Raw genomic sequence first — 57,384 nt, 5'->3', positions numbered from 1 at the left:
AAATGTTTAATTCATTCAAGAATACATATGAATACTGAACCAAATGTACTTAGCAAAGGAATTTTAAAATTCTTAAAGAAAACTTACAGGAATAACTTGGAGAGACAGACAAATTAGCAGTTACAGTTGGAATTTCCCTGACCATCCAGTGGTTAAGATTCCAAGTTTTCAATGCAGGGGGCACAGTTCCATCCCTGGTTGAGCAAGTAAGACTCTTATACCATACACAAAATTCAATGCAAGATAGATTAAAGGTTTACAAAAATCACAAAACTCCTGAAACCACAAAACTCCTAAAAGAAAGCATAGGAGAAAAGTTTTTGGCATGGGTCTTCACAAGGATGATTTTGAGCTTGACACCAAAAGCACAAGCCACAAAAACAAAGCTAAATTGGTAGGATCCATCGAACTGAAAAGCTTCTGCACAGCAAAGGAAACAATGAACAAACTGAAAAGATGATGCTCTTTTAACACTCCAGTGATGTCTGAGGCTGGAGGAGATGGCAGCAGTGTTGCGGGAAAGAGAGTGGGGTGAGAGAGGATGGTCGCATCCCAGGTCACGTCCGAGTCCCTGGGAGGCGCCAAATATGGGGACTTGACTTCGCATAAGCAGGGACTCAAGAGCGAGTCATGGTGAAGGAAGGTCAATCCAGGGAGGAAACACGCTACACAGAGAGTGTGGGCCATCTTGGAAAGCAAGCCCAGCACCAGGGTATGGGGCTGTCGGTGTTTATAGGGGTGGGTCATTTCATAGGCTAATGAGTGGGAGGAGTATTCCAGCTATTGTGCAGAAAGGGTTGGGATTTCCAGGAACTGGGTCAGCACCTCCTTTTTGACCTTTCCGGTCAGCCTTGGAATTGTCACGGCGCCTCTGGGTGTGTCACCTAGCTGCCGTGTTACAAAGGGATTTAAAAACGTATATTTACTTCAGGTCTTAGTTGTGGTATGCAGGATATTCATCTCAGCACACTGGCTTAGTTTCCTCATGGCATGTGGAGAAGGAAATGGCAACCCACTGCAGTATTCTTGCCTGGATAATTCCATGGACAGAGGAGCCTGGTGGCCAAAGGTCCATGGGGTCACAAAGAGTCGGACACAACTGAGCGACTTCACTTTCTTTCTTTCATGTGGAATCCTAGTGCCCAGGCCAGAGACTAATCCACATCCCTGCTGCAAGGCAGATTCTTAACCAGTGGACCACCAGGGAAGTCCCCATCATTCTTTTAAAGGTTGTGCCCCGCCCAATTCCGATCTCATTAGCACCAGATAGCTGGCATTTGACAGCACTATTCAGGCTTTCCAGTTATAGGAGAATGTCCTGGAAAGCTCTCAGGACACTGTGGTGACTGCAGGAGGCAGGCAGGAACATTGGAAGAGAGGTCGATTTTGCTCCAAGTTACATCACTGCCACTTAGTTGACTATGGCCTTGGACACAACTTTTTGTTGGATTTGCAGCCAATTTTAATCGACTGTTTAAGTCAGTTTTGCCTGTGGCCTCAGACATGGCTTTCTAGTCCTCGGGACCATCTTGTATAAACCTTGGGTCATACCTACCTGGTGGGTTTGTTTAGGGGAATTCAAAGAGATAATTTGAATAAAAGTGACCAGCTACTGAGCAAGGCTCATTGTAAAATATAATTGTGGGACAATTTCAAATAAGAAACTAGTAAAAGTGTCAGTGGGAGAGCACAGCATTAGACCCAGCCCTGGCCCCTTCTCAGGGTAGGTCCCACATGACTGTCAGAAGCCATGGCCCGCCCGTCCATAGGACAAGGGAACTGGGGACAAGGCCTCTGCCCATTAACACCCAGGGCTCTGTGCTGAGAACACCTGTTTGTGGAGTCATAGATGTAAAGGGATTTGGTCTTCAAAACTTATCTGTAGAACTGGACTCCCCTTCTTACCTGAGGAACTAGGCGCTTTGCTGGAAAGACCTGCCTCAATTTCCTACTCACAGGTTAAGGGTTTGGGGACACAGCATTTATCTTCCCTTTAAAGAATGAATCCATGAGTTAACTCTCAGCCCAGGCATGAAGCAACCACGATCCACATGGCCTTGTTTCTTTGAACCTGGGAAAACTAACAGTTCATGTAGACTTGACCTAAATAACCCTTCCTCTATTCTATATGAATTCATCTCTGGTTTCTGGTGAGCCACCCCATGCTTTCTTGGGTGTGTGACTTCCTTGCTGAGGCAACAGGACCCTTCCCTGATGGACAGAGATGGCCCTGGGTGCTATCTCCAGGATTAACATAGCTGCAAAGGACTCATCTTTAGAGCTTGCCAAGGAAAAATAAGCCACTGAACTTGTGCAGTTGTTGACAAGGGCCGTTTTCCAACTGGTGAGGAACCATGGCAAGAAACTCCCTTGAAACTCACCATGGCACCCTGACCCGTTTTGGAAATGCCCTTCTATGAAAAGTCATGCCTGGTCTTGCACATAAAACGCATCATCAGCTTCCTTAAAAGAAAAAAGAAAAATCTGCTGTGCTGCAAACCATAGATAACTAAAACACAACAATTTTTGTTTTGTTTATTTATTTAGGCTGTACTAGGTTGTAGAAAATTCTGAAAGAGATGTGAATACCAGACCACATGACCTGCTTCTTGAGAAACCTATATGTAGATCAGGAAGCAACAGTTAGAACTGGACATGGAACAACAGACTGGTTCCAAATAGGAAAAGGAGTACGTCAAGGTGGTATATTGTCACCCTGCTCATTTAACTTATATGCACAGTACATCATGAGAAACGCTGGGCTGGAAGAAGCACAAGCTGGAATCAAGATTGCCAGGAGAAATATCAATAACCTCAGATATGCAGATGACACCACCCTTATGGCAGAAAGTGAAGAGGAACTAAAAAGCCTCTTGATGAAGGTCAAAGAGGAGAGTGAAAAAATTGGCTTAAAGTTCAACATTCAGAAAACTAAGATCATGGATCTGGTTCCATCACTTCGTGGGAAATAGATGGGGAAACAGTGGAAACAGTGTTGCACTTTATTTTTTGGGGCTCGCAAATCACTGCAGATGGTGATTGCAGCCATGAAATTAAAAGATGCTTACACCTTGGAAGGAAAGTTATGACCAACCAAGATAGTATATTGAAAAGCAGAGATAATTACTTTGCTAAAAAGGTCCTTTAGTAAAGGCTATGGTTTTTCCAGTGGTCAATGTATGGATGTGAGAGTTGAACTGTGAAGAAAGCTGAGTGCCGAAGAACTGATGCATTTGAACTGTGGTGTTAGAGAAGACTCTTGAGAGTCCCTTGACTGCAAGGAGATCACCCAGTCCATCCTAAAAGGACATCAGTCTTGGGTGTACATTGGAAGGGCTGATGCTGAAGCTGGAAGCTCCAATATTTGGCCACCTCATGCGAAGAGCTGACTCATGTAAGCCCTTGTGCTGGGAGGACTGAGGGTAGAAGGAGAAGGGGACGACGAGGATGAGATGCAGGATGGTATCACCGACTCGGATGGACATGAGTTTGAGTGAACTCTGGGAGTTGGTGATGGACAGGGAGGCCTGGCATGCTGCAGTTCATGGGGTCACAAAGAGTCAGACACCACTGAGCGACTGAACTGAACTGAACTGAGGTCGTAGTTGTGGCATGTGGGATCTACTTACCTGATGTGCTATGCTTGGGAGTACAGAGTCTTACCCACTCTTACCACTCTTACCCACTCTTCAAGGAAGTCTCGTAAAACAGCATTTTTAAAAATTATTTTTTAAAAAACTGTGGAGGATAGCTGATTAATAATGTTGTGATAGTTTCAGGTGGACAGCAAAGAGACTCAGCCATGCATATACATGTATCCATTCTGCCCCAAACTTCCTTCCCATCCAAGCTGTCACATAACATTAAGCAGAATTCCCTGAAAAACATCATTTTCAATGAAGAGACACAGTAGACAATGATTCAGTCTCACTTCTTTCTCCAGTGTAGTACTATAGCGTGTTTATAAATTGACCCTGTAGTATAGATTTTGCCTGCAAGGTCCATAAAAGAACAGATATATATATATAGATATAGATATAGATATATATCTTATGTATAGATAATTTTATATATATATATATGTAGATGATATCTACCGCTCTCAAATATCATTTAGAGCTAAACCACGAGGAACTATGATCAAGACAACTTATTTTCCATCAGAAAAATCCTATCCCTGGGTGCCAGCCAGGGACTCTGTCTGCTCAAGGCAGCTTCCATGGCTTTGCCGAGCCTCAGATGCAAGACTCTGAGCCACAGCGGGGGACCTGAACAGGACTGAAGCTCCGGGGGCTCCTTCAGGATGTGGTCCTCCTGGGTTCCCACATTTCTAAAGGGCTTGGAGTTCTACTCAGAGCTGTATGGCAAGTTCCATCCTGAGATTTAGTGTTTCTGAAAAGCCAGGTCAGTGTCTCTCCAACACTGAGATGGACGGATGTTACTAAGTGAGGGATGTTACTTAGTGATGGAGGTCCCTCAACCCAGTGAAGGGGTCCCCTGCTGGGCCTGCTTCGTGATACTAGGCTGGGAATGCGTTCAGTGGCAGCGTCATCCTCCCACTCTGTCTCTGATGAAGGGAAACAGAGCACCCATCTGCCCATCACATGTCCCACTGAGATTTCATGAGACAGGTGTGTGATTGTGTTGCAGAGAATTAATAAAAGTTTTTTTTCCCCCTCTTTCTTTCTTTTTTCCCTTTGTGTCTTTCTCCACTTGAACTGTTCCTAACCTACAGTCTGTATATAAGCATATGTGACATACTCCATTTTACAAATAATGAAAGAGAAGCTTAAAGAAGTGAAAAACAGCCTCCCGTGATTGCCCTTAAATAGTTGGTGGTAAACCCATAAATTGTAATGGTGATCGAAAAGATTTACATGGGACTTTATGGCTTACAAATCATTTCCATGTGACTAACCGAAACACTAATAATAAGAATAAATCATGTTGACCTCTTCCAATCCCAAAGAAAGGCAATGCCAAAGAATGCTCAAATGAACACACAATTGCACTCACCTCAGAAGCCAGATCAGATCATATCAGATCAGTCGCTCAGTCGTGTCCAACTCTTTGCGACCCCATGAATCGCAGCATGCCAGGCCTCCCTGTCCATCACCAACTTCCAGAGTTCACTGAGACTCACGTCCATCGAGTCAGTGATGCCATCCAGCCATCTCGTCCTCTGTCGTCCCCTCCTCCTCCTGCCCCCAATCCCTCCCAGCATCAGAGTCTTTTCCAATGAGTCAACTCTTCACATTAGGTGGCCAAAGTACTGGAGTTTCAGCTTTAGCATCATTTCTTCCAACGAAATCCCAGGGCTGATATCCTTTTGAATGGACTGGTTGGATCTCCTTGCAGTCCAAGGAACTCTCAAGAGTCTTCTCCAACACCATAGTTCAAAAGCATCAATTCTTCGGTGCTCAGCCTTCTTCACAGTCCAACTCTCACATCCATACATGATCACAGGTAAAACAATAGCCTTGCCTAGACCAACATTTGTTGGCAAAGTTATGTGTCTGCTTTTGAATATGCTATCTATGTTGGTCATAACTTTGCTTCCAAGGTGTAAGCGTCTTTTAATTTCATGGCCGCAGTTACCATCTGCAGTGATTTTGGATTTCAGAAAAATAAAGTCAGATACTGTTTCCACTGTTTCCCCATCTATTTCCCATGAAGTGATGGGACCGGATGCCATGATCTTTGTTTTCTGAATGTTGAGCTTTAAGCCAACTTTTTCACTCTCCACTTTCACTTTCATCAAGAGGGTTTTTAGTTCCTCTTCACTTTCTACCATAATGGTGGTGTCATCTGCATATCTGAGGTTATTGATATTTCTCCAGGCAATCTTGATTCCAGCTTGTGTTTCTTCCAGTCCAGTGTTTCTCATAATGTATTCTGCATATAAGTTAAATAAGCAGGGTAACAATAGACAGCCTCGACGTACTCCTTTTCCTATTTGGAACCAGTCTATTGTTCCATGTCCAGTTCTAACTGTTGCTTCCTTACCTGCATACAGATTTCTCAAGAGGCAGATCAGGTGGTCTGGTTTCCCATCTCTTTCAGAATTTCCCACAGTTTATTGTGATCCACACAGTCAAAGGCTGTGGCATAGTCAATAGAGCAGAAATAGATGTTTTTCTGGAACTCTCTTGCTTTTGCGATGATCCAGCGGATGTTGGCAATTTGACCTCTTGTTCCTCTGCCTTTTCTAAAACCAGCTTGCACATCAGGAAGTTCACGGTTCACATAGTGCTGAAGCCTGGCTTGGAGAATTTTGAGCATGACTTTACTAGCGTGTGAGATGAGTGCAACTGTGCGGTAGGTTGAGCATTCTTTGGCATTGCCTTTCTTTGGGATTGGGATGAAAACTGACCTTTTCCAGGCCTGTGGCCACTGCTGAATTTTCCATATTTGCTGGTATAATGAGTTCAGCACTTTCACAGCATCATATTTCAGGATTTGGAATAGCTCACTGGAATTCTATCACCTCCACTAGCTCTGTTTGTAGTGATGCTTTCTAAGGCGCCCTTGACTTCACATTCCAGGATGTCTGTCTCTAGGTCAGTGATCATACCATCGTGATTATCTGGGTCATGAAGATCTTTTTTGTATAGTTCTTCTGTGCATTCTTGCTATCTCTTCTTAATATCTTCTGCTTCTGTTAGGTCCATACCTTTTCTGTCCTTTCCTGAGCCCATCTTTGCATGAAATGTTCCTTTGGGATCTCTGGTTTTCTTGAAGAGATCCCTAGTCTTTCCCATTCTGTTGTTTTCCTCTATTTCTTTGCATTGATCGCTGAAGAAGGCTTTCTAGTCTCTTCTTGCTATTCTTTGGAACTCTGCATTCAGATGTTTATGTCTTTCCTTTTCTCCTTTGCTTTTCACTTCTCTTCTTTTCACAGCTATTTGTAAGGCATCCCCAGACAGCCATTTTGTTTTTTGCATTTCTTTTCCATGGGGATGGTCTTGATCCCTGTCTCCTGTACAATGTCACGAACCTCATTCCATAGTTCATCAGGCACGCTATCTATCATATCTAGGCCCTTAAATCTATTTCTCACTTCCACTGTATAATCATAAGGGATTTGATTTAGGTCAAACCTGAATGGTCTAGTAGTTTTCCCTACTTTCTTCAATTTAAGTCTGAATTTGGCAATAAGGAGTTCATGGTCTGAGCCACAGTCAGCTCCTGGTCTTGTTTTTGCTGACTGTATAGAGCTTCTCCATCTTTGGCTACAAAGAATGTAATCAATCTGATTTCTGTGTTGACCATCTGGTGATGTCCATGTGTAGAGTCTTTTCTTCTGTTGTTGGAAGAGGGTGTTTGTTATGACCAGTGTATTTTCTTGGCAAAACTCTATTAGTCTTTGCTGTGCTTCACTCCGAATTCCAAGGCCAAATTTGCCTTTTACTCCAAGTGTTTCTTGACTTTCTACTTTTGCATTCCAGTCCCCTATAAAGAAAAGGACATCTTTTTTGGGTGTTAGTTCCAAAAGGTCTTGTAGGTATTCATACCACCGTTCAACTTCACATGCCAGTAAAGTGATGCTCAAAATTCTCCAAGCCAGGCTTCAGCAGTACATGAACCGTGAACTTCCAGATGTTCAAGCTGGTTTTATAAAAGGCAGAGGAACCAGAGCTCAAACTGCCAACACCACTGGATCAGCACAAAAGCAAAAGGGTTCCAGATAAACATCTATTTCTGCTTTCTTGACTATGCCACAGCCTTTGACTGTGTGGATCACAATAAACTGTGGAAAACTCTGAAAGTGATGGGAATACCAGACCACGTGACCAGCCTCTTGAGAAACCAGTATGCAGGTCAGGAAACAACAGTTAGAACTGGACGTAGAACAACAAAAGGGTTCCCAATAGGAAAAAGAGTACATCAGGGCTGTCTATTGTCACCCTGCTTATTTAACTTATATGCAGAGTACATCATGAGAAATGCTGGGCTCGAAGAAGCACAAGCTTGGAATCAAGATTGCTGGGAGAAATATCAATAACCTCAGATATGCAGATGACACCATCCTTATGGGAGAAAGGGAAGAGGAACTAAAAAGTCTATTGATGGAAGTGAAAGAGGAGAGTGAAAAAGTTGGCTTAAACCTCAACGTTCAGAAAACTAAGATCATGGTATTTGGTCCCATCACTTCATTGCAAATAGATGGGGAAACAGTGGAAACAGTGCCAGACTTTATTTTTTGGGGCTCCGAAATCACTGCAGATGGTGGCTACAGCCATGAAATTAAAAGACGCTTACTCCTTGGAAGGAAAGTTATGACCAACCTAGATAGTATATTGAAAAGCAGAGATATTACTTTGCCAACAAAGGTCCGTCTAGTCAAGGCTATGGCTTTTCCACTGGTCGTGTATGGATGTGAGAGTTGGACTGTGAAGAAAGCTGAGTGCTGAAGAATTGATGCTTTTGAATTGTGGTGTTGGAGAAGACTCTTGAGAGTCCCTTGGACTGCAAGGATATCCATCCAGTCCATTCTAAAAGAGATCAGTTCTAGGTGTTCATTGGAAGGACTGATGCTGAAGCTGCAGCTCCAATACTTTGGCCACCACATGCGAAGAGCTGACTCTTTGGAAAAGCCCTTGATGCTGGGAGGGATTGGGGGCAGGAGGAGAAGGGAATGAGAGAGGATGAGATGGCTGGATAGATTCACTGACTCAATGGACATGAGTTTGATTGAACTCTGGGATTTGGTGATGGACAAGGAGGGCTGGCGTGCTACGATTCATGGGCTCACAAAGAGTCAGACACGACTGAGCACCTGAACTGAACGGAACTGAATTTCCTCTTTAACTAAAACAATGAAACTTTTAATGTCTTATCCCAAATATATTCCTCATAGCAATATTTATGGGGTAGGCCATTTTACAAGATGGGATGAAGAAATGAAGTAATTTGTTCAAAGGAGTGCAGATTGAATGTAGGGAGCACTTTAACCCAAGCCCAAGTGGGTTTGACTCCAAAGACCTTGTTTTATTAAATATTCAACAATCCTAGAAAACTAATGTACCTACTGAATTACATAAAATCAACAAATACTTAGCTCAAGTGTGATCTGTGCATCACTCGGGACATACTTATCCTACAAGGTTATGTGTTCCTCAACTGCAATCCAAGCTAAACTGGGTGTCCTGCATTTTCCCTGCAGCCCTCCTCAGGTGACAGCATGCTCCAGGATGTGCTGTGGTGACAGTGCCTCCAGATCTTAGCATCTTCAAAAGCCAAAGTTAATTCTCGATGAAACGACGCAAACCCGGGAGGGCCCGGGTGCTCTGATCAGATCCCCTACCCTCGAGGAGCAGCCACCACCGAGGATGCTGCTGGTACTGTGTCTGAGCAAAGCGCTCTCAGGACTCTCGTGCTAGAGATTAGGGGCCCCAGCCCTGAAGGGAAAGGTCAGTTCTGCTCAGAATTCATTAACCAAGCAGGTTCCGATTTTTAGTCACTCGGTTGTGGTCCACTCTTTGTGAACCCATGGACTGTCAGCCACCAGGCTCCACTCTCCATGGGATTCTCCAGGCAAGGATACTGGAGTGGGTTGCCATTCCCTTCTCCAGGGGATCTTCCTGACCCAGGGATCAAAACTGCATCTTCTGCATTGGCAGGGGAGCTCTTTGTCACTAGGGCCACCTGGGAAGTCCTTTATCTGGTATCCTTTGGTGCTTTTCACTCAAGAATACATTCATGAATTACCTGTATTAAGAAATACTCTAGCCCATAAAGCCTTACCTGATTGTGGTCTATGCAAGAGCTTGCTTAGGATGGATCAATTCTCTTTGTAAATGGTAGCAAAAAAAAAAAAAATGTTGAGAGTGATAAAAGATCATTTTGATTTCCAAAATTCCTTTTTGATGGTAAAAGGTGTATGTGTGTGGGTTGTTGTTGTTTAGTCAATCAGTCGTGTCCAACACTTCAAGACCCATGGATTGACAGTGTTTATTTTGAAAGGATAAATGGAAAGATTCAGAGACATGAAATAAAGGTGAAAAAAAGAAATGAATAATTTTCTAACAGAATTCAATGTTTAATGATTTTTCTCCAAAAATTAGACCAAACCTCAGAGCCATAAGAAGAACTGAGAATCAATGTGGAAACCCTGACTTCCTGCAAACATCTTCCTTTATGACAGGCAAACACTTGGACCATGTGTCCATAGATGAAACATCCTCAAATTAGGCCCAGGCCCAGCTGAACATCTCTGGTAGGATAAAAGCACTTTCTTTCCAGCTGAAGTTTTCAAACTCTCTCCCAGATCACCTGCCCCGATTCAGGTGTGCCACCAGAAATTGCTTCTACTAGGAATTCCGAAAACTCCTTTCCCATCATGAAGCTACTGTATGTTCTCTTCCTCTTACTTGTGTGTCTTATCCACACAACATCGGGTAAGTGGCAGATGGAACTGGTCGGGTGATATGGTGGATGACCTTGGAGCATAGGGTAGGGAAGGTCAAGTTGATTCATCATCCAGTGATGTACTAAACAGAATAATATCAAATCTGAGAGAAGCATAGCAAATGTAAGATGCTCCATTTTACAAAAAATGAAAGAGAAGCTTAAAGAAGTGAAAAATAGCCTCCCATGATTGTCCTTAACTAGTTTGGTGGTAAACCCATAAATTGTAATGGTGATAGAAGACATTTACAGGGGACTTTATGGCTTACAAATCATTTCCACGTGACTAACAGTAACAACAATAATAATAGTAAATCATGTTGACCACTTCCAATCCCAAAGAAAGGCAATGCCAAAGAATGCTCAAACGAACACACAATTGCACTCATCTCACATGCTAGTAAAGTAATGCTCAAAATTCTGCAAGCCAGGTCTCAGCACTACATGAACCGTGAACTTACAGATGTTCAAGCTGGTTTCAGAAAAGGCAGAGGAACCAGAGATCAAATTGCCAACATCTGCTATGTCATCACAAAAGCAAGAGAGTTCCAGAAAAACATCTATTTCTGCTTTCTTGACAATGTCAAAGCCTTTGACTTTGTGGATCATAATAAACATGAAAATTCTGAAAGAGATGGGAAACCAGACCACCTGATCTGCCTCTTGAGAAATGTGTATGCAGGTAAGGAAGCAACAGTTAGAACTGGACATGGAACAATAGACTGGTTCCAAATAGGAAAAGGAGTACGTCGAGGCTGTCTATTGTTACCCTGCTTATTTAACTTATATGCAGAATACATTATGAGAAACACTGGACTGGAAGAAACACAAGCTGGAATCAAGATTGCCTGGAGAAATATCAATAACCTCAGATATGCAGATGACACCACCATTATGGTAGAAAGTGAAGAGGAACTAAAAACCCTCTTGATGAAAGTGAAAGTGGAGAGTGAAAAAGTTGGCTTAAAGCTCAACATTCAGAAAACAAAGATCATGGCATCCGGTCCCATCACTTCATGGGAAATAGATGGGGAAACAGTGGAAACAGTATCTGACTTTATTTTTCTGAAATCCAAAATCACTGCAGATGGTAACTGCGGCCATGAAATTAAAAGACGCTTACACCTTGGAAGCAAAGTTATGACCAACATAGATAGCATATTCAAAAGCAGACACATAACTTTGCCAACAAATGTTAGTCTAGGCAAGGCTATTGTTTTACCTGTGATCATGTATGGATGTGAGAGTTGGACTGTGAAGAAGGCTGAGCACCGAAGAATTGATGCTTTTGAACTATGGTGTTGGAGAAGACTCTTGAGAGTTCCTTGGACTGCAAGGAGATCCAAGCAGTCCATTCAAAAGGATATCAGCCCTGGGATTTCGTTGGAAGAAATGATGCTAAAGCTGAAACTCCAGTACTTTGGCCACCTAATGTGAAGAGTTGACTCATTGGAAAAGACTCTGATGCTGGGAGGGATTGGGGGCAAGAGGAGAAGGGGACGACAGAGGACGAGATGGCTGGATGGCATCACTGACTCGATGGACGTGAGTCTCAGTGAACTCTGGAAGTTGGTGATGGACAGGGAGGCCTGGCATGCTGCGATTCATGGGGTCGCAAAGAGTTGGACACGACTGAGCGACTGATCTGATATGATCTGATCTGGCTTCTGAGGTGAGTGCAATTGTGTGTTCATTTGAGCATTCTTTGGCATTGCCTTTCTTTGGGATTGGAAGAGGTCAACATGATTTATTCTTATTATTAGTGTTTCGGTTAGTCACATGGAAATGATTTGTAAGCCATAAAGTCCCATGTAAATCTTTTCGATCACCATTACAATTTATGGGTTTACCACCAACTATTTAAGGGCAATCACGGGAGGCTGTTTTTCACTTCTTTAAGCTTCTCTTTCATTATTTGTAAAATGGAGTATGTCACATATGCTATACTTCTCTCAGATTTTATATTATTCCATTTAGCACATCACGGGTTGATGAATCAACTTCATCTTCCCTACTGTAGGCTCCAAGGTCATCTACCATATCACCTGACAAGGTGCATTTGCCACTTGTCCGATGTTGTCTGGATAAGACATACAAGTAAGAGGAAGAGAAGTTAGAGTAGCTTCATTATGGGGAATGAGTTTTTGGAATTCCAAGTAGAACCAGTGTCAGGTGGCACACCTGAATCGGGGCAGGCGATCTGGGAGAGAGTTTGAAAACTTCAGCTGGAAAGAAAGTGCTTTTATCCTATCAGAGATGTTCAGCTGGGCCTGGGCCTAATTTGAGGATGTTTCATCTTTGGACACATAGTCCAAGTGTTTGCCTGTCGTAAAAGAAGAAGTTTGCAGGAAGTCAGGGTTTCCACATTGGTTCTCACTTCTCCTTATGGCTTCTGAGGTTTGGTGCATTTTTTGGAGAAAAATCATTAAACATTGACTTCTGTTAGAAAATTATTCATTTCTTTTTTTCACCTTTTTTTTCATGTCTCTGCATCTGTCCATTTCTCCTTTCAGAAGAAACACCCTCAATCCACGGGTCGCAAAGAGTTGGACATGACTGATTGACTGAACAACAACAACCCAACATACATACACCTTTTACAATCGAAAATGAGAAGGAATTTTGGAAATTAAAATGATCTTTTTTCACTGTCAACTTTTTTTCTTTTTTTTTTTTTTTTTTGCTACCATTTACAGAGAGAAGTGATCCATCCTAAGCAAGCTCTTGCATAGACCACAATCAGGTGAGGCTTTATGGGCTAGAGTATTTCTTAATACAGGTAATTCATCAATGTATTCTTGAGTGAAAAGCACCAAAGGATACCAGATAAGGGGCTTCCCAGGTGGCCCTAGTGACAAAGAGCCCACCTGCCAATGCAGGAGATGCAGTTTTGATCCCTGAGTCGGGATGATCCCCTGGAGAAGGGAATGGCAATCCACTCCGGTATCCATGCCTGGAGAATCCCATGGACAGAGGAGCCTGGTGGACAACAGTCCATGGGGTCGCAAAGAGTGGACCACCACCGAGTGACTAAACAACTGGACCTGCTTGGCTAATGAATTCCGAGTGGAACTGTCGTTTCCCTTCAGGGTTGGTGCCGTTAATCGCCAGTACCAGAGTCCTGAGAATGCTTTGCTTGGACACAGGAGCAGCAGCACCCACAGTGGTGGCTGCTCATCGGGGGTGCGGGGTTTGATCACAGCACCCGGGCCCTCCAGGGTTGGCGTCATTTGAACAAGAATTAAATTTGGCTCTTTGAAGATGCTAAGATTTGGAGGCACTGTCACCACAGCACAGCCTGGAGTATGCTGTCACCTGAGGAGGGCTGCAAGGAAAACGCAGGACACCCAGTTTAGCTTGGATTCCAGGTGAGCAAAACATAACCTTGTAGGATAAGTATGTGCTGAGTGATGCACAGATCACACTTGAGCTAAAGTATTTGTTGATTTCATGTAATTCAGTAAGTACATCTAGTTTTCTGGGATTGTTGAATATTTAATAAAAGAAGGTCTTTGGGGTCAAACCCACTTGGGCTTGAGTTCAAGTGCTCCCTACATTCAATCTGCACTCCTTTGAACAAATTACTTCATTTCTTAATCCCATCTTGCAAAATGGCCTTCCGCATAAATATTGCTATGAGGAATATATTTGGGATAAGACATTAAAAGTTTCATTGTTTTAGTTAAAGAGGAAATTCAGTTCAGTTCAGTACAGGTGCTCAGTCATGTCTGACTCTTTGAGACTCCATGAATTGCAGCACGCCAAACCTCCTTGTCCATCACCAACTCCCAGAGTTCACTCAAACTCATGTCCATCGAGTCGGTGATGCCATCCTGCCATCTCATCCTCTGTCGTCCCCTTCTCCTTCTGCTCCCAGTCCCTCCCAGCATCAAGGGCTTTACCAATGAGTCAGCTCTTCGCATGAGGTGGCCAAAATATTGGAGCTTCAGCTTCAGCATCAGCCCTTCCAATGTACACCCAAGACTGATGTCCTTTAGGATGGACTGGGTGGATCTCCTTGCAGTCCAAGGGACTCTCAAGAGTCTTCTCTAACACCACAGTTCAAATGCATCAGTTCTTCGGCACTCAGCTTTCTTCACAGTTCAACTCTCACATCCATACATGACCACTGGAAAAACCATAGCCTTTACTAGAAGGACCTTTTTAGCAAAGTAATATCTCTGCTTTTCAATATACTATCTTGGTTGGTCATAAGTTTCCTTCCAAGGAGTAAGCATCTTTTAATTTCATGGCTGCAATCACCATCTGCAGTGATTTTGGAGCCCCCCAAAATAAAGTCTGACACTGTTTCCACTAATTCCCCATCCATCCGCCATGAAGTGATGGGACCAGATACCATGATCTTAGTTTTCTGAATTTTGAGGTTTAAACAACCGTTTTCACTCTCCTCTTTCATTTTCATCAAGAGGCTTTTTAGTTCCTCTTCACTTTCTCCCATAAGGAAGGTGTCATCTGCATATCTGAGGTAATTGATATTTCTCCTGGCAATCTTGATTCCAGCTTGTGCTTCTTCCAGCCCAGCATTTCTTATGATATACTCTCCATATAATTTAATTAAGCAGAGTGACAATAGACAGCCTTGACATACTTTTTTTCCTATTTGGAACCATTCTGTTGTTCCATGTCCAGTTCTAACTGTTGCTTCCTGACCTGCATACAGATTTCTCAAGAGGCCGGTCACGTGGTCTGGTATTCCCGTCTCTTGCAGAATTTTCCACAGTTTATTGTGATCCACGCAGTCAAAGTCTGTGTCATAGTCAATAAAGCAGAAATAGATGTTTTGCTGAAACTCTCTTGCTTTTGCAATGATCCACCGGATGTTGGCAATTTGATCTCTGGTTCCTCTGCCTTTGCCAAAACCAGCTTGAACATCTGGAAGTTCATGGTTCATGTACTGCTGAAGCCTGGCTTGGAGAATTTTGAGCATTATTTTACTGGCTTGTGAGATGAGTGCAATTGTGTGTTCGTTTGAGCATTCTTTGGCATTTCCTTTCTTTGGGATTGGAAGTGGTCAACATGATTTACTATTATTATTAGTGTTACTGTTAGTCACATGGAAATGATTTGTAAGCCATAAAGTCCCCTGTAAATCTTTTCTATCACCATTACAGGTTATGGGTTTACCACCAACTAGTTAAGGGCAATCATGGGAGGCTTTTTTTTTTCACTTCTTTAAGCTCCTCTTTCATTATTTGTAAAATGGAGCATGTCGCATATGCTATGCTTCTCTCAGAGTGGATAATATTCCGTTTAGCACATCACTGGATGATGAATCAACATGACCTTCCATACTCCAGGCTCCAAGTTCATCCACCATATCACCCGACTTGTTACATTTGCCACTTACCCGATGTTGTCTGGATAAGACGCACAAGTAACAGGAAGAAAAGATACAGTAGCTTCATGATGGGAAAGGAGTTTTCAGAATTCCAAGTAGAACCAATGTCTGGTGGCACACTTGAATCGGGGCAGGCGATCTGGGAGAGAGTTTGAAAACTTCAGCTGGAAAGAAAGTGGTTTTATCCCACCAGAGATGTTCAGCTGGGCCTGGGCCTAGTTTGAGGATGTTTCATCTATGGACACATGGTCCAAGTGTTTGCCTGTCGTAAAGGAAAAGTTTGCAGGAAGTCAGGGTTTCCACATTGATTCTCACTTCTGCTTATGGCTCTGAGGTTTCGTGAAATTTTTGGAGAAAAATCATTAAACATTGAATTCTGTTAGAAAATTATTCATTTCTTTTTTTCACCTTTATTTCATGTCTCTGTATCTGTCCATTTCTCCTTTCAGAATAAGCACCCTCAATCCATGTGTTGCGAATGTTGGAGACAACTGATTGACTGAACAACAACAACCCAACACACATACACCTTTTACAATCGAAAAGGAATTTTGGAAATTAAAATTATCTTTTTTCACTCTCAACATTTTTTTTTTTTTTTGCTATCATTTACAGTGAGAAATGATCCATCCTAAGCAAGCTCTTGCATAGACAAGTGACTTAGCACACATGCCTACCAGGTAAATCATTGATATTTTTCTCCATGTCTTCCTTCTCTCCACTTGGTTTTACTTTACAGTGTTCATACCTCTCTTTTTCTTTATATGTAAATCTCCAAAGTAACAAGTCCTGTTTTATTATCTCACATTCTCAGCACCTAGAACAGTGCCTGGCATTGAGCAGGTAGTCAAACATTTGTTTCTATTAATAGGTAGTAGTATGGAAGAGTCAACATATAGGTTAATGAATAAATGGATATGAATGGAGGGAATGAGGGAGGGAAGGAGAAAAGATAGGAAGGCTTGGGCATAATCTTTAGGATTTTGAGGGTCTGGAGAGAGCCCATTAACTTGCTTTATCCCAAAGTGTTCCCAAGCACAAGTACCCGCTCACCCACTCCCAACCGAACAGGTCAAAGCAGGTCATAATACGTCATGGTCTCTAGCCTTCACTCACCCACCTCTCTTCCATCTTATGTGAACTATATGTTCGGATGTTTTTCTCTCTGTCCTGAGGCAACTTAGCAATAAAATGTTTTTACTTTTAATCTTTTGATCTGCATTTGAATCTTTCACTAAGTAGAGATCTATTTTAGTTTAGTGACATCAATCTAAACATAGAGTAATTGTTTGCAGCAAGCTGTTTAAATAAGTCTTACTTAATTTTATAGAATAGCTGTGAGGGTTTTACTTCTTTGGTCCCAGCAACAGTACTTTTATAATAATGGAAAAGAAAGTATAGCATACAGGCAATTGGCCACATTTCTCTCTTGTACTTTTATACTGAATGTGATCCTTTACACTGACTCTCTAAATGTTACACATCTATTCCCACGCTTTCTTCAACCACAGATATCTCTTTCTCTCCTGGAAACCTACCTTGTTGTTCTGCAGTTCTGCCCTTCTCAGGTGGACTGCGGCAGAGACACCTGGGACCCCCTGTCCATGGCTACACGATTAGAGGCCAGGTCAACAAAGGGCAGAGGAAGGGGTGAGTGAGGTCACACAGGATGCCTCCTGATCCGCATTGGCAGGAGTCATCGTGGCGGAGAGGTGGGAAAACAGCCAGACTCAATGGCATTGTTGCCACCAAAATTTTGGTTTTCTCTGTCCACTGGAGCCAAATAAAATTTGCAGAGACAGAGTTTGGGGCAAACAGAAAGATGGATTTAACCCTTAAGCCGGCAGAAGGGAGAACACAATAGGTTCCTGCCTCAAGGAGCCTGTCTCCCCTCCATTGGGAATCCAGGGGATCAAACAGTCGGGGCTCACAGTCAGGGTTTGGAATACAGGATAAAAGGCGTAGGGGTCCTGAATTCTCTCTTTTTGCACTGTTTGGAAATAGTCACTAGGCCACTGTCAGGTAGCTAGGTATTTGGGTCTGGCAGTTGGTCCCGGTGGTTGGGTTCATTGTCCTTTGGGGATTTCCTGGTGACTTTCTTCTTGTAATACAAAAGGGGGAAAGCAAACCACTACAGGGTGGCTTCCAAAGAGAGTGCACCATAAAGTTAAGCATCAAGATGAGGTTAAAATAGAGCAAAGAGAGGTACCAAACTACAAGGGGAGGTTTATGATGCCATAAAGGTAAGTATAAGGACATGGCTAGAATAAGTTAAAGAATCATTGATGCAGAGTGTGGCTCCTGCAGAGTTAGAGGGCAACAGGTACAGATGTAGTTTGTATAATAGGTTGCTGCTGCTAAGTCACTTCAGTCATGTCCGGCTCTGTGCGACCCCATAGATGGCAGCCCACCAGGCTCCCCCGTCCCTGGGATTCTCCAGGCAAGAACACTGGAGTGGGTTGCCATTTCCTTCTCCAATGCAGGAAAGTGAAAAGTGAAAATGAAATCGCTCAGTCGTGTCTGACTCTAGGGACCCCATGGGCTGCAGCCCACCAGGCTCCTTGGGATTTTCCAGGCAAGAGTACTGGAGTAGGGTGCCATTACCTTATCCAGCATAATAGGTTAGTCTTCTGAAAAGAAGAAACTTAGTTATCAATGCAGACTGTTGATTGCTAGCCAAGTAGGGCTCAAAATCCTCCAAGCTGGGCTTCAACAGTACATGAACTGAGAGCTTCCATATGTACAAGCTAGATTTAGAAAAGGCAGGGGAACAAGAGAGCAAATTGCTAACATCTGTTGGACCGTAGAAAAAGCAAGACATTTCCAGAAAACATATACTTCTGCTTCATCGACTATGCTCAAGCCTTTGACTGTGTGGATCACAATAAACTGTGGAAAATTCTGAAGGAGATGGACCACCTGACCTGCCTCCTGCAAAACCTGTATGCAGCTCAAGAAGCAACACTTAGAACCAGACATGGAAAAACAGATTGGTTCCAACTGGGAAAGTAGTAAGTCAAGGCTGTATATTGTCACCCTGCTTATTAACTTCTGTGCAGAGTTCATCATGAGAAATGCCAGACTGGAGGAAACACAAGCTGGATCAGGATTGCTGGGAGAAATATCAATAAGTTCAGATTGCAGATGATACCATCCTTATGGCAGAAAGTGAAGAGGAACTAAAGAGCCTCTTGATGAAGCTGAAAGCGGAGAGTGGAAAAAGCTGACTTAAAACTTGACATTCAAAAAATGAGATCATGGAATCTGATATCATCATTTCATGGCAAATAGATGGGGAAACAGTGGAAGCAATAGATGACTTTATTTTTTAGCCTCGAAAATCACTGCAGATGGTGATTGCAGCCATGAAATTAAAAGACGCTAGCTCCTTGTAAGAAAAGCTATGACCAACCTAGACAACTTATTAAAAAGCAGAGACATTACTTTGTCAACAAAGGTCCATCTAGTCAAAGCTATGGTTTTTCCTGTAGTCATGTATAGATGTGAGAGTTGGACTATAAAGAAAGCTGAGCATGGAAGGATTGATGCTATTGAACTGTGGTGTTGGAGAAGTCTCTTGAGAGTCCCTTGGACTGCAATGAGATCCAATCGGTCCATCCTAAAGGAAATCACTCCTGAATATTCATTGGAAGGACAGATGCTGAAGCTGAAACTCCAATACTTTGGCCACCTGATGGGAAGAAGTGACTCATTTGAAAAGACCCTGATGCTGGGAAAGATTGAAGGTGGGAGGAGAAAGGGATGACAGAGGATGAGATGGTTGGATGGCATCACTAACTTGATGGACATGAGTTTGAGTAACCTCTAGGAGTTGTTGATGGACAGGGAGGCCTGGCATGCTGCAGTCCCTGGGGTCGCAAAGACTCAGATGTGACTGGGCAACTGAACTGAACTGTAGCATATGAGATCTTAGTTCCCTGTCCAGGGATGAACCCATGTCCCTTGCATTGGCAGCTGGAGTTTTAACCACTGGACCACCAGGGAAGTCCCTGCTTTTAGTTTTTGTAGCTGCACTAGATGGGGGCAAGAGGTAGAGACAGTTTGGGTCTCACCCTTGAGTAAGCATGAGAAGAGACCCAGGACCCAGGTGGAAAGGCTGGCCTTGGACCAGAGCATGAGCCCATTTGGCTCAAGAGTCAAATGGGAAAGCCATCATCCTCCCGGTGCTGAAATGACACGAGCATTCCTCCCATGCATGAGTCCAACATGACACCCAGAAATGTTATGGCAGTAAAACATCAACAGATACAAGAATGCAACTTAAAATTAAGTAGAAATTAAAAACTGAAATCCCAACAAAGAATATGATCAAAATTTAATATAAACAGTACCACCAAACCACACTTTATGGCAGATAAACGTTCCATGATAATAAAACAAACTAAAAATAAAGGATAAAAGGGATACAAGATATATGAGGTGTAAGACTGAGTCCCAAATACAACCTTCGAGATGAAGAAGAGTTGGCAGATGCACCATGGGCATTTCTATGAAGAAAGAAATATAAAGTTGAGTAAAATGTTGACAGCTATTATCATTTTTTTCCTCCATTAAACATACACAGGTTTGTCTCTTTTGAGCTGCTAATTTTAGGCTCAAGACATGATTTTAAGCTACTGCTGTATTGATTTCCTGTTGCCGCTGTAGCTAATTGCCACAAGCTATGTGGCTTCAAGGAACACATACTTGTTATTGTGGTTCTGAGGATACAAAGTCCCAAATGGGTCTCTTTGGCTTCAAATCACTGTGTTAGCAGGATGCCGTTCCTTCTGGAGGCTTCCTTCCTTCTCACGCTTAGAAGCTGCCTGCCCTCCTTGGCTTATGGCCTCTCCACATCAGTGTGAGCTTATGAGAGGCTGGTTTAGCCTCTCAGCGTGCATCTCTGACACTGGTCTGCGTCCCTCCTCCACATCTAAGGCTCCTTGTAATGAGATGGCATTGTGCACAGCCAGATACTCCACATCATTTCCCTATCTTAAGGCCAAATGATTAGGTACCTTAATTCACCTGTGCTGTAATTCTCACTTGTCATGTGACTGCCCTTTCAGGCTACTGAAACAGAAACACCATAGGCCAGGTGGCTCTTTCTTTGCACTTTGTTTTTTAACTGAAGGATGATTGCTTTACAGATTTTCGTGGCTTTCTGTCATAGAAAAACAAGAATCATCCGTGGGTTCACCCATGTCCCCTCCCTCTCGAACTTCGTACCATCTCCTTCCCCATCCCACCTTTCTAGCTGGTCTCAGAGCCCCTGTTTGATTTCCCTGAGTCACACAGCAAATCCATGCTGGCTATCTATTTTACATGTGGTATTGTAATAGGTGGCTTACTAACAACAGACCCTTACTTCTCAGTTTTGGAGGCTGGGAGCTCCACGATCAGGACAGAGCAGGTGGCTGGCGGACAGCAGTCTCCCTGTGTCTTCAGAGGGCACAAGGGGTGGGCCATCTCTCTGGGGTCTCTTTCATAAAGGCCCTCATTCCACCCAGGATGGTCCCACCCTCATGACCAAATCACCTCCCAAAGGCCCTGTCTCCTAACACCATCCCCTTGGTGACCTCAGCTTGCACTGAGGGAAGCGTTAGTGCAAAGACCAGAGAACTGCTCATACATACAGTGTGCACCAGCAAGGCTCTTGGTTTAACTAGCAAACCCTCTGAAGAAACTGCAAGCAGGCTGAGGTCAGCATGCTCGCCCTGCCCCCTGCGGTCTCTGTGTCCTGTGCTGTGTTGTCTTCACTGAACTGTGCTTTCCACAGGACTTGTTTTTCCATAGCATCTAATTGCATCATATCATGTACACACAGAGAGACATGCTTCATCCATGTCAACTCTGTCATTCAGTTGATGACAATTTGTGAAGCAATGTCTCATCTCAATGCCCAGCACTTACAGGAATAGGACAATCCATGCCTATAGAGATCTTACAGCCCAAAGGGAATCAGAAGTGTATCCACGTGCGCACAAGGCAGAAGTAAGAAGCACAAACCGAATGGAAGTGAGGGCTGCAGGGGGACAGAGGAGGGGGGTTTCCTCCTGGAGCGGGGGCGGGGGCTTTCCTATGGGACTGGTGTGCTGGTGATTCTGGACCCCTGGTGTGCATGTTTGAGGAGAGACGCGGGGCACGTCAGGATGCCCTGGGCTGGGAAGCAGGAAGGACAGCAGACATAGGGGCTGGGGAAGGTCAGGCCCCCAAGGAACGGGGGGTCACACCCCTGGGAGCTCAGAGCACCCCAACACAATTCCCCGATGGTCCGCATGGGGAGCTCAGAGAGCATCCTCAGGGATTTCAGAATTTGCCTGGGATCAGAAACCACACAACAACCTCAGTGACCAGTGGGCAAGATTCTTTAACTGAACAAAATTTATTCTGGTTTAAATTTTAGACGTTCTGTCGAAGGGCGCAGTTTCAGTCTCCGCATCGGTCCCGGCCGCATCTTCGCCTTCTTTTACCACTACCTGCAGCATTTTATTCGGGGCCCTAAACAGGTGCCAATCTGTCTCCTGTGTCCAGGGCACCTGATCGGCACACAGAAGCCTCTATTTATACGGCAGGTTACAAAATTTCTTACTCCTTGAGTAAATCCTAAAAAGAGAATGAAGAGGGAAAAACATGTCAGCAGGAAAGCGGCATCTCGAGAAGGCCAGCTGTGTCCCCTCTGAGCGAGGCCCTGGGGCTTTCTGTGCTGAGATGCGGACATGGCCTCGTGACAACAAGATGTGAATCCAGGACCTCGTTGACCAGCTTCCAGACAGACACTGGCCCTGCCCAGGCTCTGGTGGACCCTCACATTTCCAGAACCAGAGGCTGAGGGACTGGGGTGTGAGGACCCTGGTTGTGTCCACCACGAGGGCAAAGACCGGGAAGCTCTGCTACATCCACCTTCCCACCAGGAGTCAGAAGCGGCCCGTAGGTTCTATTTTCACTGTTTACTTTTCAAACTCATGGAGTCAGTCAAGTAGTGCAGCTGAGATAGGAGGAAAAGATGCAGCTGAAAGTGTAAGAACTGTTTAAAGAGAACTTACTCTCAAAGCAACTTACAGCTGACAGTGACAATGGTTCAGAAAAAAAAGTTTTGTATCATCGTCTCTACTGACTCAGAACGCTCTCAGCGCTGGTGCGATTCAGCCCCTCTCCTCCTCCCTTTGTGGTTTCCTCCCGACCAGAGGCCTTCCCGTCTTCCTCACAAGCCTTTTTCCTCTTGACCACAAGGCACCTTTGGTCCCTCTCTAGTTCCCCATCCAGGGATAGAACCCGGGCCACACTCCTTACACCCCCGTCCTCTCCCTGCCACTGGGCTAAGAGTTGGGTTAGTCTTAAAGAACACTGATCAAGCAAGGCCTTTTCACCTTGATTTTGACATCTAATCAGTTGTCTCAGGTCTCAGTCTCTGCATCCTCTCCCTCTCTCCCTCTCTCCCTCCTTCCTTCCTACATATTTTCATCCCATTTCCGGAAATATCAAGGGTAAGATTAAACTCAGACAGCCTATCCTGCACACTGCTTTGGATGTGCTGCCTCCCAGCTGTGGAGCGGGGGTTGCATCATCAGCGACGTGTCCTGGAGGACCTTTCTGCTGAGGAGACTCAGCACGGAGCATCCCAAAGGGAGCTCCTGAAGCCCAGGCTCGGCCTGACTCTCCTCTGGACTTGTCTGGTCACCCAGAGCCACCACCCTTCAAATAGAAAGATTTATAAAGAGACATTCTGTACTTCTGTCATGGGACAAAATCAAATTTCTTGCTTTTATGAAAAAGAAAAAAAGGAGAGTCACTTAACAGAGGCAACTTCTGTTTCCTCCTCATGAAACCAATGAGGAGACGGGCTCAGAAGCTTGACTCGCTAGAGTGGCTTAGAAACAACCTGGAATTTTGCAGGGCGGTTCTCAGAACCCTCTTGCTACTGAGGACTCAGCGCTGGCTTCTCAGAAGCACCAAATATGGTGGGTTTAGTCTGACCACGTGTAGATGGGGGTAGCAGGATAGAAGGAGGTAGAAACAGGAGAGAGAGCCCATGGCTCCCCCTGGGGCTCCCACGAGCTCACCTGACCCAGCAGACAGGACCAGGAAGAGGAGCGCGAGGAGCAGGTGATGGAGCCTCATGCTGGCGTCCCGAGCTCTGCGGCTGATGCTAGAGAAGAGGCTGCTCTTGCCGCTTTAAAAAGGTCCCAGGTTCCGGGAGGATTTCTGCGCTGGCTATGGATTTGGTTATTAGGAACTGGTTAACTGAACCTCTTCCCTGTGTGTCATGGGAGTGGCCTTTATAGCACAAAGCAGGGGCAGTCACTTGTATGCTAATGAGGCTGTGGAAACCCCAGGAAAAGCTTTCCTGCTGCCCTTTTAACCACAAACTTCTCCTTGGCAGTCAGTTCAGCTGGTGGGCAGGGGTGTGGCAAGGGGCACAGACTTGCCTGTTTCCCCTGGCAGGGGCACAGACTTCTTGCGGAACCTTAGCTTACCCGCTCCCCAGCCCCACCCTCGCCCTTCCAGGGCTTTGAAACTGCCCACTGTTTTCCTGTGTAGAAGGAAATGGCACCCCACTCAAGTACTCTTGCCTGGAAAATTCCATGGATGGAGGATCCTGGTGGGCTACACTTCATGGGGTTGCAGAGAGTCAGACATGAAACGGAGACTTCACTTTCTTTATTTCTATACTTCCTTTTGGCCTTGAAGAAGCACAAGCTGGAATCAAGATTGCAGGGAAAAATATCAATAACCTCAAATATGCAGATGACACCACCCTTAGGGCAGAAAGTTAAGAGGAACTAAAAAGCCTCTTGATGAAAGTGAACGAGGAGAGTGAAAATGTTGTCTTAAAGCTCAACATTCAGAAAACTAAGATCATGGCATCCGGTCCCATCACTTCATGGAAGATACATGGGAAAACAGTGGAAACAGTGTCAGACTTTATTTTTTGGGACTCGAAAATCACAGCAGATGGTGATTGCAGCTGTGAAATTAAAAGACTCCTATTCCTTGAAAGGAAAGTTATAACCAACCTAGATAGCATTTAAAAAGCAGAGATATTACTTTGCCAAAAAATGTCAAGGCTATGGTTTTCCCGTTGTCATGTATGGATGTGAGAGTTGGACTGTGAAGAAAGCTGAGTGCCGAAGAATTGATGCTTTTGAACTGTGGTGTTGGAGAAGACTCTTGAGAGTCCCTTGGACTGCAAGGAGATCCAACCAGTCCATCCTAAAGGAGATCACCCCTGGGTGTTCTTTGGAAGGACTGATGCTGAGGCTGAAACTCCAATCCTTTGGCCATGTCATGCGAAGAGTTGACTCATTGGAAAAGACCCTGATGCTGGGAGGGATTGGGGGCAGGAGGAGAAGGGGATGACAGAGGATGAGATGGCTGGATGGCATCACCAACTCGATGGACATGAGTTTGAGTGAACTCTGGGAGTTGGTGATGGACAGGGAGGCCTGGCATGCTGCAATTCATGGGTTCGCAAAGAGTTGGACACTACTGAGCGACTCAACTGAACTGAACTGATAGTTCCTTTTGGAGAAGGAAATGGCAACCTGCTCCAGTGTTCTTGCCTGGTGAGTCCCATGGACTGAGGAGCCTGGTGGGCTGCAGTCTACGGGGTTGCAGAGAGTCGGACATGACTAAGCAACTAGCACATACACTGTTTCCATGAAAGGCTGTTTCAGGCCCAAATAGGGACTAACTCGTTCAGAGGCAGTTTCACTCCCTGGGCAAGACTTGCTGACTCCCAGCATCCGCAGGGACAGCCACGCTCTTTCTGGCCCCTGGAGCACTGAGGGAAGAGACCCAGTGGTCCCGACCTGCTCCCCACACCAGCTAGCCCGTTATGGGATGGCAGCAACAGTCGCCGCCAAAATCTTGGTTTTCTTTGCCCACCAGAGCTGAATAAAAATTGTGGAGACAGAGTTTGGAGGAAACAGAAAGATGGCTTTAATCATTAAGCCGGCAGAAGGGAGAACTCGATAGGTTCCTGCCTCAAGGAGCCTGTCTCCCCTCCATCGGGAATCCAGGGGATCATACAGTCGGGGCTCACAGTCAGGGCTTGGAGATATGGGACAAAAGGTGTAGGGGTCCTGAATTCTCTCTTTTGCACTGTTGGGAAACTGTCAATACGCCAGTGTTAGGTAGCTAGGTATTTGGGTCTGGCAGTTGGTCCCGGTGGTTGGGTCCATTGTCCTTTGGGGATTTCCTGGTGACTTTCTTCTTGTAATACAAAAGGGGGAAAGCAATCCACTAGGGGTGTGCACCATAAAGTTAAGAGAGTGCACCATAAAGTTAAGCATCAACATGAGGTTAAAATAGAGCAAAGAGAGGAACCAAACTACAAGGGGAGGTTTATGATGCCATAAAGTTAAGTATCAGGACGTGGCTAGAATAAGTTAAAGGATAATAGATGCAGAATGTAGCTCCTGCAGAAATGGAGGGCCATAAGTGTCAGTGTTCACATAATAGGTTAGTCTTCTGCAAAGAAAAAACTTGGTTATCAATACAGACTGTAGGTTAGGAACAGTTCAAGTGGAGAAAGACACAAAAGGGAAAAAAGAAAGAAAGAGGGGGAAAAAAACTTTTATTAATTCTCTGCAACACAATCACACACCTGTCTCATGAAATCTCAGTGGGACACGTGATGGGCAGATGGGTGCTCTGTTTCCCTTTATCAGAGACAGAGTGGGAGGATGACTCTGCCACTGAACGCATATTCCCAGCCTAGTATCACGAAGCAGGCCCAGCAGTGGGGACCCCTTCACTGGGTTGAGAGGGACCTCCATCACTAAGTAACATCCCTCACTTAGTAACATCCGTCCATCTCAGTGTTGGAGAGACACTGACCTGGCTTTTCAGAAACACTAAATCTCAGGATGGAACTTGCCATACAGCTCTGAGTAGAACTCCAAGCCCTTTAGAAATGTGGGAACCCAGGAGGACCACATCCTGAAGGAGCCCCCGGAGCTTCAGTCCTGTTCAGGTCCCCCGCTGTGGCTCAGAGTCTCGCATCTGAGGCTCGGCAAAGCCATGGAAGCTGCCTCGAGCAGACAGAGTCCCTGGCTGGCACCCAAGGATAGGATTTTTCTGATGGAAAATAAGTTGTCTTGATCATAGTTCCTCGTGGTTTAGCTCTAAATGATATTTGAGAGAGGTAGATATCATCTACATATATATATATATATATATATATATATATATATATATATATAAATTATCTATACATAAGATATATAGATATCTGTTTTTTTATGGACCTTGCAGGCAAAATCTATACTACAGGGTCAATTTATAAACACGCTATAGTACTACACTGGAGAAAGAAGTGAGACTGAATCATTGTCTACTGTGTCTCTTCATTGAAAATGATGTTTTTCAGGGAATTCTGCTTAATGTTATGTGACAGCTTGGATGGGAAGGAAGTTTGGGGCAGAATGGACACATGTATATGCACAGCTGAGTCTCTTTGCTGTCCACCTGAAACTATCACAACATTATTAATCAGCTATACTCCACAGTTTTTTAAAAAATAATTTTTAAAAATGCTGTTTTACGAGACTTCCTTGAAGAGTGGGTAAGAGTGGGAAGAGTGGGTAAGACTCTGTACTCCCAAGCATAGCACATCACGTAAGTAGATCCCACATGCCACAACTACGACCTCAGTTCAGTTCAGTTCAGTCGCTCAGTGGTGTCTGACTCTTTGTGACCCCATGAACTGCAGCATGCCAGGCCTCCCTGTCCATCACCAACTCTTGGAGTTCACTCAAACTCACATCCAATGAGTCCATGAATCCATCCAGCCATCTCATCCTATGTCATCCCCTTCTCCTTCTGCCCCCAATCCTTCCCAGCATCAGGGTCTTTTCCAATGAGTCAACACTTCACATGAGGTGGCCAAAGTACTGGAGTTTCAGCTTTAGCATCAGTCCTTCCAAAGAACACCCAGGACTGATCTCCTTTAGAATAGACTGGTTGGATCTCCTTGCAATCCAAGGGACCCTCAGGAGGCTTCTCCAACACCACAGTTCAAAAGCATCAATTCTTTGGCACTCAGCTTTCTTCATAGTCCAACTCTCACATCCATACATGACCACAGGAAAAACCATAGCCTTGACTAGACGGACCTTTGTTGGCAAAGTAATGTCTCTGCTTATTATATGCTATCTAGGTTGGTCATAACCTTCCTTCCAAGGTGAAAGCGTCTTTTAATTTCATGGCTGCAGTCACCATCTGCAGTGATTTGGGAGCCCAAAAAAATAAAGTCCAACCCTGTTTCCACTGTTTCCCCATCTATTTCCCACGAAGTGATGGAACCAGATCCATGATCTTAGTTTTCTGAATGTTGAGCTTTAAGCCAACTTTTTCACTCTCCTCTTTGACCTTCATCAAGAGGCTTTTTAGTTCCTCTTCACTTTCTGCCATAAGGGTGGTGTCATCTGCATATCTGAGGTTATTGATATTTCTCCTGGCAATCTTGATTCCAGCTTGTGCTTCTTCCAGCCCAGTGTTTCTCATGATGTACTGTGCATATAAGTTAAATGAGCAGGGTGACAATATACCGCCTTGACGTACTCCTTTTCCTATTTGGAACCAGTCTGGTGTTCCGTGTCCAGTTATAACTGTTGCTTCCTGATCTACATATAGGTTTCTCAAGAAGCAGGTCATGTGGTCTGATATTCGCATCTCTTTCAGAATTTTCTACAACCTAGTACAGCCTAAATAAATAAACAGAACAAAAATTGGTGTGTTTTAGTGATCTATGGTTTGCAGCACAGCAGATTTTTTTTTTCTTTTAAGGAAGCTGATGATGCAGTTTTATGTGCAAGACCAGGCATGACTTTTCATAGAAGGGCATTTCCAAAAGGGGTCAGGGTGCCATGGTGAGTTTCAAGGGAGTTTCTTGCCATGGTTCCTCATCAGTTCGAAAATGGCCCTTGTCAGGAATTGCACAATTTCAGTGGCTTATTTTTCCTTGGCAAGGTCTAAAGATGAGTCCTTTGCAGCTATGTTAATCCTGCAGATAGCACCCAGGGGCATCTCTGTACATCAGGGAAGGGTCCTGTTGCCTCAGCAAGGAGGTCACACACCCAAGAAAGCATGGGGTGGCTCACCAGAAACCAGAGATGAATTCATATAGAATAGAGGGAAGGGTTATTTTTAGGTCAAGTCTACATGAACTGTTAGTTTTCCCAGGTTCAAAGCCAAACAAGGCCATGTGGATCGTGGTTGCTTCATGCCTGGGCTGAGAGTTAACTCATGGATTCATTCTTTAAAGGGAAGATAAATGCTGTGTCCCCAAACCCTTAACCTGTGAGTCAGAAATTGAGGCAGGGTCTTTCCAGCAAAGCGCCTCAGTTCCTCAGGTAAGAAGGGGAGTTCCAGTTCTACAGATAAGATTTTGAAGACCAAATCCCTTTACATCTATGACTCCACAAACAGGTGTTCTCAGCATGGAGCCCTGGGTGTTAATGGGCAGAGGCCGTTGTCCCCAGTTCCCTTGTCCTATGGACGGGCCGGGCGTCATGGCTTCTGACAGTCATGTGGAGACCTACCCTGAGAAGGGGGCCAGGGCTGGGTCTAATGCTGTGCTCTCCCACTGACACTTTTACTAGTTTCTTCTTTGAATTTGTCCCACAATTATATTTTGCAATGAGCCTTGCTCAGTAGCTGGTCACTTTTATTCAAATTATCTCTTTGAATTCCCCTAAACAAACCCGCCAGGTAGGTATGCCCCAAGGTTTATACAAGATGGTCCCGAGGACTAGAAAGCCATGTCTGAGGCCACAGGCAAAACTGACTTAAACAGTCGATTAAAATTGGCTGCAAATCCAACAAAAAGTTGTGTCCAAGGCCATAGTCAACTAAGTGGCAGTGATGTAACTTGGAGCAAAATCGACCTCTCTTCCAATGTTCCTGCCTGTCTCCTGCAGTCACCACAGTGTCCTGAGAGCTTTACCAGGACATTCTCCTATAACTGGAAAGCCTGAATAGTGCTGTCAAATGCCAGCTATCTGGTGCTAATGAGATCGGAATTGGGCGGGGCACAACCTTTAAAAGAATGATGGGGACTTCCCTGGTGGTCCACTGGTTAAGAATCTGCCTTGGAGCACAGGGGATGTGGATTTAGTCTCTGGCCTGGGCACTAGGATTCCACATGAAAGAAAGAAAGTGAAGTCGCTCAGTTGTGTCCGACTCTTTGCGACCCCATGGACCTTTGGCCACCAGGCTCCTCTGTCCATGGAATTATCCAGGCAAGAATACTGCAGTGGGTTGCCATTTCCTTCTCCACATGCCGTGAGGGGACTAAGCCAGTGTGCTGAGATGAATATCCTGCATACCGCAACTAAGACCTGAAGTAAATATATTTTTTTAAATCCCTTTGTAACACGGCAGCTGGTGACACACCCAGAGGCGCCGTGACAATTCCAAGGCTGACCGGAAAGGTCAAAAAGGAGGTGCTGACCCAGTTCCTGGAAATCCCAACCCTTTCTGCAAAATAGCTGGAATACTCCTCCCACTCATTAGCCTATGAAATGACCCACCCCTATAAACACCGACAGCCCCATACCCTGGTGCTGGGCTTGCTTTCCAAGATGGCCCACACTCTCCGTGTAGCGTGTTTCCTCCCTGGATTGACCTTCCTTCACCATGACTCGCTCTTGAGTCCCTGCTTATGCGAAGTCAAGTCCCCATATTTGGCGGCCATCCCAGGGACTCGGACGTGACCTGGGATGCGACCATCCTCTCTCACCCCACTCTCTTTCCCGCAACACTGCTGCCATCTCCTCCAGCCTCAGAGATCACTGGAGCGTTAAAAGAGCATCATCTTTTCAGTTTGTTCATTGTTTCCTTTGCTGTGCAGAAGCTTTTCAGTTCGATGGATCCTACCATTTAGCTTTGTTTTTGTGGCTTGTGCTTTTGGTGTCAAGCTCAAAATCATCCTTGTGAAGACCCATGCCAAAGAACTTTTCTCCTATGCTTTCTTTTAGGAGTTTTGTGGTTTCAGGAGTTTTGTGATTTTTGTAAACCTTTAATCTATCTTGCATTGAATTTTGTGTATGGTATAAGAGATCTTACTTGCTCAACCAGGGATGGAAACTGTGCCCCCTGCATTGAAAATTTGGAATCTTAACCACTGGATGGTCAGGGAAATTCCAACTATAACTGCTTATTTGTCTGTCTCTCCAGTTATTCCTGTAAGTTTTCTTTAAGAATTTTAAAATTCCTTTGCTAAGTACATTCTGATTCACTATTCATATGTATTCTTGATGAATTAAACATTTTATCGTCAAGATAAATATCAGCTCTCTATATCTGGTCCTTGTCCTAAAAGTTACTTGATTGTGCTGTGCTTAGTCACTCAGGCATGTCTGACCCTTTGTGACCCCATAGCCTGTAGCCTGCAGGCTCCTCTGTCCATGGGGATTCTCCAGGCAAGAATACTGGAGTGGGTTGCCACGCCCTCCTCTAGGGCATCTTCCCAAACCAGGGGTCAAACCAGGTCTCTTGCATTGGAGGTAGCTTCTTTACCATCTGAGCCACCAGGAAAGCCTGTCAATTAACCAATACAGCCTACCATGTTTTCTTTAAATTAATGTTTCCATAGCATATCTGTCAGCTCAACAGTAAAGAATCTGCTTGAGATGCAGGAGATGCAGAGACATGGTTTTGATCCCTGGGTTGGGGGACATTCCCCAGAGGAGGGCTTGGGAACACACTGCAGTAATCTTGACTGGATGATTCCATGGGGTTCTCAAGAGAGTTGGGCACAACTGAGGGTCTAAACAATGACCACAGCAGATCTGTTTCCATCCTTTCATTTTAAATCCACTTGCCTTTATATTTGATGTCTCAAGTGGGTTCTTTATAGTTAGTTTTTATCTGATCCTTTTTTTTTTTTTTTTTACTGAAATGACCATCTCTCTCCTTAAGATAGGGTCTGGAATCTTAGCATCAGACTTTATCCCATCAAGGTGAGCCAAAATCCCATCTAGTATCATAGACTTCGTTTTTCAGTTTTTCAGAGCAGTTTTAGAATTGAACGAGAAGCACAGAGTTTTTAGGCAGGCTACACAGGCAGGCTACAGTCAATGGGGTCACAAAGAGTCAGCACTTCCACATTCCACAGAGTAGCAGAGTCAGACACAACTGCAGTGACTTAGCACAAAGGCACACACCCCTGATTCCAATGCCCACTGCTGGTTTTCTGTCCAGAAGTAAAGATACCTGCACTCTCTGAACTTTGACCCCTCTCTCTTAGACTCAGAAGAATTGTTGGTCTGTTTGGGTTTTTGTTGCCTGAGCTTTAGGCCTGGAAATCTGTAGAGACTGGAGATGTCATAAGTCTCACTTCACTTGTTTTCTTTTCTTTTTTTAAAAATGGTTAAGCACATAACATTTAATCAGCGAATTCATTAATTTGGCTGCCTTGGACCTTAATCATGCCAGGCAGGATCTCAGTTGTGGCATGTGGGATCTAGTTCCCTGACCAGGGGTGGACCCAGGCCCCCTGCATTGAGAGCACAGAATCCCAGCCGCCAGACCACCAGGGAAGTCCCTCACCTCACTTGTTTTCTTCTCTCCTCAATTATGGTCCTGGACTGCTTGTGCCAGAGTCTGAATCAGTAGTTTCACAGGTTTTGCCTGGTTCCTTAGTTGTGTACTGTAGGAGGGCAGTATACAGTCCCATCACAGTCCATTTATTTTTTTAAATGCTGAATTCTTCAGTCCAAGCTCTTGTCTTTGAAGGTGTGCCCTTTCTTCCTGAGATACTCAGGTAAACAACTCCCCTCACCTCGGCAAGATTCCTGTTCTCTCCTGGAGCTGCGTGTTCCTGAATGATGCCCCTTGCTTTAGTTCCTGCTGAAGATCCCAGTCCCTTCGAGCTTTCCTGTTATTTTTCTGCATGTTTCAGGGGCAGTGATGCAGGTTCTATGAACAGGTTTCCGTCACTCTGGCTCCTTTTGCTTCCCTCCCTTTCCTTCCCATCCTCTTTCTATATCCTCAGCCTGTCTCATCTTGTGGAGGGGAAACTGCTAAAGGAGAGGTAACCCAGCTCCAAGCTTGTGTAGACGGTGGTTGCAGTGAGCTGCCTGTACCACCTCATTTATTTTACCCAGCAGCTTCAGGCAGGAGGTAAGACCTTAGAAACGGGAGCTCTGTCCACTCTGCTCAGAGGGGATGGGGGGTGGAGGTCTCCTCTGATGGACCATGGGAGGAAGGAAGCAATGGAAACCACGTGGCCGCTGGTCGGCGGGGCTTTGCAGAGACCCACCATCATCACCCAGGGTCTCTGGGGAAGCTCTTCCCTGAGCCCTGCGCTCCCCGGGAGTGGCTGCTTCCTAAGCCTCCCCCACTCCCCAGTCCTCTGCCCACCCCCAAACCTACTCCTGGCTTCCCAGCCCTGGCATTTGGGGCCGCCCTTCTTGTTCTGTGTTTCTTAGCTTCTGTTCATTTCTCCCACCAGCTATGTCTCTGTGTGTCAGTTATTGCAGGGTTGCAAAAACACGTTGTCCACATAATGCTAACACAATCTCAGCTGTAGTCTGTGGTCAAGTTTTGGTGAAGAAACTGATTTTCCAAGACTGTCTTGTGTCTATTTGCTGGGGGTGGGAGGGGGAGGGCGGGGGAGGGGTGTTCTGCAAAGGTTCTGCAACCCAGGAAAAGTTACTTCAGAGGGTAGACACATACAGCCCATTCCTGAGCGGCTTTCTTGGGGTGCCTCCCATCTTTTTCCTCTTCACTTGTCCACATTTGGTCGTGAGTCAGTCAGGGTTCAACACAGAAATAACCCATTTCTTTAAGGAATCATCTCACACCATTATGAAAGTAAGTCCCAAAACAAACAAACATTTTGGCAAGTCCCCAAACAAACAGATCCAGTGCCAGTGCGGTAGACCAGCAGGACTCAGGGGGGAGCTGATCCTTGAGTTCAAATCTGAAGGCTGGCTGCTGGCAGAATTCCTTCCCTTTGGGTGGAAGTCAGTCTTTGTTCAGGCCTTCAACTGATTGGATGAGGCCCACCCATGTCACGCAGGGGTAATAATAACCTGGTTTACCAAAGTCCACTGATTTAAATGTAGGTCTCATTTCCAAACATCCTCACAGAAACACCCAGAATGACGTCTGGCCAAATATCTGGGCAGCAAGGCCGAGCCGCCTCCATACCTGAGATGAAGCACCACAGGGAGGTTCTCAGATTCGCTCTTCTCTGTCTTGTCTCCCTTTTCCTCACAGTGTGGGTTTCCAGCCATTAGAAGCTTTTAGATGGACAGCATTTGTGGTCCGGTAGAGGTGAGAGGACACATGGAAGTGGTCCTCCATCACTCCTGTCTGGCCCATTTACCCATTTTAAAATGAGACCTAAAGGGCTCTTTTTATTACAAACCCTGCATTTTGTCTTTGACAATTTTCAACTGAAGAAGAGCTTGCATAGAGTGAGGATCACAGATCCTGAGTGTCCAGCTGGAACCCGCATCCCTGTCAAACTCTGGGATGGCCCCATCCAGCCCCAAGTGATCTTGACCCCCTCCCCTCCTCCTCTCCGATCCTCTCCTGCTCATCTCGTCTGCAGAACTCTGTAGAATCTTGGTGGGGAGGTAAGGACACTTTCTCAGCAGTGCAAGGACCTCCAGCTTTGTATTCCAGTAGTTCTGATAAGTTCCCATAGTTTAATGCCAGTAGTTCTCAACTCACATGGTTTTTCATTGTAGTTTATCGTTAAATAACATTTACCCTCATCTTCACTGAATGGTGGGCATTAGTCCCTTGGACTACAAGGAGATCCAACCAGTCAATCCTAAGGGAAATCAAACCAGAATATTCATTGGAAGCCAAATACTGATGCTCCAAAGCTTTGGCCACCTGATGCAAAGAGCCAACTCATTGGGAAAGACCCTGATCCTTGGAAAAATTGAGGGCACGAGAGGAGGTGGCAGCAGAGGACGAGATGGTTGGATGGCATCACAGTCTCATGGACACGAACTTGAGCAAACTCGGGGAGATAGTGAAGGACAGAGGAGCCTGGAGTGCTGCAATCCGTGGGGTCACAGAGTTAGACATGACTGGGAAAGCAACTGAACAACAATAAGAACAACAACAGTGACCTCTGGGAGGGGGAAGGGACCACGAACTTGTCTGTGTTTGGCTCCTGACAGGTACTGCATGAAGGCTTTTGCCTCAGTGACTGTGGAGCCAACACTGAGAACCAAGGAGGGCTTGGTCGTTTACTGGGCTCAGATTATACATGTGGCCTCTGCAGCAGGGAGCTGGAGGCACCACCAGGGTGGCAAATGGAGCCCAGGGTGGCCTGCACTATTTTCTGCTATTCTCAGCCTGTGAATCACCAGTGTTGTGGACAGACTGCCCCCTGTGGGTCTGATGCACTCAGGAGGCTCTGAAAACAGATAAAAAATAGAGGCTTTTTACTTAGGAGACCTAAAACTTACACAGCACACTCTCCCTACCATGGTGTCAGGTAAGGAGAGAATGCATGGGGGGCCTAGGCTTTTGCTTTTGTTCAGGTATAGGGTTGGGGTTCTGGGTTTTCGAGGATGCTGCTGCTGCCACTGCTAAGTTGCATCAATCATGTCCAACTCTGTGTGACCCTTAGAAGGCAGCCCACCAGGCTCCCCCGTCCCTGGGATTTTCCAGGAAAGAATACTAGAGTGGGTTGCCAGTGCCTTCTCCATTCAAGGATGCACTATTGGTGAATTGAAAACATACGAGGGAGAATTTAAAGTGTAGGAAGAGAAACCAACAAACAAGTGACCCAAATGGTCAGTTACAGAAATCAACCAAGGTTTCTAAAACAAAGGAGCCTGGGGAGGGGGCCGTGGCCTGGCCCTTCCCTGGTGTTTTTGGAGTTCTGTGAGTCAGTCTAGCAAATCATACAACCTGAAGGGGGAGGTACTGGGATTCCTGAGTTTGTAGCCAAGTCGGGCAGAAGTGTGGGGGAGCTGGGGACCCAAGAGTTGGCATCTGAGGTGGGGACAGTCTTGTGGAACTGGGATCATACCTGTGAGGCTGCCCCTCCTTCTGGGGTGGTTAGTGTCAGAACTGAGCTGAAGCCATGGGCACACAGTTGGTGTCAAGAAGGGAAAACACACAAACAAAACCCTCTCAGCCAGGACCTGTGAACCCTCTGAAATCTCAGTGTTAAGCAACCACTCTCGACTTCCACCTCCTGTCTTTCTGGCTCAACCCTTTGTAGATGAAGAACCTAGAATCCTTGACCTGATGCTGCTAAGCCCCTTCGCACGCCCCCGGGTTCAGCCTGTTTTCAGGATGCCTCATGCACAGCAAGTCCTGTCTCCCCACTAGCCCTGCTTGGACGCCTCCTTCCCCTCCGCTTGCCTTCACTCCCCATGACTGCTTCACGCGGCACCTCTTCCAAAGCTCCTGTCAGCTCCCCACGCCCACTTTCAGCTGAGAGACGTCACGCCAGGTTTTCAAAGAAAATCAAAGCAACCAGAAATGAATTTCCCCAGTTGCGGCCCCCAGGTGTGTCCACGTCTGTGCCCAGTGTGGCGTGGGATTCTCTCCAAGCTCCTTGCACACCTTCCTGTCTCTTCTCCCTGCCCCCCTTCCCCGGTACCCACCACCTCCTTTTTCTTTCAGCATCTTTGGAGAGATTCTGAGTGGTTTCTGTTTGATGATGACTCATCTTTGTTCAGGTGAAATATTCCTGTCCTATTTTTCTTAATTTATTTTATTTAACTTCTTGCTTTACTGATTCTTTTTTTGTTTGTTTGTTTTTTTAATTTGTTCTGGCTCTTAGCTGTTGCATGCAGAATCTTTAGTTGTGACACATGAACTCTTAGTTGAGGCATGTGGGATCTAGTTCCCTGACCAGGGATCGAACCCGTGCTTCAGCATTGGGAGCTCAGAGTCTTAAGCACTGGACCACCAGGGCTGCCCCTGTACAATCTAAAGAGGATTTGTAAGGGGGTAGACAGAATTGGGTTCCAGGCTACAGGGATTTCTCCCTATGATGCATGACTGTTACTATGAATACCTTCTTTCAATGGGTAACCAATGAGAATAACACAAATGGACCATCCACATTCTCATAACCAGATTCACAACTGTTGCCTCCTAAGAAGACTGCTTCCTACCAGTGTGGCCCCTCATGCGATGGTTAAGTTAGCACATCTCTTCTCCTTCCTGAAGCTGAGCTTCCTGTGTTATACAGCAGCTTCCCACTAGCTAGCTGTTTTTCATATGGTGGGATTATAACAGTCTTTTACCTTCACTTCCTGAATCCAGTCTACATATAGCTAACAAGTTTTTTCCATATTACAAAGTTGACAGTGTTATTTTCTCATTTAAAGTCCTTCAGTTTCTTCTCTTTGCTTACAAGACAAATTCAAATATCCAAACCTGAGTCTACATATCCTACAGTGTTTCCTTTTTCTTTAGCCAAAGGACACATGACTTCCAAATTCATATTGAAATCTACACCTTTCTATCTTTGCCTATGATCTTCCTTTTTCCAGGACTGGCTTCACCACTGTGTGTGTGTCTGCCTCATAAATACTGACTCATCCCTTAGACCATAAATCAAAAACTGACCTCACAGCAAAGATTTCTCAACCTATCCCCCTGCTCCCACCCCCACACTATAGGAACAGGAACAGCCCTTCCTTCCTTGAAGACCCCTCCTCCTCACTGCAGTGAATAGTGATGAACTGTTACAGTGTGGATCTATTTGATTCAGCTGAAAGCCCCTGCATTCTGGGAGCATATTTTGTTCATTTTGTACCTGATTGTGCCTAGAAACTGGAAATCGTGGGAGCAGAGGAAATGGGTTTCAGGAAGAATGGTGCTGAGCCCAGCTGCCCTGTGCCTGGAAAGGGGGCCAGAAGAGTGCTAGAAACTGACAACCAGGTGATGCCCGGAGGGACCCATCTGACTCCTATCTTTGTGTAATTCCTCTCACTTGAGTGCTTTGCCCAGAAACTTCAAGGATTAGATTACTAACCTGGAGTAACATGAAGCAGGAGGATAAGCCACAATTCTGAGTAATGTACTTCCTTTTATTAAGCAGGAGGGACAAACATATTTTCCCCAGAGGCAGATAATTTGGCTTTTACTTAGTGCAGGAAGTATCTTTTTGCTAAGAAACCGTTCATCAGAGCCTAGTGTCAGCAGGTGGGAGCCGTGGGCTCTGATGCTGTAGCATCTCAGTTGGAGGGACCTAAGTGATCATCGCCGGAGAAGGCAATGGCACCCCACTCCAGTACTGTTGCCTGGAAAATCCCATGAACGGAGGAGCCTGGTAGGCTGCAGTCCATGTGGTCGCTGAGCATCGGACACGACTGAGCAATTTCACTTTCACTTTTCACTTTCATGCATTGGAGATGGAAATGCCAACCCACTCCAGTGTTCTTGCCTGGAGAATCCCAAGGACGGGGGAGCCTGGTAGGCTGGCGTCTACGGGATCACACAGAGTCGGACACGACTGAAGTGACTCAGCAGCAGCAGCAGCAAGTGATCATCACATTTTCCAGATGAGAAAACTAAGGTCTAGAAAAGAGAGGCTACTTCCCAGGGGTCCAGAGGCAAGTGGCATCTCTGGAGCCACAGCCCCAGTTTCCTGACTCTATAATTGGTGTTTTCTCAGTTAATCCTAACACTCATTAATGACACTCTTTCATGGAGGAAGTGTCTAGAGTTCTGAATAATAATCAGAAGAGAAATCAGAAAATAAAAGATTAAAAAGATGAAATTAAGCAATGTTGTGCTATTTCCTTTTATGGACACTTTTTAATATTATTGCCAAAGTATTTTTGTCATTTTCAACCTAAACCATTTTTTAGTCTCCCTATTTCAAATGCACTTGATGAAGCACCCTCCACAGACCAAGGTACTGAAGACCCCAAGACTCTTCACCTCTTCTCAGCTGAGTTCCTTGCTTCCCCGCCCCTGCCGCCTACTTTCCTGGTGATGCAATGGTTAAAGTGCACGTCTAGGTATGATTTACTGCGTTGTCTCCCCAGACAGGTTTTCTCTCTTTTTCTTGCTGGCATGCTGCCCTATTTCCTCTTGATTTCCTCCCTTCTGCAGGGGGATCTGACCATCTGAGCCCTAAGGCCGTGCCATGGTGTCACAGAGAGCTGTTCTCCACCTTCTATCTCCTCCAGTCCTCAGTGTTCTGGGTACTGCAGAGGGTTCGGACCCTCTGACACCCTCCACTCCCCCAGCAGCTCAGCTCTCCAGGGTCGGCGGTGATTGGCTCCCTGAGCTTGCTGAGGCAGGGGCAGTGACGAGGCCCCCGCATTTTGCTGCCTCGCATCCCCTCCAGTCTCTGCCAATGAGCCAGGCCCAGGTACAGAGGCCCCGGGCGCCAGGCGCTGGCCCTTGGGTCCCTGCCAGGAGGCACCGCGCGTCCGCAGGTGCCCACTCAGTGATTTCTCTGGTTCATTAGCGCCCGGTGATGGGAACACGGTGGGCTGTCAGGGCGCCTCCGGGAACAGGCCCTGGAGGACGAAGGAGAGACTTCTCAGGCCCTGCTGCCCACAGGAGAGGAGGCGGGTGAGCGAAGCTGAGGGCCCAGGTGGTCCCGGTCTCGGCTCGGGGGACCCCAGGCGGGAGCCCAAGGACCAGGCGAGCTGCCGTCCACCCGCGGTCCCTGCTCTGCGTCAGGCCTCCACGCCTCTCAGAAGCGCCTGGAGCCAAGTGCCTCAGATCCGGGGGGACTGGGGTTCAGCTTACCCAGCTCTGGCATCTCGCTGATGAGGGCGCGGAGGTGCCATGAAGGGACTTCACCTGTATTTGGAGGAGGGACTGTAGTCTGGGTCTGAAGCCTTGGTCCAGCGTCATCTTTCCACAAGACATCCGAGAGTTGTCTGAAGCTGCTTCTGAGGGAGCGAGGGGGCTGCGTGAAGGGACACGCGCGGTGGCGGCCCGGCTCTGCGTCCAACCGGGGCTCAGTCCTCCTGACCTCGGTGTGGTCCTGCTCCCCGCGGAGGGAATGGCCGCTGAAGGTCATCCCCGGGAGGCTGCAGGGAGGGTCCTGGGGCGCTCCTCAGGGAAAGGGTCCTGGGGCCCTCCGCGCGATGCTGGTGCGGTGCTCCAAATGCCCTACAAGCTTTCCCGCGCAACCGACGCTCAGGGCGGCCAACCGCGGCCCAAGACCCAAAGCGGCCTGTGCGCACGTGGGATGATGCCTCCTCCAGACCGACCTGAGACAGATCGTCAGGGGCTTGAGGGGCCCCTTCTTGTTCTCACTGCAAGCAGGACCCCGAGACTGGAGTGTGTGCAGAAGCGGGCATGCTGGGCCCCGGGCTCCTGAGCCCCTGAGACAGGAGCGATGAGTGAGGCCCCTCGTGGTCCAGCGCGTAAGGCGTGGGAGCACGGGCATTGATGGGAGAAGTCTGGGCACAGAGGAAGAAGGAGAAGAATCCCATCCCATGTTCCTATGATTCTGTCAAAGGTGCTTCTTATTTCCAGGCTCGAGTTATTCTTCATCTGGTTCACACCTCATCTCAGCACTAAGGGGACTCAGTCATGGGTTTCCAAGACCTTGGAGTCTTGTAGGTGAAACAAAGTCGACAGGTAACAGGACTCCCAACTCGTTCATGACTCAAGGACGTCATTCTGTTTCTCTAGGGGAAGAACGAGGGCTCAGAGTGAGGCCTGTCCTGTCAGAGTGGAATCAGTAAGCTCCTCAGAGCAGAGCCTGCTGGGAACAGAGCTGCCAGCACCCGACAGAGAAGAGACCTGCTTACCCAGGGCCACATGCTCCCTGGCTGGCCTGCTGGAGGAGCACGTGGGGAGCAGACTGGGGCCTTTTATGGCCCCAAAACTGAAGAAGAATTTTATGAGATTCTGTGACTGCTCTCTCTCCCTCCCTTCTTCCCTCCATTTCTATTTTCTCTCCTTTGAAGTAGCAACCATCCTTGCCTTGGACAGTTTCTCTCACAGCTCATACATCCTCCAGAGATTTCACTCAGGGCCCATAATCAGAAATAGCTCACATTACTAGACCCAATGTGGATGTTTATCTCGCTCTAACTTTTCAAACAGGAATCTTGACATGAACTCAATCATCTCCATTTTGACCCTGCAAGAGTGGTAGACTTAATCCCAGGGTGGCAGAAGCACTGGGTGTTGGTGTTGTCATTAAGATTCCCTCCATTTCTTCACTGGACACAGTCATTTCTGACCACCCAAGGACATCTTGGCTGAAACTACAACTTGTGCTTCATGCATGAGTTGAAATTCTTCATCAAGCCCTGGAAGAAAAATCAAAGGTTTTTACAGAAGAAATTACACATAAAGAAAAAACGGTGGAAGCATCTATTTAAAAAACAGCAACTGTCTTTAAAAACTGTTTTTGAAAAACCTTGTTTCATTTTTGGAGATTGAGGAAGTTGATCTTTGACAGGAGAAAGAAGGGATAAAGAAACCCGAAAACAGGGGAAATGGATAGAAACAAGTTAATGTTTGCATTGTCATAACTGAGAAAGAGTTTACAGCATAAAAGACATTTACCAGAGGATAATGCCTAGGCATGATTTTGACCTTGTTTGGCCACAATTTCCTCTTCTGTGAAGTAAGGAAGTTGGCTTTGAGGATCTCTGACAGTTCCAGGCATTGTGAGTCAATGTCTTTCATTGAGAGCAGAAAGGAAGAATCGTACACTTCAGAATCAAGGAGGTTAATGATAATTCTTAGAGACTTATAATTTTAGAGCTGCAAAACCACTGAGAAGTAACCACAAAAAATCTAAATGAATAAGAGTTCAACTTGTGGGCTAGTGATGCATTATTATCCCAGATCCAGAGCTTTTCTTATGCAGACAGTAGCAGTTATAAAATGTAATGAAAGAAGAATGTGGCTCATAAAGAAAAACCATGAAATATCTAGGAGTCAAGTTACAAAAACACTCTGAAGGACCCAGAAAGAAACTTACTGAAGGTAAGTTTCTTAGTACAAAAGGTTGTACTAAGAGGAGGCAAAAACATCTAAAGGGAAATCTAGTTCTTAGACTCAATCACCCACATATTTTTTTTCTTTAGTAAAACCTGTAATTTCAATGAAGCAATAACATTGTGTTTAACTTGATGGAATAATTTAAATGTTATTTGGTAATAGAGAATCAGTGAGTGTAGCCATGCCCTCTGAAAGAGACTAAAGAGGGAGATTTGATTATTTTGTACTCGAGGAGCTGTGTTATTAATAGCTCAGATCACTTAGTGCTGCCTCCAGCAGAGACAAACAGAAGAGCAGAAGGAACAGAACAGTCTCTGACCAGGACTAGGTAGGTGCCAGGCAGGCTGTGTGGTTTAGGTGCTCTGATGGGTGTATAATATGTGTTCCCCTGTCCTCCCCCGGATGGCCTGCTGTACTTGGATCACCCGGGTGGCCCTGATCATTTTCAATTCTTCCAATCATGTATGAGCTTGTTTCTCTTCCATGCAAGATTAGGTTTCCTAAGAGGACAGAGATGGGAACTCAGACATCAGCCTTCCATATGAAACATGTGGGAGTGAGGGCATGTCTGTGGGCTCAGGAAATTCATAGTGCTGGATGGTGCAAGCAACAGTTCTCAGGTCACTGCTGGGGACTTGTCTGTCATAGGTTTTCAGAAGAGCCTCCATTCCAGGGCTGAATGAATTAAGGATGAAACTAACCAGGAATACAGACAGAAGTAGATAAAAATACTAATAAATATCTTTGAAGAAAACCAAAGGTAATCTCTAAGTGTAGCTATAAATTTCATCTATTAGATGAGCAAGCACACAGCCAAAAGCAAGCCAGAAACAATTTTTGCTATACATATACCATAGGATTAGTGACCTTAAATATACATGGGATTCTGAGAAGTCACCACTTACCTGGTGGCTCAGACGGTAAAGCGTCTGTCTGCAATGTAGGAAACCCGGGTTCGATCCCTGGTTTGGGAAGATCCCCTGGATAAAGAAATGGCAGCCCAGTCCAGTATTCTTGCCTGGAAAATCCCATGGACGGTGGAGCCTGGTAAGCTACAGTCCATGGGGTCGCAAACAGTCAGACACGACTGAGCAACTTCACTTCACTTTCTGAGAAGTCAGCAAGGAAAGATGAATAGAAAAATGGGTAAAGTGTAAGAGATAAAAATAACCAAAAACATTTTAAAAAATGTTCAACCTCAGAAACAATTTTTTTAATATATTAAAACAAAAAAGAAAATATTCCCTCATTCAATTTAGAAAAATTGAAACAATTCTTAAAACCACTAGTAATGAGAATATTGACTGTCAAATATACTGTTTAACATTGTCAGTAAGAGGATAAAGTGGTACAACAGTTTCTAGCATGCGCAATTGGGAAAAACCCATTAAAACTTGAAAAATGCATATATATATATATAGCCCGTCGCTGCCACCTGCACTTACCGCCCCCGCCCCGTTGCAGCCGCCTGCACTTAGCGTGACGGAGCAGGGATGGCTGAGAGGAGCTACCCCGCATCTGAGGTCAGGGGCCGCGACGAGAGGAGTTACCCCACATCCGAGGCCAGGGGTGGCGGGCGGAGGAGCTACCCCATGCCCCCACGCCCGAGGCCAAGGGCAGCGGCTGGGAGGAGCAACCCCACACCCGAGATCAGGGGCGGTGGCCAGGAGGACCAACCCCATGTCCAAGGAGCCGTGGCTGCGCAGGCGCAGGAGGGCCTAGAGGAGCTATCACACGTTAAAGGTCAGGAAGGGTGGCGGTGAGGAGATAACCCTCGCCAAGGTAAGGAGCAATGGCTGCGCTTTGCTGGAGCAGCCATGAAGAGATACCCCACGCCCAAGGTAAGAGAAACCCAAGTAAGACGGTGTGTGTTGCAAGAGGGCATCAGAGGGCAAACATACTGAAACCATACTCACAGAAAACTAGTCAATCTAATCTCACTAGGACCATAGCCTTGTCTAACTCAATGAAACTAAGCCATGCCCGTGGGGCAACCCAAGACAGGCGGGTCATGGTGGAGAGATCTGACAGAATGTGTCCACTGGAGAAGGCAATGGCAAACCACTTCAGTATTCTTGCCTTGAGAGCCCCATGAACAGTATGAAAAGAGGGCACAATAACAGGCTGTAAATGTCAGCCCAAGAGAGCTGTTTACAGTCTCTGATCCTAGTTTCCAAATTACAGCATAAAATTTCTATTCACAACAAATTTGAAATTCAGCATTTCTCCTACTGAACAAGCAAGTATAATAGGAGGGACAAAGTGAGGGAAAAGAGGTGCATAAGACAGAATACTTTCCTGGCATTGTATTTTGGGGATTCCTGGTTGAACTGAATTATTTCTTCCCCCGGATTGTGATCTCAAGACTTTCTTCCAAAAACAGACATTTTAGTTCTTTCTTTAGGTTCTACAATACTTAATTTGTGTGACTCTCACACAAGTGTGTGTCTGGGAAGAAAATGAATGGTCTTCATCACATGGTAAACACTTCTGCTGTATGATGGACTCATGTTTGATGGAACTTCCTGAATTAAGTACATTGAGGAATTCACATTTAATGGATCATCCCTGAATTACATTGGAAAGCTGAAGCCTGATTCTATTGTTTTCTTTATTCATCGACTATTCTGTCAACATCTATTGAACACCTACTGTGTGCTAGAAACTTTACTGGTAGCTGAGGCCATGGAACCAAAGTCTCTTCTCTTACTCAAGTTGGGTGAATGAAGGATGTCTTCCCAGTGAAGGCCATGTGTGAGCTGAGACTATAAAAAGCGAGTACAAATCAATCAGGGAAAGTCGGAGGACAAGTAGCTTAAGTGTGTTTCAGAGTGAGAAGAACACAATATGGCAGAAAGACGACTGACACTGTGTCGGGGTTAGTCTGAGAACCAGGCTGACATAAGATGAAACTCGAGAAAGTATGGCCAACTGGTGAAGGACCTGAGACACTAGAGAATTTGTCCTTCATCCTTTTAACAGAGAAACACTGAAAATTTTACATGGAGGTGTGACGAGGGATGGGAACATGGAGACACTGGGAACTCAGAGGCCACTGAGATTATCAGCAGCGACCACAGCTGCTTCAGAAAGCAGTCTGCTGTCTCTTGTGACGTTAAGCACATGTTGACCATGTGGAAACTCATATGCCAATGGGAACACAGATATCCTTCCACAAAGGGACACAAAACCTCGGTGACTTTTCACACTATAACACCCACACACACACACTCAAAGCTCTTTCCCTCAGTCCATACATTTGTAGACAGAGATTAACAGGTTGGCTTTCCTTGGGCTCAGTGCTAAAGACTCTGCCTGCCAATGCAGGAGACACAGGAGATGTGGGCTTGATCCCTGGGTCAGAAAGATCTCCTGAAAAAGGAAAGGACAACCCACTCCAGTATCCTGCCTGGAAAATTGCATGGACTCAGTCCATGGGGTCACAGAAGAATCAGACATGATTTAGCAACTAAACCCCACCACCAACAAATGAGGTTGTGGAGAACATCCATTTCAACAGTCACAGGAGCAGAGACTGAGACCTAGGAAAGGCAAGGCCTGTCCAGAGTTAATCAGCTAACGAGTGGTGTGACCAGACTTCCAACTGAAATCTTCCCATCCAGTTCATGACCTCATGCACTCAGAAAGACCCCACAGGACCCGAGTGAACAGTGGCTCTTTTTTCAAAGGACTCAGCGGTGGGGAGTGTCTGCTGCTGCTGTGGATGCTCTGATGCTGAAACTAGACGATGCAGCAGTGTTTCTTCCGACTCTTGCATTCTCCAGGCAGGATGACACACAGGGGGTGTTCTGATACTTGTAGGCACCACCCATTTTCTCACATTCAAGGTTTTTTTTTTTTTTTTTTTTTTTGCTTTGCCCTATAAAGGAAGGGAAGGTGAAAAAGAAACAAATAAATAAGGCATGTGTAACTAAAGCTACCAGAATTCATCTTATATAGCAAGGAACCCCAAATTACAGTCCACAGGGACACAACTGGCACTCTCCTTGGTTTGGTGTGACCTACAAGCTTAGAATGGTTTTCCGCATTTTTTTTAAATAATACTAAAAACTGAGAAGGGGCCTTAAATTGTTCTAAAGGAAGGTGATCACACTGATTCATTTAAACAGGGTCTATGGGGCTTCCCAGAGGCTTCCCTGATGGCTAAGCTGGTAAAGAATATGCCTACCACTGCAGGAGACATAGGAGATGAAGGTTCGATCCCTGGGTCAGAAAGATCCCATGGAGAAGCAAATGGCAACCCACTCCAGGATCCTTGCCTGGAGAATCTCATGGACAGAGGAGCCTGCTGGGCGACAGTCCATGGGGTCACAAAGAGTGGACCACAACCGAGTGACTGAACAATTGGACCTGCTTGTTTAATGAATTCTGAGCAGAAATGCCATTTCCCTTCAGGGCTGGGGCCCTTAATCGCCAGCACGACAGTCCTTAGAGCAATCTGCTCGGACACAGGACCAGCATCACCCACGGTGGTGGCTGATCCTCGGGAATGGGGGACTGATCAGAGCACACAGGCCCTCCTGGGTTGGCGTCATTTGAGCAAGAATTAACTTTGGATTTTTTAAGATGCTAAGATCTGGAGGCGCTCTCACCACAGCACAGCCTGGAGCATGCTGTATCCTGAGGAGGGCTGCAGGGAAAATGTGAGACACCCAGTTTAGCTTGGATTGCAGGTGAGCAACACATAACCTTGTAGGATAAGTATGTCCCGAGTGATGCATAGATCACACTTGAGCTAATTTGTTGATTTTATGTAATTCAGTAAGTAAATCAGTTTTCTAGGATTGTTGAATATTTAATAAAACAAGGTCTTTGGAGTCAAACCCACTTGGGCTTAGGTTAAAGTTCTCCCTACATTCAATCTGCACTCCTTTGAACAAATTACTTCATTTCTAAATCCAGTCTTGTAAAATGGCCTACCCCGTAAATTTTGCTATGAGGAATATATTTGGGAAAAGACATTAAAGGTTTCATTGTTTTAGTTAAGGAGGAAGTTCAGTTCAGTTCAGTTCAGGCACTCATTCATGTCTGACTCTTTGTGACCCCATGAATCGCAGCACGCCAGCCCTCCTTGTCCATCACCAACTCCCAGAGTTCACTCAAACTCATGTCTATCCAGTCAGTGATGCCATCCAGCCATCTCATCCTCTGTCCCCTTCTCCTCCTGCCCCCAATACCTCACAGCATCAAGGGCTTTTCCAAAGAGTCAGCTCTTTGCATGAGGTGGCCAAAGTATTGAAGCTTCAGCTTCAGCATCAGTCCTTCCAATGAACACCCAGGACTGATTTCCTTTAGGATGGACTGGTTGGATCTCCTTGCATCCCAAGAGACTCTCAAGAGTCTTCTCCAACACCACAGTTCCAAAGCATCCATTCCTCAGCACTCAGCTTTCTTCACAGTCCAAATTTCACATCGATACATAATTACTGGAAAAAACATAGCCTTGCCTAGACAGATCTTTGTGGCAAAGTAATATCTCTGCTTTTCAATATACTATCTAGGTGGGTCATACCGTTCCTTCCAAGGAGTAAGCTTCTTTTAATTTCAAGGCTGCAGCCAACATCTGTAGTGATTTTGGAGCCGAAAAAAGTAAAGTCTGGCATTGTTTCCACTATGTCCCCAGCTATTTGTCATGAAGTGATGGGACCAGATACCATGATCTTCGTTTTCTGAATGTTGAGGTTTAAGTCGAATTTTTCACTCTCCTCTTTCACTTTCATCAAGAGGCTTTTTAGTTCCTCCTCACTGTCTGCCATAAGGATGGTTTCATTTGCATATCTGAAGTTATTGATAATTCTCCCGGGAAACTTGTCCAGCCCAGCAGTTCTCATGATGTATTCTGCATATAGGTTAAATAAGCAGGGTGACAATAGACAGCCTTGACGTACTCTTTTTCCTATTTGAAACCCTTTTGTTGTTCCATGTCCAGCTCTAACTGTTACTTCCTGACCTGCATACAGGTTTCTCAAGAAGCCGGTCACGTGGTCTGATATTCCCATCTCATTCAGAATTTTCCACAGTTTATTGTGATCCACACATCAAAGGTTTTTCGCATACTCAAAAAAGCAGAAATAGATGTTTTTCTGGAATTCTCTTGCTTCTTCAATGATCCACTGGATGTTGGCAATTTGATCTCTGGTTCCTCGGCCTTTTCCAAAACCAGCTTGAACATCTGGAAGCTCATGGTTCATGTACTGCTGAAGCCTGGCTTGGAGAATTTTTTTTTTTTTTAATTTTTAAACTTTACAATATTGTATTAGTTTTGCCAAATATCAAAATGAATCCGCCACAGGAATTTTGAGCACTGCTTTACTGGTGTGTGAGATGAGTGCAACTGTGTGTTCGTTTGAGCATTCTTTGGCATTGCCTTTCTTTGGGATTGGAAGCGGTCAACATGACTTCCTATTATTATTAGCGTTACTGTTAGTCACATGGAAATGATTGGTAAGCCGTAAAGTCCCCTGTAAATGTTTTCTATCACCATTACAATTTATGGGTTTACCACCAACTAGTTAAGGACAATCATGGGAGGCTATTTTTCACTTCTTTAAGCTTGTCTTTCATTATGTGTAAAATGGAGCAGGTCTCATATGCTATGCTTCTCTCAGATTTGATATTATTCCCTTCAGCACCTCACTGGATGAGGAATCAACTTGACCTTCCCTACTCTAGGCTCCACGGTCTTGCACCATATCACCCGACCAGTTGCATCTGCCACTTAACGTGATGTTGTGTGGATAAGACACACAAGTAAGAGGAAGAGAAGGTAGAGTAGCTTCATGATGGGAAACGAGTTTACAGAATTCCAAGTAGACCCAGTGTCTGGTGGCACACCTGAATCGGGGCAGGGGATCTGGGAGAGAGTTTGAAGACTTCAGCCGGAAAAAAAGTGCTTTTATCCCAGCAGAGATGTTCAGCTGGGCCTGGGCCTAATTTGAGGATGTTTCATCTTTGGACACATGGTCCAAGTGTTTGCCTGTCGTAAAGGAAGAGGCTTGCAAGAAGTCAGGGTTTCCACATTGCTTCTCACTTCTGCTTATGGCTCTGAGGTTTGGAGCATTTTTTGGAGAGAAATCATTAAACACTGAATTCTGTTAGAAAATTATTCATTTCTTTTTTCACCTTTATTTCATGTCTCTGCATCTGTCCATTTCTCCTTTCAGAATAAACACCCTCAATCCATGGGTGCAAAGAGTTGAACATGACTAATTGACTGAACAACAACAACCCAACACACATACAGCTTTTACAATCGAAAAATGAGAAGGAATTTTCGAAATTAAAACGGTCTTCTTGCACTCTCATGATTTTTTTTTTAATTTTTTTGCTAACATTTACAGAGAGAATTGATCCATCCTAAGCAAGCTATTGCACACACCACAATGAGGTGAGGCTTCATGGGCTAGAGTATTTCTTAATACAGGTAATTCGTCAATGTATTCTTGAGTGAAAAGCACCAAAGGATACCAGATAAGGGGCTTCCCAGATGGCTCTAGTAACAAAGAGCCCACGTGCCAATGCAGGAGATGCAGTTTTGATGCCTGGGTCGGGAAGATCCCCTGGAGAAGGGAATGGCAACCCATTCCAGTATCCTTGCCATGGACAGAGGAGCCTGGTGGGTGACAATCCATGGGGTCGCAAAGAGTGGACCACAAGCGAGTGACTAAACAACTGGACCAGCTTGATTAACGAATTCTGAGCGGAAGTGACATTTTCCTTCAGGGCTGGGGCCATTAATTGCCAGCACGAGAGTCCTGAGAGTGCTTTGCTCGGACACAGGACCAGTAGCACGCACAGTGGTGGCTGATTCTCAGGGGTGGTGGGTCTGATCAGAGCACCCGGGCCTTCCCGGGTTGGCATCATTTGGACAAGAATTAACTTTGGCTCTTTGAAGATACTAAGATCTGGAGGCGCTGTCACCACAGCACAGCCTGGAGCATGCTGTCACCTGAGGAGGGCTGCAGGGAAAATGCAGGACACCCAGCTTCGCTTGCATTACTGGTGAGCAACACATTACCTTGTAGGATAAGTATGTCCCGAGTGATGCACAGATCACATTTGAGCTAAAGTATTTGTTGATTTCATGTAATTCAGTAAGTACTCTAGTTTTCTGGGATTGTTGAATATTTAATAAAACAAGGTCTTTGGGTCAAACCCACTTGGACTTCAGTTCAAGTGCTCCCTACATTCAATCTGCACTCCTTTGAACAATTACTTCATTTCTTAATCCCAACTTGTAAAATGGACTACCCCGTAAATTTTGCTATGAGGAATATATTTGGGATAAGACATTAAAAGTTTCATTGTTTTAGTTAAGGAGGAAGTTCAGTTCAGTTCAGGCGCTCAGTCGTGTCTGACTCTTTGTGACCCCATGAATCGCAGCACGCCAGCCCTCCTTGTCCATCACCAACTCCCAGAGTTCACTGAAACTCATGTCCCTCGAGGCGGTGATGCCATCCAGCCATCTCATCCTCTGTCATCCCCTTCTCCTCCTGTCCGCAATCCCTCCCGGCATCAAGGTCTTTTCCAATGAGTCAGCTCTTCGCATGAGGTGGCCAAAATATTGGAGCTTCAGCTTCAGCATCAGTCCTTCCAATGAACACCCAGGACTGATCTCCTTTAGGATGGACTGGTTGGATCTCCATGCAGTCCAAGGGACTCTCAAGAGTCTTCTCCAACACCACAGTTCAAAAGCATCAATTTTCCGGCACTCAGCTTTTTTCACAGTCCAACTCGCACATCCATACATGACCACTGGAAAAACCACAGCCTTGACTTCACGGACTTTTGTTGGCAAAGTAATATCTCCACTTTTCAATATACTATCTTGGTTGGTCCTAACTTTCCTTCCAAGGAATAAGCGTCTTTTAATTTCATGGCTGCAGCCACCATCTGCAGTGATTTTGGAGCCCCCAAAAATAAAGTCTGGCACTGTTTCCACTGTTTCCCCATCTCTTTGCCATGAAGTGATGGGACCAGATACCATGGTCTTAGTTTTCTGAATGTTGAGGTTTAAGCCACCATTTTCACTCTCCTCGTTCACTTTCATCAAGAGACTTTTTAGTTCCTCTTCACTTTCTGTCAAAAGGATGGTGTGAACTGCATATCTGACGTTATTGTAATTCTCCCGGCAATCTTGATTCCAGCTTGTGCTTCTTCAAGCCCAGAATTTCTCATGACGTACACTGCATATAAGTTAAATAAGCAGGGTGACAATAGACAGCCTTGACGTACTCTTTTTCCTATTTGGAGCCATTCTATTGTTTCATGTCCAGTTCTAACTGTTGCTTCCTGACCTGCATACAGGTCTCAGAAGAGGCGGTCACGTCGTCTGGTATTCCCATCTTGTTCAGACTTTTCCACAGTTTATTGTGATCCACACATCAAAGGTTTTGGCATACTCAAAAAAAAACAGAAATAGATGTTTTTCTGGAACTCTCTTGCTTTTTCAATGATCCACCAAATGTTGGCAATTTGATCTCTGGTTCCTCTGCCTTTTCCAAAACCAGCTTGAACATCTGGAAGCTCATATTTCATGTACTGCTGAAGCCTGGCTTGGAGAATTTTGAGCTCTGCTTTACTGGCGTGTGAGATGAGTGCAATTGTGTGTTCGTTTGAGCATTCTTTGGCATTGCCTTTCTTTGGGATTGGAAGCGGTCAACATGACTTCCTATTATTATTAGCGTTACTGTTAGTCACGTGGAAATGATTTGTAAGTCGTAAAGTCCCCTGTAAATGTTTTCTATCACCATTACAATTTATGGGTTTACCACCAACTAGTTAAGGACAATCATGGGAGGCTATTTTTCACTTCTTTAAACTTGTCTTTCATTATGTGTAAAATGGAGCAGGTCTCATATGCTATGCTTCTCTCAGATTTGATATTATTCCCTTCAGCACCTCACTGGATGAGGAATCAACTTGACCTTCCCTACTCTAGGCTCCACAGTCATGCACCATATCACCCGACCAGTTGCATCTGCCACTTAACGTGATGTTGTGTGGATAAGACACACAAGTAAGAGGAAGAGAAGGTAGAGTAGCTTCATGATGGGAAAGGAGTTTTCGGAATTCCAAGTAGACCCAGTGTCTGGTGGCACACCTGAATCGGGGCAGGCGATCTGGGAGAGAGTTTGAAGACTTCAGCTGGAAAGAAAGTGCTTTTATCCCAGCAGAGATATTCAGCTGGGCCTGGGCCTAATTTGAGGATGTTTCATCTTTGGACACATGGTCCAAGTGTTTGCCTGTCGTAAAGGAAGAGGTTTGCAAGAAGTCAGGGTTTCCACATTGCTTCTCACTTCTGCTTATGGCTCTGAGGTTTGGAGCATTTTTTGGAGAGAAATCATTAAACACTGAATTCTGTTAGAAAATTATTCATTTCTTTTTTCACCTTTATTTCATGTCTCTGCATCTGTCCATTTCTCCTTTCATAATAAACACTCTCAATCCATGGGTTGCAAAGAGTTGAACATGACTAATTGACTGAACAACAACAACCCAACACACATACAGCTTTTACAATCGAAAAATGAGAAGGAATTTTCGAAATTAAAACGGTCTTCTTGCACTCTCATGATTTTTTTTTTATTTTTTTGCTAACATTTACAGAGAGAATTGATCCATCCTAGGCAAGCTATTGCACACACCACAATGAGGTGAGGCTTCATGGGCTAGAGTATTTCTTAATACAGGTAATTTGTCAATGTATTCTTGAGTGAAAAGCACCAAAGGATACCAGATAAGGGGCTTCCCAGATGGCTCTAGTAACAAAGAGCCCACGTGCCAAAGCAGGAGATGCAGTTTTGATGCCTGGGTCGGGAAGATCCCCTGGAGAAGGGAATGGCATCCCACTCTGGTATCCTTGCCTGGAGTGTCCCATGGACAGAGAAGCCTGGTTGGCTACAGTCCATGGGGTCACAAAGGGTTTCACGTAACTCAAGTGACTTAGTACACATGCATACCAGGTAAATCATTGATATTTTTTGCATGTCTTCCTTCTCTCCACTTTGTTTTCCTTTATAGTGCTCATATCTCTCTTTTTCTTCATATGTAAGTCTCAAAAGTAACAAGTCTTGTTTTATTATGTTACAGTCTCAGCACCTAGAACAGTTTCTGGCATAGAGCAGGTAGTCAAACATTTGTTTCTATGAATAGGTACTAGTGTGAAGAGTCAACATAGAGGTGAATAAACAAATGGATGAATGGAGAGAATGAGGGAGGGAAGCAGAAAAGAAAGGAAGGCTTGGGCATAATCCTTAGGGTTTTGAAGGTCTGTAGAGAGCCCATTAAGTTGCTTTATCCCAAAGTGTTCCCGAGCACAAGCACCCACTCACCTATTCCCAACATAACAGGTCAAAACAGGTCATAATACGTCATGGTCTTTAGCCTTCACTCACGACCTCTCTTCCATCTTACCTGAACTATGTGTTCTGACATTTTTCTCTCTGTCCTGATGCAGTTTAGCAATAAAATGTTTTCACTTTTAATCTTTTGATCAGCATTTGAATCTTTCACTAAGTGGAAATCTATTTAGTTTAGTGACATCAACCTAAAAACAGAGCAAGTGTTTGTAGTAAGCTGTTTAAATAAGTCTTATTTAATTCTACAGAATAGCTGTGAGGGTTTTACTTCCTTGGCCCCAGCAACAGTACTTTTACAATAATAGAAAGAAAGTATAGACTACAGGCAATTGGCCGCCTCTCTCTTATACTTTTATACTGAAAGTGATCCTTTACCCTGACTCCCTAATTGTTATGCATCTATTCCCACCCCTTCTTCAACTATAGATCTCTCTCTCTCTCTCTCTTTCTCTCTCTCTCCTGGAAACCTACCTTGCAGATGGCTCCTCTGCCCTTCTCAGGTGGATTGTGGCAGAGACACTGGGAGCCCCTGTCCATGGCTACATGATTAGAGGCCAGGACAACAAAGGATGGAGGAAGGGGTGAGTGAGGTCACACAGGATGTCTTGTGATCCCCGTTGGCAGGAGTCATCCTGGCGGAGAGGTGGGGGACCAGCCAGACTCGTTGGCATTGTTGCCACCAAAATCTTGGTTTTCTCTGCCCACTGGAGCCAAATAAAATTTGCAGAGACAGAGTTTGGGGCAAACAGAAAGATGGCTTTAATCATTAAGCCGGCAGAAGGGAGAACACAATAGGTTCCTGCCTCAAGGAGCCTGTCTCCCATTCATTGGGAACCCAGGGAATCAAACAGTTGGGGCTCACAGTCAGGTGTTGGAGATATGGAACAAAAGGTGTAGGGGTCCTGAATTCTCTCTTTTTGCACTGTTTGGAAACAGTCACTAGGCCAGTGTCAGGTATCTTGGTATTTGGGTCTGGCAGTTGGTCCCAGTGCTTGGGTCTATTGTCCTTTGGGGATTTCCTGGTGACTTTCTTCCTGTAATACAAAAGGGGGAAAGCAAACCACTAGGGGTGGTTTCCAAAGAGAGTGCACCATAAAGTTAAGCATCAACATGAGGTTAAAATAGAGCAAAGAGAGGTACCAAACTACAAGGGGAGGTTTATGATGCCATAAAGTTAAGTACCAGGACGTGGCTAGAATAAGTTAAAGAATCATTGATGCAGAGTGTGGCTCCTGCAGAGTTAGAGGGCAACAGGTACAGATGTAGTTTGCATAATACGTTAGTCTTCTGAAAAGAAGAAACTTAGTTATCAATGCAGACTGTTGATTGTCAGCAAAGTAATGCTCAAAATCCTCCAAGCTAGGCTTCAACAGTACATGAACTGAGAGCTTCCATATGTACAAGCTAGATTGAGAAAAGGCAGGGGAACCAGAGATCAAATTGCTAGCATATGTTGGACCATAGAAAAAGTGAGACATTTCCAGAAAACATCTACTTCTGCTTCATCGACTATGCTCAAGCCTTTGACTGTGTGGATCACAATAAACTGTGGAAAATTCTGAAGGAGATGGACTACCTGACCTGCCTCCTGCAAAACCTGTATACAGCTCAAGAAGCAACACTTAGAACCAGACATGGAAAAACAGATTGGTTCCAACTGGGAAAGTAGTAAGTCAAGGCTGTATATTGTCACCCTGCTTATTTAACTTCTGTGCAGAGTTCATCATGCAAAATGCCAGGCTGGATGAAATACAAGCTGGTTCGGGATTGCTGGGAGAAATATCAATAATTTCAGATTGCTGATGATACCACCTTTATGGCAGAAATTGAAGAGGAACTAAAGAGCCTGTTGATGAAGGTGAAAGCAGAGAGTGGAAAAAGCTGACTTAAAATTTGACATTCCAAAAACTAAGATCATGGCATCTGATACCATCATTTCATGGCAAATAGATGAGGAAACAGTGGAAGCAATAGATGACTTTATCTTTTAGGCTCCAAAATCACTGCAGATGGTGAATGCAGCCATGAAATTAAAAGACGCTTGCTCCTTATAAGAAAAGCTATGACCAACCTAGACAGCTTATTAAAAAGCAGAGACATTAGTTTGCCAACAAAGGTCCATCTAGTCAAAGCTATGGTTTTTCCAGTACTCATGTATGGTTGTGAGAGTTGGACTATAAAGAAAGCTGAGCACTGAAGGGTTGATGCCATTGAACTGTGGTGTTGGAGAAGACTCTTGTGAGTCCCTTAGACTGCAAGGAGATCCAACCAGTCCATCCTAAAGGAAGTAGGTCCTGAATATTCATTGGAAGGACTGATGCTGAAGCTGAAACTCCAATACTTCGGGCACCTGATGGGAAGAAGTAACTCATTTGAAAAGATCCTGATGCTGGGAAAGATTGAAGGTGGGGGGAGAAGAGGATGACAGAGGAAGAGATGGTTGGATGGCATCACTGACTTGATGGACATGAGTTTGAGTAACCTCTAGGAGTTATTGATGGACAGGGAGGCCTGGCATGCTGCAGTCCTTGGGGTCACAAAGAGTCAGATATGACTGGGCAACTGAACTGAACTCTAGCATATGAGATCTTAGTTCCCTGACAAGGGATTGAACCCATGCCCCTTGCATTGGCAGCTGGAGTTTTAACCACTGGACCACCAGGGAAGTCCCTGCTTTTAGTTTTTATAGCTGCACTAGATGGAGGCAAGAGGTAGAGACAGTTTGGGTCTCACCCCTGAGTAAGCATGAGAAATGAGACCCAGGACCCAGGTCGAAAGGCTGGCCTTGGACCAGAGCATGAGCCCATTTGGCTCAAGAGTGACATGGGAAAGCCATCATCTTCCCGGTGCTGAAATGACACAAGCATTCCTCCCATGCAGGAGTCCAACATGACACCCAGAAATGTTATGGCAATAAAACATCAACAGATACAAGGATGCAAATTAAAATTAAGTAGAAATTAAAAACTGAAATCCCAACAAAGAATATGATCAAAATTTCATATAAACAGTACCACCAAACCACACTTTATGGCAGATAAACGTTCCACGATAACAAAACAAACTAAAAATAAAGGATAAAAGGGATACAAGATATATGAGGTGTAAGACTGAGTCCCAAATACAACCTTCGAGATGAAGAAGAGTTGGCAGATGCACCATGGGCATTTCTGTGAAAAAAGAAATATAAAGTTGAGTAAAATGTTGACAGCTGTTATCATTCTTTTCCTCCATTAAACACACACAGGTTTGTCTCTTTTGAGCTGCTAATTTTAGGCTCAAGGCATGATTTTAAGCTACTGCTGTATTGGTTTCCTGTTGCCGCTGTACCAAATTGCCACAAGCTACATGGCTTAAAGGAACACATACTTGTCATTGTGGTTCTGAGGATCCAAAGCCCCAAATGGATCTCATTGGCTTCAAATCACGGTGTCAGCAGGATGCTGTTCCTTCTGGACGCTTCCTTCCTTCTAACTCAGAGAAGCTGCCTGCCCTCCTTGGCTTATGGCCTCTGCACATCAGTGTGAGCTGATGAGAGGCTGGTTTAGCCTCTCAGCGTGCATCTCTGACACTGGTCTTCATCCCTCCTCCACATCTAAGGGTCCTTGTAATGAGATGGCATTGGGCACAGCCAGATACTCCATGTTATTTCCCTATCTTAAGGCTGAATGATTAGGTACCTTAATTCCACCTGTGCTGTAATTCTTACTTGTCATGTGTCTGCCCTTTCAGGCTACTGAAACAGAAACACCATAGGCCAGGTGGCTCTTTTTTTGCACTTTGTTTTTTAACTGAAGGATGATTGCTTTACAAAATTTCGTGGTTTTCTGTCATAGAAAAACAAGAATCATCCATGGGTTCACCCATGTCCCCTCCCTCTCGAAATTCGTACCATCTCCTTCCCCAACCCACACTCTAGCTGGTCTCAGAGCCCCTGTTTGAGTTCCCTGAGTCACACAGCAAATCCATGCTGGCTATCTATTTTACATGTGGTATTATAATAAGGGCTTACTAACAACAGATCCTTATTTCTCAGTTTTGGAGGCTGGGAGCTCCACGATCAAGACAGAGCAGGTGGCTGGTGGTGGGTGGTCTCCCTGTGTCGTCAGAGGGCACAAGGGGTGAGCCATCTCTCTGGGGTCTCTTTCATAAAGGCCCTCATTCCACCCAGGAGGGTCCCACCTTCATGAACAAATCACCTCCCAAAGGCCCTGTCTCCTAACACCATCCCCTTGGTGACCTCAGCTTGCACTGACGGAAGAATTAGTGCAAAGACTGGAGAGCTGCTCACACATACAGTGT

General features: G+C 45.2%; 1 protein-coding gene and 3 long non-coding RNA genes across 6 annotated transcripts in view; all 4 read right to left on the bottom strand.

Moving 5' to 3' along the window:
* The window catches only part of LOC132344039 (uncharacterized), a 25,774-nt gene extending 8,187 nt beyond the window's left edge, over positions 1–17,587 (bottom strand). Inside the window, exons 1-3 of one of the 3 annotated variants that reach the window (XR_009493109.1) lie at positions 17,308–17,587; positions 15,779–16,031; positions 13,171–13,735 (exon numbers count right to left, since the gene is read on the bottom strand). This is a non-coding gene — a long non-coding RNA (uncharacterized lncRNA). Of the gene's footprint in view, positions 1–13,170; positions 13,736–15,778; positions 16,032–17,307 lie in introns of those variants that run through there. The other 2 variants (XR_009493108.1, XR_009493110.1) reach the window with 2 other exon arrangements.
* A 4,548-nt stretch (positions 17,588–22,135) lies between these two features.
* Positions 22,136–24,026, bottom strand: DEFB7 (defensin beta 7). Its single transcript, NM_001102362.2, has 2 exons — positions 23,833–24,026; positions 22,136–22,375 (listed from the first exon to the last, which is right to left on the bottom strand). The coding sequence occupies exons 1-2, from the start codon at positions 23,888–23,890 to the stop codon at positions 22,245–22,247; spliced, it is 189 nt and encodes a 62-aa protein (NP_001095832.1). The 5' UTR covers positions 23,891–24,026; the 3' UTR covers positions 22,136–22,244.
* A 14,484-nt stretch (positions 24,027–38,510) lies between these two features.
* On the bottom strand, positions 38,511–44,894 carry LOC132344040 (uncharacterized). Its single transcript, XR_009493114.1, has 2 exons — positions 42,607–44,894; positions 38,511–41,376 (listed from the first exon to the last, which is right to left on the bottom strand). It is a non-coding gene; the product is annotated as an uncharacterized lncRNA (long non-coding RNA).
* Positions 44,895–53,133: 8,239 nt separating this feature from the next.
* Positions 53,134–53,640, bottom strand: LOC132344042 (uncharacterized). Its single transcript, XR_009493116.1, has 2 exons — positions 53,554–53,640; positions 53,134–53,270 (listed from the first exon to the last, which is right to left on the bottom strand). It is a non-coding gene; the product is annotated as an uncharacterized lncRNA (long non-coding RNA).
* Between the last annotated feature and the right edge of the window lie 3,744 nt (positions 53,641–57,384).

Source organism: Bos taurus, chromosome 27 (genome assembly GCF_002263795.3).
Source record: "Bos taurus isolate L1 Dominette 01449 registration number 42190680 breed Hereford chromosome 27, ARS-UCD2.0, whole genome shotgun sequence".
Classification (NCBI taxonomy): domain Eukaryota; kingdom Metazoa; phylum Chordata; class Mammalia; order Artiodactyla; family Bovidae; genus Bos; species Bos taurus.
The sequence above is the reverse complement of the archived record's forward strand: the minus strand, read 5'-3'. Positions and strand labels throughout refer to the sequence as shown.

Coding starts and splice junctions, on each gene's coding strand:
- DEFB7 (NM_001102362.2), bottom strand. CDS start 23,890: ATGAGGCTCCATCACCTGCTCCTCGCGCTCCTCTTCCTGGTCCTGTCT. Junction 22,376..23,832: donor GGTCCTGTCTGCTGGGTCAG/GTGAGCTCGTGG, acceptor TTCTCTTTTTAG/GATTTACTCAAGGAGTAAGA.